Source organism: Chelmon rostratus, chromosome 1, assembly GCF_017976325.1.
Source record: "Chelmon rostratus isolate fCheRos1 chromosome 1, fCheRos1.pri, whole genome shotgun sequence".
Lineage (NCBI taxonomy): Eukaryota > Metazoa > Chordata > Actinopteri > Chaetodontiformes > Chaetodontidae > Chelmon > Chelmon rostratus.
Window position 1 is genome coordinate 9,338,148 of NC_055658.1, and position 59,339 is coordinate 9,397,486.

At 41.6% G+C, this 59,339-nt stretch overlaps 4 protein-coding genes across 5 annotated transcripts in view; 3 read left to right on the top strand and 1 right to left on the bottom strand.

Moving 5' to 3' along the window:
* nudt19 (nudix (nucleoside diphosphate linked moiety X)-type motif 19) overlaps positions 1–3,449 on the bottom strand; it is a 4,743-nt gene extending 1,294 nt beyond the window's left edge. The window contains exons 1-3 of the mRNA XM_041939179.1: positions 2,554–3,449; positions 1,521–1,722; positions 1–628 (exon numbers count right to left, since the gene is read on the bottom strand). The exon at positions 1–628 is cut by the window's left edge and continues 1,294 nt beyond it. Of these exons, the coding sequence (XP_041795113.1) occupies positions 417–628; positions 1,521–1,722; positions 2,554–3,351 (1,212 nt within the window). The 5' untranslated portion in view covers positions 3,352–3,449 and the 3' untranslated portion in view covers positions 1–416. The remainder of the gene's footprint in view (positions 629–1,520; positions 1,723–2,553) is intronic.
* A 5,510-nt stretch (positions 3,450–8,959) lies between these two features.
* Positions 8,960–17,047, top strand: LOC121608319 (b(0,+)-type amino acid transporter 1-like). The gene is made up of 12 exons (XM_041939563.1): positions 8,960–9,088; positions 10,538–10,685; positions 11,937–12,179; positions 13,417–13,542; positions 13,666–13,765; positions 14,198–14,242; positions 15,056–15,179; positions 15,406–15,509; positions 15,768–15,864; positions 16,061–16,210; positions 16,608–16,782; positions 16,986–17,047. The coding sequence occupies exons 1-12, from the start codon at positions 8,972–8,974 to the stop codon at positions 17,045–17,047; spliced, it is 1,491 nt and encodes a 496-aa protein (XP_041795497.1). The 5' UTR covers positions 8,960–8,971.
* A 6,890-nt stretch (positions 17,048–23,937) lies between these two features.
* On the top strand, positions 23,938–46,300 carry LOC121609610 (b(0,+)-type amino acid transporter 1-like). Its single transcript, XM_041941292.1, has 12 exons — positions 23,938–24,066; positions 26,396–26,543; positions 32,707–32,949; positions 36,050–36,175; positions 36,305–36,404; positions 38,721–38,765; positions 39,007–39,130; positions 39,357–39,460; positions 39,722–39,818; positions 40,018–40,167; positions 45,861–46,035; positions 46,239–46,300. Exons 1-12 carry the CDS (start codon positions 23,950–23,952, stop codon positions 46,298–46,300), a joined length of 1,491 nt encoding a protein of 496 aa, XP_041797226.1. The 5' UTR covers positions 23,938–23,949.
* A 13,036-nt stretch (positions 46,301–59,336) lies between these two features.
* The window catches only part of LOC121606538 (AN1-type zinc finger protein 3-like), a 20,100-nt gene continuing 20,097 nt past the window's right edge, over positions 59,337–59,339 (top strand). For both annotated transcript variants that reach the window (XM_041936913.1, XM_041936922.1), the window contains exon 1: positions 59,337–59,339. This exon is cut by the window's right edge and continues 332 nt beyond it. The gene's annotated coding sequence lies outside the window, so the exon portion shown is untranslated.

Here is a 59,339-nt window from a genome sequence, read left to right on the forward strand (position 1 = left end):
TAGAAACTGTCCCAACATAATAACCATGGTTGGCAGACAGTTATGAGACAAGAGTAAGTCATACAATCATGCTGTCTGTCCTGTTAGTGACCAAGCTAAGCTAATGATCTAACACATTTGCTAAATGACCGTGAGCAAGCTGGTGAGCCGGTGGCTGTAAGCTTACTTCTCCCCCTTCAAAAACATTTTATTAAACAAAATGCCAGAAAATAGAGGTGCTGCTGGTCTGGATGAGCCAATGCGACTTTGTGGTGTGACTGGCGCTTCACATGAATAGAACAGAGTCATAGGTGAAGCTATCAGTAACATCTGTGCTTTTCCCACTATGACAAGTCAAAATGTGTGCTGTGAAAAAGGCCTATCTGCTATCATCATTGGCACAGGAGTTGTGGGGCTCCTACAGGAGGTACGGTAAGTCAAAGCTGACTGTTTGAGTCATGTGAGAGGACTTGACCGACAACGGGGACCAGATGATTGTACTTCGGCGTGATGCTGATCTGCAGAATCATAGTGTGCGGATCGAAGATCAAAATGCGGTGCAGTCCAGAATCCTGAGGATCCTTCTGGGGGTTTGTGCTTGCATCCTGCTCAGCCCGTCCTGAAGTGTCCAACAGGTAACGTTTGTCACCTGGAGAGAGAGCAAGACAAAATAGCAGACAGAAGAGGTTAATCCATCATACGCATTTAAATGACTGTTTCATCAATAACATTATCCTCACGAGCAAGAAAATTAGTAGCATGGGTACCAGTATCTGATTAAGGGCTGGTGGGCAGATGTCCTGTCAGTGGTGAAGCAGTGTTGTAACAACCAGCAACAACAACAGCTTCATACCACAAAGACAGAAAGAACTGGCAACTGACACAACTGCTAAATTACAGCAGCAGCAGTTACAATCCAGTGACTACCAAACTACCACTCCCTCTGTAGGTACAGTATGATTCAGGTGATTATACACTCATGAAAACATACGTATAAATATTATATTCCATTTCTGCCAATCGACTCCCCAAAATCTTACCCTCCGGTCCTTTAGAAGAGGAGGTTGATGATACTCTATATTTTGAGCGTTTCAACAAATCCATCTCTCAGCCCTAAGCATTCCTTCTATCCAACTGATCTGCATTCGCGGGAGACGACTGTCAGCAGCTGGTTTGGTGTATCTGTCAGTGTTTACGCCATCAGGATGGAGTATGTGGGATATGAACTGCACTGGCCATGTTTATCATAATGAAGGAGCATGCCACCCAGTGTTTTTGACCAACCATTGAGCTCTATGGCATAGAGGAGTAATGATGAATTGGGCTTTGACTACACAAACAATGCATGCTAGTCAGAAGAAGTCGTTGCAGGTTTTGGTTTTTTCGTGGCTCTTGTTGACAATAAGAAAAACACAGAATGTCACTTCACATTCATTCATCATGTTACAAAGTTTCACTACACATATAATTTAGTCAGTGAAACATGTGCTTGGCCTGCGTCACTGCTGCTTTGGATGTGGATCAGATGAGACAGTCAGCACCTGGCAGCAGTGACGTGCATTCTTCTTTTATGACAATGGGCAGCCACTGCTCGCAGCCCTCTATGGCACGCTGGCAGGAGAAGTTGTGGAGGTCATTCAGCAAAGGGAAGCGGCACATGCGGCTGAGCTCATAGAACTGCGGAGGGGCGATCCAAAACTCCTTAGCCTGGTACCTCTGCAGGACCTCTGAGGGTGTGGACCACTGAAACGCACAGAGAGGTCGTGTTTAACAACTTTACATGTGTGTTTTTACATCTGAACACTGTAGTATCCATATACACAACCAGCTGTTGTTATGGAGAAGACATCAGCCAGATTTCTGTTGTAACCAGAAACAAACACTGCACATCATTTGTGTAATTCACCCAATGTGAAAGCCGCTGAGATCTTTGAGGATTTGCTGGTGATTCTGAGTCTTGTACTTCTGCTTTCGCAGTCAAACCATTTTCCTTCAAAGTAGTTGTTTACTGTCTATGTGGATGATTGAAACAGGGCAGCTTCAAAAACTAAAACATTTAGACACGTAACTTCTTCTGTGGGCCAAAGTATAATGTTGCAAACTATAGTTTGTAATTAGAATGAAATCAAAATCTAGCGGCTCACGAGAAACACATAATTTCATGTGCTTAAGTGATGGCTACACCTGTCATATCATTACATTACAATGCATCCCAATTTAACAATCATGGAGCAAATAATTTGGGAAACTAATACTGTCAGCTTCCATTTTAACAACGCAATAATAATCCTGTTATTCTGTTGGATTAATTATAAAACCAGTCGTTTTAGTCGTCTTTGCAATGAACGACTAGTAACTTTCAACAGGAACACATTTGGTTCAATTCATCCAACTCAGGCCACTTTTAAACTCCTTCTTGGGAAAACGAAGAAGTAAAATAAAGTAAAATAAAAAAAAAACTTCTTGTCACAAGTTAACGTTGGCAGTTAAATCTGTCTTTTTTTAAGTTCCAATGGGCAACATTAAATGTGCAACATTTGGTGTCTTTAATCGCGTCCGTCGCGTGCGTATCACCTGAAAGCGCACTATTTCCCTCTCATCCTGAATCGTGTATGGGATCTCCTGCAGGCAGCAGATGAAGAAAGCTGTGTCAAACCTCGCCGCACCGCGTCGGCCTGCGGGAGTCAGCCAGTTGCCCCACTCATGCAGAGCCCAGATGTTTGGCAACACCTCCAGCTGCCTGCACATCCTGATGAAGTTGGACGGGTTCTGGTTTACCAGAGTCCTCCATTTGGTGAGCTCACTGCTGCACAGCTCGTTTACTTTGCTAGGCACTTGATCAGCAGCACGCCTGTCCTCGGTGCTTTTTAACAAACTCCTCTCCTCCGCTTTAGACACCACCAGGAGCACGCCGGACTCCTCGAACGTCTCCCTCAATGCGCAGATCCGGAAGGCGACCTCCCCCGGGATAGGAGAGCCCAGCTTCACTCGGTCTGTGGCGAATATCGGAGGTCTGGTCTCCGCAGGCTGTTTGACGCTTCTTAAACCAAAAGTGGGAGAACTGCTGAAAGCTTTGAAAATGTCCAGCCATTCGCTCGAAAAGTCCGAGGAGTCCACCATGCCGCCGGGGAACACATAAGCATTGGGCATGAACCCGCTTTTACTGCTTCGTTTCAGCAATAAAACGTCGTAATCAAAGCTGGACTTCGGTGGCAGGTGTGATCGTCCACAGCTGCTGCCCAGCGGTGAACCCGGGGCAGCAGCAGCTTCTGTCAGCCGTGTCCTTGACGATAAACCGTCCGCGCCGAGCCTGTGGCCCGCGGCTAAAATAAGAGTGGCCGCCTCCTTCCAGTGCTTCAGATTGGTGTTCATCCTAAAACTGCCAGCGGGTTTCCTTAATTTCCACTCAGTGCCACTGAAAGTCGCATACCTTCATCGCTCAACCGGGTTCTTGTCCCTTCTCTACTACTTCTTCTTCGTCTCCGTCTTCTTCTTCTTCTTCGAGTTTGAATGGTGATTGGCAAACCATCTTACAAGAGCAATATCGCCACCTACTGGAGTTAGGGCAGAAAGGAAAAGAAAAACAAAAAACTAGATCCTCTCCATTATTCCTGCTGCTCTGAGGCATTTCATGAGAAGAATGAGTACTTTCCACGAAGTCTGTCCTAGCAGATTTCCAAGTAATAATAATACTCCAGTGTTTTCCATAATTTAGTGCTGATTTTACTTCCCTTCTTTCTTCATCATACCTGTTGCAATCTGTCAGTGCATGTTTGACAGCTTCCACTTTGCTACAGTGTGTGCATTGTCCAGCAGGGTGCTTACCGATTCTGTGGAGTGTTTGATTCAGACCTGTGTGTCCTGTTGTCAGACGGTTAATGACCATCTCTTCCTTTGGGCTCTGTATTCCACCAACACCTACATGTCTTTGAATACTGTAAAGATGTCATGAAAGATTTCATACACAGTATCCTGCCTGCATGACGACACTCCAGACCTGATGCTTGAAAACGCCAACAGGCTGTCAGAGGTGATTAAAACGCTGGGCATTTTATTTTCTTCCACCCACAGTAGTGCTGTTAAAATATTCCCAGTGCTCAGCCTGCTGCCTCCAGACACTTGTTTTGCTGGAAGTGACATGATTGGGAAGGACACGAGCTGCTGTCGCCACCTGCAGGCTACACGACTTATAGCGCTGCAGAGATACAGGTGCACCCCCTCCTCATTTTCACTGTGTAGCTGTATGCATTTCATTATTTTTTCTCAAAATCCTCAAAATCAAATCATTATTGTATTTTGCAACATGTGGGATCAATCAGGAAACCTGGAGATCCCAATGGGGTTAATTGAGAAGGGACTGACACTGATCAATAAAATGTAAATGAAACCTGAGACCTAAGAACTGTGTTCTACTTTCTATCATGGTTCATTAACAAATACAACCAAATTAACAATTACAATTGAAAGACATTACATTGACATAATAGACGTTACATTCTATTATGGTTCATTAACAAATACAATTAAAAGACATTACATTGAACTGAATATTTGTGATGTTTTGTATTAGGCCTGAGTGTAAAACGACATATTGTTTCCCAGAGGTCACTTTCAAACCTTCAAACAGCAGGTTCCCGGCATGTACCTTTCAGGGCCATACTTCTTTGTCTTCTAAGGATGACTGGGCAACTGTCCTGATAAGGCCGGGATGTCTCCATCTCAAAGGGGAACCAAGGTCAGAGAAGATAGGCTGCACTCTGCCCCAGACTAAACAGACTGGCTGACTGCCTCCTCTTAGAATGCATCATGTAACCCGAGTACACTACAGCAGTGTTTCTCACTCCTGGTCCTGGAGTACCACTGCCCTTGCATGTTTTAGATGTTTCCGTGCTCCAACACACCTGATTCAAATGCTCAGCTCGTTACTGGGCTCTGCTGAGGCCTGATAACGAGCCATTCATTTGAATCAGTGGCATACAGCATGACTTAGGTTAGTTGGGGACTGACTATTGCTTTCTCACTATTCTGCCTGAGTAAGTTGATATTCAGTGGTGAAAGCACACAGACTCACCAAGACTGATTTTTTTTTTTTTTTTTTTGCTGGAAATGCACTTAGCCAGATCCTAAGCCCCAGTGAATGTGTCTGAAACTTGCACTCTGTTATTGGTCAGAAGGTCTTGTTCTCAGGGTTACTGAGTTCATATGCCAACGTGTTCTAGTGTTAGCAGATTACCACGAGCAAGCAAGGCTGTCTGTCTGCGGCAGCTATTCAAATTCTCTTACATTAAAACACGTCCTTTGTGTTTCACTGAGTGCCTCAAGAGCTGCAGTCACAGGAGGACGTCAGAGTTACAGATCAACAGAGGATTAGACAGTAACACCTCCAGATTGTTGCCTGTGAGGGACCAAGCAGGCGGGCATAATGAGACATAGGTGGATTTCCTATGTCCTAAAAAAAAAAAAAAAAGATTTATTTACAAGAAAAAAGTCAATACATAAAGTTCTGGGCCCAAAAAGAGGTCAACTGAACAGACCTAACTAACATAATAAAGACAAAAACAGACCTAACAAACACAACAGACCTAACTAGCTGCACGCAGGGGAACATATATAGTGGCTGATCAGACCATTGTGAGATGAAGGGGATAACAAAAAACAAACATTACCAACTAGACAACAAATAAAACACAACAGGACAACTGGTTCGTCAGTAGGAATATTCTGATAATTAATCTAAACCAAAAACACCAAAACCTCCACTATAATTTGAACTACACTAAACTAAAACATTCTAAGTCACACCTGGATGCTGCAGGCACTTGGTAAAGTCCAATTGTCCACTTCCTGCATTGAACAGGTCTGCTCCAGCAGTAGGTTTGGCCTGATGTCCCTCCAGAAGCAGCAAGACCCTCAACACCGGTAACTCAAAAAACAAACCATGAGAACTTAAGACAAACTAAATAGACAAAGTGCAATGTGACTGTACAGAAGCTAAATGTGCGTGCTACAAATAGAAACTAATGTACTGTCAACTTATGCTAAATAAATAATTATGTGTTGTATGAAAACAAAAGGTATGTGTCATCCTTAATATATTTGCTGTCTGTATGTGCAGTGTGGATGTCATGAGGTCAAAAAGGTCAACTAAATGAATAATGAAATGCAAAGAAAACTAAGATGAATGTAGGAGGGTCACCGGCTTTTATACCAGCTGTGTGGCAGCAGTTGCGGCCATTGCCACTATCATTTTGTTGAGGACGTTGTCCTTGAGATTAAGTGCATAAACACAGAAATCAAATCCTAATATAACTGTCTGAATGAAGAAAGACTTTTAGGCTATTATTAGTAGTGTAAATAAATTGTGTCCTAGGCAACCCAGCAATATATCCTACTACACTCTGCTTTTCATCAAATGCTGAATTATTTGAATTATTCCTAACTTTGGTTATCAATGGAGAGAAATTCAGTATTAAGCATGCCTTAATTATCCAGTTTGTACTCAAAAGTCATGTGCTATGGAGGACAATCGACAGATCTGCACATTTTAGTGTATATCTTTTTCTTTTCGTCCATCCATAGCTCTGCTGAGGCTTATATACACGCATACGCAGGGGGATGATTGGGACAGAAGCTTGACTTTTAAATACAAATGGTGAAGTGGAGATATGTGTATGATTAAATGTGCTGCTGACTGAAAAGGTTGGCTCGGGAAATAAACAGAAAGCAGAACATAGTGGTGTAAAATGAAACTTCTCTGGCAGAGAGAGACTTCTGAAGAGAAGAAAGGGTGGCCAGAGGGGGAATGTGACAAACGCGTGCGTGTGTGCACACGCACACACACACACACACACACTCACACGCGCAGGGGTGTCATGTATCCTTATCAAAGAGGCATTGTGAGGGAAGTCAGGCGAGGTAAACTCAGAGAGGAGGAAGTTTTTCAGAGTTTTCTGTTGAAAACTGAAACTGTCCTAAAAGTGTCGACAGTGTAAAAAAATGAAAACTAGTGAAAATAATTGATAAAATGTCTCATTTCAGATCAGTCACCTCTAACTTTGTGAGCCTTTGCAGCATCTTCATGGGGTTACTGCACTTTTACCTGAGCAACGGATGAAGTGATTCATCTCAAAACCAACTTAATAACAAAATAATAATAAAAAGTTTAAAGGCATTATCACATGCTTTTCTTACTGTAATGTAACGACACACCTGTTACAATGTAACAGCCATATTCTGACTTTAGTCTTACTCCTGATTAGAGCTTTAGTCACGCAACGTATTTTAGATTTTGAACGATACTCATGTTCTGTAAATATAAAGGAAATGTGAATGAACTGTTGATGAAAATTCCAGCTGGTAAACCAGCCACCTCCCCTCCCCACCTCGCTCTGATCAGTGGATTTCATTAACTCAGAAACTAAACTATCTCGGGTGCCCTCTCCCTACCCCCACAATGTCCAATCAGACGTGGGACCCTCCCACTGGAGGAGTGTGCTCAGTGGCAGGGAGGTTTGTTCGTTTGTGTCGGACATTCCTGCTCTGTTTCATTAAACTTGGCTCGGTGTCACTTGGGTGGGTCCGTATCACTGTACCTGGGATTGAAAAGATACATTCAAGGTTCATGGAGCATCACTGAGGTGGTTTTCGTGCGATTCAAATGTAAGTGACAATTCTGTTGAAATATAAATATATTTTTTTCATTCATTTATTTATTAACATGCATCAATTAGTACATTGACAACATCATTGTCAGATTCAGTGAAGTCATTCTGTCTTTACTGGTATCTCGTGAACAAGATAGAAAGGTGTCTTGTGTTTGTCACACACTTCAAAGTTAAACTGTGGACTGGGTGTGTGTTAAAATAAGACAGATAAGACTTTATGATTCTCACAATGGAGAAATTCACTTTTATAGAAGCTCTTAAAACACTAAAATGTTGACAATACAGATGTCTTTACAGTTTGTTCCCAGAACAAGAACAAGGTGAACCAGAACAAGAACAGGGCGTGAGGATTCTGATAACTGAAAACGATAATGATCACTGATGTGATAGAAAAGTAATCTGCTGTTCTTGCAAACCCCTCAACTCTTGTCCTTAAAACACACACTAGTCTGCATCTTCTTGTACCAAGATAGCACAGGAATTTCACTCACCGCCGCATGATACGTCTACTGAAATTTGCAGTGACTTAACTTTAAACGTAAAATCTTCACACAAAAAACAGTGTGTGACTTCTTGGAAATGAAGGTGGTCCTTTTACAGCAAAGTGAAAATCCCCCTAAACCAGAATAAAGACGTTTAGCAGCTTTTCAGTAGATGAAGTCTCTCTCTAAGACTTGAACTGATCTGACAGCGAAGTGCTGTGAGACATCACTTGATTCTGCCTCAGAAGCACTGATCCACAGTGATATTGAGAATCCTAAATGAACACTGTGCAAAATCAAACCCAAAGTCAGAATCCGTGCAGGAGATCTGAATCATGGCCTTTTGCAGTAACACAATCAGTAAGATCACAGGATTAACAATGTAAATACATTTGGCTTTGGGTGGATTTTCGCTGAGTTGTTTTTGCTTGTTTGAGCCTCATTGTGTAGCTAATTGAGAGGAAAATGCAGTGCAGGCAGCAGGATGCTACGTGTCTCTCTGTAAACATTAACAGACCTTGTGCATTGTGTGACTGTCACTGTCACATTGCATATAGTGTTTATTGGCTCATCATTCTTTGGTAAAATATTGTTTATTAACGTATTGTTCAGTCTTTTGTTTTTGTCCACGTTGAGCTGCATGTCTTTCTTCTTCTGCAAGTATGTTAAGTGCCATGTTTAAACCAAAGTTAAATTCCTTGCATGTGCACACGCACAATAAGCCTAAACTGATTCTTGTTCTGATTTTGATTGTCTTTTAAAAGACAAGAAAGGTTAGGTTAGATAACTCTTGTAAAAGCTCATGGTATAAAATTTGCATTTGTGTTGGTGCACCAGCAGATTGAAATGGATGAAGACCGCATTGGGGAGAGGAAGGAGTCTCAGAACGGCTCCACTGGCCACAAAGTGGACTGTCAGGCTAAAGACAAGAAGCCTGTGAAGGCTACTGTGCTTCAAAAAGATGTGAGTGCCTATGTGTGTGTGTGTGTGTGTGTGTGTGTGTGCTCCTGAGAACAAGTCAGATTAGATGTTCACACCGTAGGATCCCACCATGTGTACCTTTTTAAAGCAATGGGGGCGGGAACTGAGTACCAGGCAGTACCACAACAACCGTCTCTACATATTAACTCCATAATGTTTCACTCAGTATTGCTGTCCAGGCCCCCTAAGCTCCCTAAGCCCTAAATTGTATTTAGGGGGACTGAAAGGGTTTCATGATATATATAAATTAGGGTTATTATGACAATTAATAATTAGCAATACCTAATTTCCCCTCATGAAGTATATAGGGTGACATGGTATCTGGTTAGTTGAGATGGAATAAAATGAGTCCATGGTGTTAAAAGTCATGTCATGTCTGCGCTGCTTGTGGGGGATGAATTTGGATCTGTTCCAGTTCAAAATGGGCAAAATCACATGCTACTGGTCATTCAGTTTTTGCGTGAGAAAAGAAGACTATGAGTCTAGAGCCAGGCAACTTTAACGTGCTGGAAGTGCTGCGTGAATAGTCACTGGGTCATAAAGTCATTAGGATACATCCTAAGAGCACAATGAATAAGTGCACCAAATGTCATGGGAATCCTGTCTGTAGTTCTTGAGACTTTTTACGAAAAAAGTGTCAACGTGGTGGTGACATGTTTTAGTCCCACACTGGGGCAGCATTATGCCGGCATTGTTCAGTTCAATGTAAAAAAGCAAAGCTAGAGTAATGACGGCTGTTTTTACAGCAGTACTGCAGGATCTCTGTTTGACAAGGGCTCATGAATGTGTGTTAAAATATCATCTCAACATCTTGTTAAAATATTTCAATCAGACCAAAGTTGTGGACCAACCAAATGATCGGCATTGGCATCCATCCATTCATCCATCTATCCATCAATCCATCTATCCATCCATCCATCCATCCATCCATCCATCCACTCCGCTAGCGTGGCTAAGATTGTAATTACAAAATGAAATAGAAAGAAGCTGAGAATCATTTCTACAAAACATGTATAAATTGCTTAGAGTGAGAAGAAACAAACCTATGACATTAACATATAGTTTTTTTCTTAAAGTTGCATTAAAAGCTCTTATGTCTCATCGAGCCACATTGTCACATCCAGCAGGCACAGAGCAACATGAGAATCATGTGTCGTGTAAGTCCAGTAAGACCAGACTGGTGTAAATGTAAGTCCAGTATTCATTGGCTTTGGGTTTGCCCCCACCTAATTAAGCAGAATACTAGAATACTTTATCACAACATAAAACCCAGGATGTTTTAATCACTGTAGATGTAGCAGCACAGAACATTCAAAGAAAGTTTCTTTCAGCCATTTCTGGCTGAAGTTCACTGAAAGTAAGATTCAAGAAAGTTCAAATGTGAGCACTGAAGTAACATCTCCACCACTGTTTCGTCATGCGTGTGCTTAGGTTGGCCTGTTGAGTGGCGTGTGCCTGATTGTGGGGACAATGATTGGCTCGGGCATCTTCATTTCTCCTAAGGCTGTTCTGCTGTACTCGGGAGCTGTGGGACCCTGCCTCCTCATCTGGGCTGCATGTGGCGTGTTATCCACTCTGGGTGAGAACGGCGTTCAAGCCAATAGATGACTTCAATCAGCATCAGAGATGTCTGTCTCTCTATTTTGATTTCTGTCCCAGTGAGTTACAGGCAATTTACATAATACAATACACAGAGAACAAGGACAAAAACATAACAACAGGACCTATATATTGTTGCAGTCCATGAGGTCAGCGTACACTATCAAACACTGGGTTGAAGTTTGATCCTGTTTGTTCAGAATAACTAACCTCAGGGACTTTTAAACTCAATGTTTTTTAGTGTGCTATGTTGTTGTATTGAGGGCAAAATATTCTATGAATAGAAGACACTATTCCCTTATGTATGTATGTGATGATGGACAGAACATGAGAAAGACCTGGAAGAAACCCTGCAGGACTTTTAGTGCTTGATGTTTTTCAAGTAGCACAGAGCAGCAAGAATACATGATAGTAAAAGACGCCATTACTGCCTGGTCTCGTTTAGGCCCAGTTAGCTATTAAAGCTGATTCAGCAAAAACTCAGCAAAATACGCTGGGAGCCGGAAGCACGATCTTCCAACGTGAAAGATAAATACTACAGCAACATCAGTGAAAAACTACATGAAAAATAAACCTACAATAGCCCCCAGTCCTCTGAAAGATCTGTAACTTTCAACAGCAGAGACCCTCTTGGTCAAGGCTGATCGAAACAGAAGTGCTTATTATGGCGTTGTTCAGTGTTAATAAATAAAGTCTTATTAAAAATCTCTGAATAGTACTATATTATTTTGCAGGTCATCTTCATTCCAGATATTTTCTTCTGCAGTACTTACTTGAGCACTCCTACACAATAAAAGCGCAGGGAAAACCTTGGATCTTACATCATCTTAAAAAAAAAAAAAAAAAAGCCTCTCCTACATTATTATTACTTATTATTACCTACACTATTATTATATTTCCTTCATCTCCTTTTTCATGAAAAACAACAAATGGTGAAATATGTTGTATAACATTTCACATGAACTCTCGATTTTAGTAAACTTTAGTCTAGTCTACTCTCTGTCATTGGAGTTGCGTTATTATTCTTAGAGATAAAGTTATTACCACAGATTTAAGATTGAAAACATGACGGGCTTTGACTTTAAGTGTGTTTAGCAGAGAGCAAAACAAATGCTTCTCAATGGGAGAAAGTACAGAATTTTAGTAGAAGCAATTATAGAATTAGTTTGTTTTTCATCTCTCCCTGTGTGTGTGTGTGTTTGTGTGTGTGCTCTTATGTGTGGCTACACAGGAGCGCTGTGCTATGCCGAGCTTGGCACCATGATCACCAAATCAGGAGGAGAGTACCCGTATTTAATGGAGGCTTTTGGCTCCATTGTAGCATACCTTTACTCCTGGACCACCGTCATGGTACTGAAGCCCTCCTCCTTTGCCATCATCACACTGAGCTTTGCAGAATATGCCTCCACTCCCTTCTACCCCGGCTGTACACCTCCCCTTCTCGTGACCAAGTGTCTGTCAGCAGCTGCTATATGTAAGTTTCCCTTTAATCGACGTGAGTTATTGGTTAAGTAAATTACACATCAGGCCTATAATAGTAGCTACTGTCACGTCTCCTACATTAAATTCATGCAACATATGGAACAAAGCACCTGCTTGCTAACAAGTTAATGTGATAGCATGTAAGTGTTGTGTTTGCAGCTTGTTTCCACTGCCCCTACATTGTGAAAAACGTTCATACAGGTTTGAATGAGTTCACCCACCAAATCCATTGGCTTCCCAAGATGTGCATGAGAAGAAAAATTTTCAACATTCTTCAGTTACTATGTAACCCCCCTGTTGTCATGCTAGGTCAAGTTGACCCATTTTAAAGTAAAAAAAAATGTTCAAAGTATTTTTTTGTTATGAAACTTCTTCTGTGTGGCTTAATGAGCGCAATCAACATACACACTTCTGTGTAGATACACACATGTTTATATTACATAGATCATAGGTCAGTTTGACCCGGCAGTCGAAGTGGAGGCTAAAAGTAATCAGCTGGCAGCTATTAGGAGAGTGTGGGAGAAGTGGGTAGAGCAACTTCCACTTCTCTATAACCCAGGCCCTAATGGCACAGTGGATGAAAGCTAATGGCATTCAGAGGTCACTGCGCATTGAGGTTATAGATATGCCTTCCAAACCAGCTCAATACGGCAGAACAATCTGGGCAGCAAGTGATGCAAACACCAGCTATGCACTGACCATGCAGGTTTACACTGGCTACACTATTCTGTTCATTTGTGGTTCAAAAACATCACTCCATAAAAAGAAAAAAAAAGAAAATATATCTAAAAAAAAGACTAAAACTATTGTATTTAAAATGTAGGTCTTTCCAATGCACATTAAAAAAAAAAGTTTTAACATGCTGTTCCCGAGAAACAAACATAGCAGGAGGGTTAAAGACAGGGAGCTATCCTGGTGAACGATGTGTTCACTACAGTTTGTAATCATCTTGTCTGTGGAGTCTGGGGAAATACAGGGCAACTCAGTTCACTGATGGCTTCGACAAGTTATTCTGTGATGATTAATTATGTACATTATTAGATAAGTTCAACAGGGCAAAGGGAAAATAATTGTGAATTACATAACCTTGCTTCCATTTACATCAAAGGGGAAGGAAAATCTTTGAGGTAAGAGAAGAGATGAATAATCACACTTCTTTGAGGGATGTACTTGGTTTCAGATGTCAGAATGATGGACTGTGTTTTTGTATCTTTCTTGTGTCTTTTCAGTGTTGATCGTCATCGTCAACTGTTTGAGTGTCAAGCTGGCAAGCTACGTACAAAACTTCTTCACTGCAGCCAAACTTGTCATCATTCTTGTTATTGTGGGAGCAGGCATTGTTATGCTGGCACAAGGTGGGCCTGCTGACATGATCATTGTCTTTGATTTTCAATCCCGCATTAACATTTGTCCTTGAATGAAACATTCAATAATAATCGTTTATATTAATGAATGCATCATTGTTTGTTTGTGTCCAGGAAAAACAGAGACTTTCTCGAATGCGTTCGATGGCTCATCGTCGTCTGTTGGAGCAATTGGACTTGCATTTTATAATGGGCTTTGGGCTTATGATGGATGGTAACAGTTGTGCTTCACTTTACTCTGTTTTGTAACAGGATGTACAGGATTGATTACACTCCAGACGACGATCTGACGATGACCATTTTCTTGCTTTACTGATACCATGTTGCAGTGAGTGGCAGTGACTGCCCCAGTCGTTCCCTCACTTTTCATGAAAAGTTTTCTGTCTATGTTTAATCCGACAAATAACTAGTAACTACAACTGTCAGATAAATGCAGGAGAGTGAAAGAGAGTGAAAAGAGAGTAAAACATCACATGAATGACCAAGGGTGACCAAGCAAGTCCATGCAGATTTAAGTGTGCAGAGCGTGATCAAGCTTTTAGATTATTTACAGGACAAATACCTGTGATTTAAGAATGTTTGTACCTCTTATTTTATGGCAGAGAGGACACACGTTCCTTGTTTTCTCATTCCCTTGTTTTCTTAGGAATCAACTGAATTTCATCACAGAAGAGCTGAAAGACCCATACAGGTAAGACAAATGAAAAGTTTAACTAAAAGTCCGAACAGCGTAGTTGGACAAGGCACAAGGAAGTGCTCTCATATTCACAGTGGTACAGTGAACACACAAAAGTGCTATGCTTTTGAAGTCTTCGAGCTCATGAGTTGTATCTGTAACGGGTGTGGAGTGAACCCAATTGCAGCGCAAATAAACAAGTATTACCAGTAACCAGTATAGCCAGTAGTATTAATAGTATCCAGCAGGTAAAAGCAGGAACACAGGTAAACACAACATGCATCAGAGTAGTGCAGGCGAGAATGGCAGGATTTTTACCGGGGTCTCCCTTGTGGCAAGTAGGCAAATTACCACAAGACCAACGGGGCAGGCAGGGAATGCAGAGGGACTCGTGAGCTGGTAATTGTCCACAGTTCTCAAAAGGCTCAACGAGTGTGTTGGAGGGGAAATAGAACAAACTCACCGCAGTTGGAAGTTTTCCTGGAAGGTGGTTCAGATGAGGGCCGGGAGTGGATCCGGACCTTGAGATGGAGCCGATGAGGCTGGCGACACCAGAGGAGAGGAGCTGGTGAGGTGAAGCCGACACAGTGGGTTCACAGGCTGAGCAGGAACAGGCTGAGTGACAACCAGCCACTGGCAGACGAGGAACAGAAAGCATCCCCCGACATCTGACATGATGAGGGGTGTGGCTGAGCAGCAGAGCAGGAGAGGGGGGAGCAGACTGTGACAGTATCAGATATGTGAAGCAGAGCGTTATATCTTTATGTTTTTTTTATATTTTGTTGTACGATATTGTATATGATGTGTTCTCCTATCAATCAACCTCAGGAACTTGCCACTGGCCATCCTCATTGGGATCCCCCTGGTCTCTGTGTGCTATGTGATGGTCAACATTGCTTACTTCACTGTTATGACCACCACTGAACTGCTGCTGTCTCCAGCTGTTGCCGTGGTAAGAGTTTTGACAGTAGTTGGTGATGACAATGTGGTTTTAAATGAAAGATTAATAAAAAGTGCTAGAGGAGCAAGTCCTTTTTTCCATGTGTTCACAGTATGTGTACATTGTGCGTACATTTTTTGGTTTATTCAAGAGAATTTTAGATGAAATGTCGGCAACAGCACAGCATTCAAACTGTGCTCCCTCATCTTTTCTGAAGGATTTGCTTGTGCCTCCTTAGACTTTTGCAGACAGAGTCCTTTACCCTCTGTCGTGGATTGTTCCTCTCTTTGTTGTCTTGTCTACATTCGGCTCCGCCAATGGAAGCTGCTTCACCGCTGGCAGGTAAAAGAGACAACTGTCACATTATATATGAAACACAGAAGCTGAAGATCAACTTTTCCTGTCTGTTCTTGTAAAACTGTTTGTGTTTTGGAGAAAGAAGGCTGAAATAAACAAAGTATGAAGGTGAAAATGAGAATACTGAGGTGCAAAGGCTGTGACAGACAAGAGGAAGGAGATAGAAATAGAAATAACTACAAATACAGTAGAGGAAGAAAACTCAACAACACAAAACATATTTCTGTCTTTCTCTACTCGCAGACTGGCCTATGTGTCCGGTCGAGGGGGTCACATGGTGAAAATCTTGTCCTATATTAGTCTGAAGCGCTACACTCCATCCCCTGCTCTCATATTCAATGTGAGTCCAACATATTTAATGAGCCTCTTGTTTGATTTGGACTTTTTTATGTTTAAACCTTTGCATGTTTTTTTAAAGCTGCTAAAAAAGTCTGTGTAATTTCCACAGGACAGGAACCTTATTGATATTACAATACAACAGGTAGGTTCAGATAAGATCGACAAATATTTCACTGTTTGGTTTCTCTCTGTTTTAGGGTATGTTGGCTATTTGCTACATCATCCCAGCAGACATCAACACCCTCATTAACTACTTCAGCTTTGCTCAGTGGGTGTTTTATGGTCTGACAGCGCTGGCTCTCATTGTCATGCGCTTCACCAGGAAGGAGCTCCATAGACCGGTAAAGGTGAGGTTTTCTGTCAGGGGGTTTCTCAGTTGTCTCTTTGGAGCAGCCTCCGCTGCTCACAGCAGTTTTAAGCAGTCTGATGCTTTGTGAACTGCAAGCCATATCTTTACACACCTTCAAGCGACAAAGATGATAGAATCTAGTGTTGTGTTCAGAAGAAAGTGAAAGTGTCTTGGACTGACTGTGACCTGATTGGCATTTTTATGGGACAGTTTACAATACGCTCATGCTTTGTTTGTTTGCAATACACCTGCATATAAAACCAATCCTGCAATTAACTGACCGTAATGTTACACACTTTTTAATGGAATTCAGTTGGGGTTGTGTTCACAGGGCAGAGGTAAAAGTATATACTAAACAGTGTACCTTGTATAATTGTGTGATTTGGTACTGGAAGGTACCGATTGTCATACCAGGTCTAATGGTCCTGGTGTCCTGTTACCTAGTCCTGGCTCCCATCATTGATAAGCCAGACCTGGAGTATCTCTACTGCACCATCTTCATCTTCAGTGGACTTCTCCTCTACTACCCTTTTGTCTACAGGAAGGTCAAGTGGGCACGCAAACTCATGAGTAAGTTTACTCTTTATTTTTACTGAAATACAGAAGCTGAGTTCAAGTTATTGAAAAATTGGTTCTTGATATTCAGTGTAGGATAAAATGGGGAAATTATGTGGCCAAAAGGTAGAAAATGAATGGAATACAGTGCCATGTGGTGCTGACCTCACAGTGAACTGGCTTAAATAGCACTGATGCCACCTTTGATCTCTATGTAGGACCCATCACCATGCATCTCCAGCTGCTGATGGAAGTAGTTCCTCCTGAGAAAACTGAATGAGGGCACAGGACTGACAACCAGGTTAACTTCTGCTGTTTGTTGTGAAACACGTGGAGCCTGGTTTGGGAAATTTGGTGCCCAGAGAGGGTCTGAGCCAGACATCTGAGCTCACCTCTGTTGAAGAGCTGCATGAGAAAAATAAAAGAGGGATGCACTGTGTTCATGAACCTCTGTGCAAGGGTAAAATGAAATTGTCTGAAATATTTTTTTTGTTTTTGTTTCTATTAGTGGTTGCTGTTGTTGGTTGTTTCCTGTGTCACGTTTTTTCTTATGTTTTCTCATCTTTATGCTTGGCTTACACTGCAGGTTTTGGTTTTTTGATACAGTGCATTTTTAATTTAGATTTTTTTGTTGTTGTGCCTATAAGGACCCCGGGAAGACTAGTGAAAATATTGTGGAAGCCAATGGGGAACCAATAAAGAATCTTAAAAAATTAATTTGTGTTCAGGGATGAAACAAAAGGATTCATGTTTCTAGATTGTGTCCTATATTGACAGTAAGTCATAGATGAGCTGGATTGACCATATTCTCATGTCTTTCCCCACATGAAGAAAAAAAAATCAATCAAGATGCTCAATCCACTGAGAAATGTACCCTGCATTTAGAAACTGTCCCTTAAAACAAGCTGCCAGGACTTCTACAAGGTTGTGATGTCTAAACTATACAGCCGCTGCCCTCAGCTATGCCCTCAGCACGGTCACAGTTGCAAAGTCCAAATGGAGGTGATGCCAGCTCAGGCCTGTGAGAGATGACCAATCAGAGCTGACTGGGCTTTCAGAGGGGCCTTAAAGAGACAGGCACTAAAACTGAGCATTTCCGACAGAGGGTGAATAGAGGTGCTGCAGCAATGGACAATATGAGAAAAATAATGTGTTACGAAAGGATGGAAAAAAATCTTGTAGACAGCCAAAATAAAAGTACGAACCTGAAACTGAGCGTAATATGGGACCTTTAAGATACACAACTTTTTTTGTTTGAATGTAATCAGCAGTTATAGGAAGCATTAAACAACCAAGTTAAACATTTCTTTCACATAGTTAATGTGCAATAATGTTTTCACTGGGCCAAAGATCATGTGATGCAGAGCTGCTCGAGGATTAAGATTTGCGTGAATCTGCACTTGAGCAAAGGGAAATGGATTGTGGAAATAACATGAAGGCTCAGCAGTTCATGCAATGTGGATGTGGAAACATGTTTATTTATGTTACGCTGAGGTTGTAAACTGAAACATCAGTTTCTTTAATGGTGTTTGCATGATGTCCTGTGTTTCACACTGGGATACACAGTGCTGCATTGTTTTAGCTGGTGGTTATTAAATGTGCAGTCTTGTTGAGCAAAAAGTGGACATGAAAAATAAAGAATTTCTGACTCCCGACTGTGTATTCCTGAAAAAAAAAAAAAAAAAAACTGACTTCCTTTCACATCACGCACTTGCTTCTGATGACACCACCAATTCAGGCAACTGAAGATCACAAGACATACACCATATGTCAGATTTAATAGAGGTCTGACAATCAGTGAGTTTTCAGGTCAAGATCATGATAACGTCATGTAATGCAGCAAGCTGAGGAGACTCGAATGGCACATGTCTTCAGCGTTTGCCAAAGACTGGAAAAAAATCCTGTATCTGTATGTATCTGAGTATCTGTAGTTTCTAAGAATGAGTTCACTTTTTTTAAAAACAAAAAACAAAAAAATGTTCCACTGCTGATGTAAACAGGGTTTTTACAGCATCAAAAATATGACAGACATAGGCTTAGCTGTCAGTGTCAGAGTAATAACAGGCTGCATTTTTTTTTTTTTTTTTGCATTTGAACAGACTGTGCCTCAATGACACCACAAACTGTGACCTTAAAAAGAAAGGGTTGATTAAAATTCATATCCATCACAAGAGTAGTGTGAGATTTTTGCATATGAACTTGCTGGACTATTCGTGTGAATTCATGTATTTGTGGGTTGTATGTGATGCTTGAAGAAAACAATGTTTAGCCCTTTTCTTATGGAAAAGGCTGTGTGATCGTGTTTGTCAGTTATGTGTGAGAGCAATAAAATGAGAGATCTGGCAGCCTCAAGGTCTCAATTGTCCACCAGATGTCAGTACGGCACTAATAACTGGAGGTGCAAAGGCACACGGAGGGTCTGTGCTGCTCATAATAGTAGTTCAACTCTACTTATAAAGCAGCTATGTCAAACCGATTCCATAAAGGGCTGTGTGGCTGCAGGTTTTTGTTCAAAACAAGGATGAGCACACCAGACCAACCAATCAACATCAAGGGATCACTTAGTTATCAGCTGAAGACTGAGATCAGCTGATTAATTGACTCCAGCCTGGTGTGCTCCTCCTTGGTTGGAACATAAACCTGCAGCCACACGGCCCTTTATGCAATCAGTTTGACATGCCTGGTGTAAAGAATAAGGCGATGCAGAAACTTGGTTTTGTTGCCCTCCACTGGCACACCGTCTCTCCACACAGAGTCAAACACCTTCCATGTCAGTCCCCTGGTGTCAAAGTGAAGGTTTCCTCCAGGAGGTACTTGTGACTTTGCACTGGCTGTGCTGAATGAGAGGACATTTGCAGAGAAGCTGCTTAGTAACTTCTGTCATGTTAGGTTGGAGCTGTTCAAAGAAGCAACATGTTTGCTATGTAGCCTGTTGCGTTTGGCCCCGCTGAAATGTGCATGGCACTTTGGTCAAAGGATCCTGCTGTCCTGCAGAATCATCTCAGCAGGTCCCGTATGAAGGCTGAAGACATGTTGACACAATGCAGGACTCTCCAGTCAAAGGCCAGCCCAAAGATGGAGTTGTGATTCAAAACACAGAGCCGTGACATAACATAAAAGCCCTGGCTCACATCATCTCCTCCTCCTATATTTTAGGGATTTTTTGAAAATTTAGAATGAAAACGAGCAGTTACATTCTGTTTCATCACTCTTTAATGGGCATTGGGTCACAGGATGAAAGAACAACATCTTTCATTTGGGTCCTGAGAAGAAAAAGTAAATCCATTATGAAAAAAAAAAAGTTTTGTCTTCATGTGGTTTGGGTGCTTTTGAGGTGATGCAAGACAACTATCCATTCAGTATCAGTGGAGTTCAGGGATTTGATGGCATTGCAGAAAGAGACCAGTAACTTATTTGTAGTAATGTGTATTTGTAGATGTAAGGCTGCTCCCTTCGATCACATGGAAATGTGAATTGTGATTCTGTTGTGTGTGTGTTTTCATGAATGACTAAGTGTGCTTGACAAAATGAGGCATCATCTATCCTGCTGCTGATAGTGTGGGAGGGGCAGATTGCTTCTCAGTTCCATGTCATGAATATAAGCCTGCTACACTGATCAGCTGCATACAAATAGTGTCCTACTGCTTTGACTATGTCACCTGTGTGTCCTGTTGTCAGACGGTTAATGACTCTGTATTCCACCAACACCTACATGTCTTTGAATACTGTATAGATGTCATGAAAAATTTCATACACAGTATCCTGCCTGCATGACGACACTCCAGACCTGATGCTTGAAAAAGCCAACAGGCGATTACAACGCTGGGTATCTTATTTTCTTCCACTCATTGTAGTGCTGCAAAAATTGAAGAATAAAGCATGCAGCTTTGTATTTTTTTCATTTAAACACAGGAATGTATGAAACTAAGATGCTGAAATGTTAGTTATTAAATTAGATATGAGAAATGGTAAATTAATGCTAATGTGATTTGATTCGTGTGTGTGTGCGTGTGCATGCGTGTGTGTGTGTGTGTGTGTGTGTGTGTTCAAAATAAGCCCTGGCAGGAAGTGTCCTTCAGCACTGGGTGGTATTACACAGTGATTTACTTGAACTGCTTGATGGAGCTTCAAACATCTCTTCCTCCTGAACCTTCTTCAGTCACAAGTTAACCAGCTCTCAGCTCTCTTATGTATGTATGTATATACATATGTGTGTATATACGTATATATACATGTGTGTGTATTTATATATTTTATATGTGGATATATATGTGTGTGTATTGATATATTTTTAATATACTTTTGTTTATATACATATATATATTTACTTCTGTGAAGTATGTCGCTGCTGTTCTTTCTTGTTTGGTTCTCTCTTTTCTGTTTACACCTGTAAACTGCAGCTGGATGAAGTCCAGGAAAAATTTCCCCACCGGGACAATAAAAGTATATCTTATCTTATTGTAAGACTTCCTTTGCACGCAGTTTGCACTCTCAGCTGTAACTGGAGGAACGCAATGCAAGGTAATGAATACAGTCAGTGACTGACTATTGCTTTCTCACAGGTAGTTTCTGCCTGAGTAAGTTGATATTCAGTGGTGAAAGCACACAGACTCACCAAGACTGATTTTTTTTTTTTTTTTTGCTGGAAATGCACTTAGCCAGATCCTAAGCCCCAGTGAATGTGTCTGAAACTTGCACTCTGTTATTGGTCAGAAGGTCTCAGGGTTACTGAGTTCATATGCCAAAGTGTTCTAGTGTTAGCAGATTACCACGAGCAAGCAAGGCTGTCTCTCTGCGGCAGATATTCAAATTCTCTTACATTAAAACACGTCTTTTGTATTTCACTGAGTGCCTCAAGAGCTGCAGTCACAGGAGGACGTCAGAGTTACAGATCAACAGAGGATTAGACAGTAACACCTCCAGATTGTTGCCTCTGTCATTTTGTCGAGGTTGTTATCCTTTAGATTAAGTGCTAAAACACAGAAATCAAATCCTAATATAACTGTCTGAATGAAGAAAGACTTTTAGGCTATTATTAGTAGTGTAAATAAATTGTGTTCTATGTAACCCAGCAATATATCCTACTACACTCTGCTTTTCATCAAATGCTGAATTATTTGAATTATTCCTAACTTTGGTTTTAAACAGAGATAAATTCAGTATTAAGCATGCCTTATTCATCCAGTTTGTACTCAAAAGTCATGTGCTATGGAGGACAATCGACAGATCTGCACATTTTAGTTCACAGTTTAGTTAGTTTAGTTAACACTAATGAAAATAATAAAATAAAATGTCTCATTTCAGATCAGTCACCTCTAACTTTGTGAGCCTTTGCAGCATCTTCATGGGGTTACTGCACTGTTACCTGAGCAACAGATGAAGTGATTCATCTCAAAACCAACTTAATAACAAAATAATAATAAAAAGTTTAAAGGCATTATCACATGCTTTTCTTACTGTAATGTAACGACACACCTGTTACAATGTAACAGCCATATTCTGACTTTAGTCTTACTCCTGATTAGAGCTTTAGTCACGCAACGTATTTTAGATTTTGTAGAAATGATACTCATGTTATGTAAATATAAAGAAAATGTGAACGAACTGTTGATGAAAATTCCTTTTTCTTTTACTAGCTGGTAAACCAGCCACCTCCCCTCCCCACCTCGCTCTGATCAGTGGATTTCATTAACTCAGAAACTAACTATCTTGGGTGCCCTCTCCCTACCTGCCTCCCTTTCGTCTATCCAGCTATCCATGATGTCCAATCAGACGTGGGACCCTCCCACTGGAGGAGTGTGCTCAGTGGCAGGGAGGTTTTCATTTGTGTCAGACATTCCTGCTCTGTTTCATTAAACTTCATGGAGCATCACTGAGGTGGTTTTCGTGCGATTCAAATGTAAGTGACAATTCTGTTGAAATATAAATATATTTTTTTCATTCATTTATTTATTAACATGCATCAATTAGTACATTGACAACATCATTGTCAGATTCAGTGAAGTCATTCTGTCTTTACTGGTATCTCGTGAACAAGATAGAAAGGTGTCTTGTATTTGTCACACACTTCAAAGTTAAACTGTGGACTGGGTGTGTGTTAAAATAAGATAGATAAGACTTTATGATTCTCACAATGGAGAAATTCACTTTTATAGGACATCTTAAAATCATATAGATTCAAATAAAAATGTTGACAATACAGATAATTCTATTTTGAGTGGATCACTAATGTGATAGAAAAGTAATCTGCTGTTCTTGCAAACCCATTTTCAGCAACTCTTGTCCTTAAAACACACACTAGTCTGCATCTTTTTGTACCAAGATAGCACAGGAATTTCACTCACCGCCGCATGATACGTCTACTGAAATTTGCAGTGACTTAACTTTAAACGTAAAATCTTCACACAAAAAACAGTGTGTGACTTCTTGGAAATGAAGGTGGTCCTTTTACAGCAAAGTGAAAATCCCCCTAAACCAGAATAAAGACGTTTAGCTGCTTTTCAGTAGATGAAGTCTCTCTCTAAGACTTGAACTGATCTGACAGCGAAGTGCTGTGAGACATCACTTGATTCTGCCTCAGAAGCACTGATCCACAGTGATATTGAGAATCCTAAATGAACACTGTGCAAAATCAAACCCAAAGTCAGAATCCGTGCAGGAGATCTGAATCATGGCCTTTTGCAGTAACACAATCAGTAAGATCACAGGATTAACAATGTAAATACATTTGGCTTTGGGTGGATTTTCGCTGAGTTGTTTTTGCTTGTTTGAGCCTCATTGTGTAGCTGGATGAGAGGGAAATGCAGTGCAGGCAGCAGGATGCTACGTGTCTCTCTGTAAACATTAACATACCTTGTGCATTGTGTGACTGTCACTGTCACATTGCATATAGTGTTTATTGGCTCATCATTCTTTGGTAAAATATTGTTTATTAACGTATTGTTCAGTCTTTTGTTTTTGTCCACGTTGAGCTGCATGTCTTTCTTCTTCTGCAAGTATGTTAAGTGCCATGTTTGAACCAGAGTCAAATTCCTTGCATGTGCACACGCACAATAAAGCCGAAACTGATTCTTGTTCTGATTTTGATTGTCTTTTAAAAGACAAGAAAGGTTAGGTTAGATAACTCTTGTAAAAGCTCATGGTATAAAATTTGCATTTGTGTTGGTGCACCAGCAGATTGAAATGGATGAAGAGCGCATTGGGGAGAGGAAGGAGTCTCAGAACGGCTCCACTGGCCACAAAGTGGACTGTCAGGCTAAAGACAAGAAGCCTGTGAAGGCTACAGTGCTTCAAAAAGATGTGAGTGCCTGTGTGTGTGTGTTCCTGAGAACAAGTCATATTAGATGTTTACACCGTAGGATCCCACCATCCATATCTTTTTACAGCAATGGGGGCAAGAACTGAGTACCAGGCAGTACAAATGAACCAGGTCACAGTATTACAGTCTTTACAGTCATACAGTCTTTATTCAGCAGATAAATGTAGAAACACAGTTAACCACAAGATGCATCAGGCAGGGTTCAAACTCGGGTCCCCCATGGGGCAGGCGGATGAGCTACCACTAGAACAATGGGGCAGGCAGGGAATGCAGTGGGGCTCGTGAGCAAGTAATTGTCCACATTTTTCAATAGGCTCAATGAGTGTGTTGGAGGGGAAATAGCACAAGCTCACTGCAGTAGGAAGATTTCCTGGGAGGTTGTTCAGATGAGGGCTGGCAGTGGATCCGGACCTTGAGATGGAGTCTCAAGGTCCGGATCCACAGGAGAGGAGCTGGTGAGGTCTCCCGACATCAGACATCTGCCCCATAGAACAGTCCACAACATCCTGGACAGGTGGGGACAAGATGCGGGTCCCTCAATGAGCAGACTCATTGGCTGGCTGGTCGGGGTGTTGCTGATGAAAGTTGGCCACGAGACTGGGGTCCACAATATGGCGAGCAGGAACCCAGGACCTCTCTTTGGGACCGTAACCATCCCAATCCACAAGGTATTGGAGACCTGTACCCCGCTTCAACCGGACTGCCACTGGATTGATGACTTTCGGGATCGTGAAAGGCCCAACGAACTTAGGTGACATCTTTTTCAATTCCACTCTGAGAGGTATGTCCTGGGTGGAGAGCCACACTTGCTGACCTGCTTGGTAGGGAGGTGCAGTAGTACGGCGGCAGTTGGCGAAGAAGGGTGGAACGACCTTGGAGCCATGTTCTGTGGCAGTGATGGATGAAGACTTGGACAGAGGGACAAGAATTCTCCTTCTCTTGGTCTGGGAACAGTGGTGGTTGATAGACGTATGCACACTGAAATGGAGAGAGGCCGGTGGCAGAGCAGACAAGGGAGTTGTGGGCGTATTCAACCCACAATCATTTTGAAGACCGGGAGGAGGAGTTTTGAGAGGCCATACACCGCAGGGCTGTTTTCAGTTCTTGGTTCATGCGCTCAGTTTGTCCATTAGTCTGGGGGTGGAATTCAGGGGACAGACTGGTGGTAGCACCCAGCAGACTGCAGAACTACCTCCAGAACACAAAAGAAAACTGGGGACCACAGTCTGACACCACATCAACAGGGAGACTGTGTCTGCGGAATACATGGAGCAGCACCAACTGAGCAGTCTCCTTAGCAGTGGGGAGCTTGGGCAGAGGCACAGTTCACTGTTACCAATGTCATAACTCCTCTCAGCAGAGGACAGGAAGAAGAAGGCACAGGGATGGAGCTTTTGTTCCGTGCCAGAGTGCTGAGACAAGACGGCCCCCAACCCAACACTGGAGGCATCCACCTCAACCACAAACTGTTGTTCTGAATCAGGCACCCTGAGGATGGGTGATGAGGTAAAACGATCTTTGAGGGTCTGAAAAACTGCTGCAGAGCCAGAGGAGAGGAGCTGGTGAGGTGAAGCTGACGCAGTGTCTCTACAGGCTGAGCAGGAACAGCCATAACCCTGCCAACATTGTTCAGTTCAATGTAAAAAAGCAAATCTGGAGCAATGGTGGGTGTTTTTAACAGCAGCACTGCAGGATCTCTGTTTGAAAAGGGCTCATGAATGTATGTTAAAATAAACATCATCTCAATCTTTCCAAAAGTTGTGGACCAACTGAATGATCGGCATTGGCATCCATCCATCCATCCATCCATCCATCCACTCCGCTAGCGTGGCTAAGATTGTAATTACAAAATGAAATAGAAAGAAGCTGAGAATCATTTCTACAAAACATGTATAAATTGCTTAGAGTAAGAAGAAACAAACCTATGACATTAACATATAGTTTTTTTCTTAAAGTTGCATTAAAAGCTCTTATGTCTCATCGAGCCACATTGTCACATCCAGCAGGCACAGAGCAACATGAGAATCAGGTGTCCTGTAAGTCCAGTAAGACCAGACTGGTGTAAATGTAAGTCCAGTATTCATTGGCTTTGGGTTTGCCCCCACCTAATTAAGCAGAATACTAGAATACTTTATCACAACATAAAACCCAGGATGTTTTAATCACTGTAGATGTAGCAGCACAGAACATTCAAAGAAAGTTTCTTTCAGCCATTTCTGGCTGAAGTTCACTGAAAGTAAGATTCAAGAAAGTTCAAATGTGAGCACTGAAGTAACATCTCCACCACTGTTTCGTCATGCGTGTGCTCAGGTTGGCCTGTTGAGTGGCGTTTGCCTGATTGTGGGGACAATGATTGGCTCGGGCATCTTCATTTCTCCTGATGCTGTTCTGCTGTACTCGGGAGCTGTGGGACCCTGCCTCCTCATCTGGGCTGCATGTGGCGTGTTATCCACTCTGGGTGAGAACAGCATGCAAACCAATAGATGACTTCAATCATCATCAGAGATGTCTGTCTCTCTATTTTGATTTCTGTCTCAGAGCTCCAGCTGTAATTGTAGGTGCCATCCCTGTTTAATTCCCCATTTAATTGTCAGGCATTCATACAGTCATGTTATTCATAAAACAGAAAAAAAGGTGTCCACATTTCATAAAAATCGTCAACTTTACCTCTAACTATTAAGTTAATTTCTCTAATGCCAGACTGCTAGACATCTCTCTAGTCCACTGTCTTGAGTTGGGTCTTTGAGTTTCTTTCCAATTTAAAGCGATCACATGTTTGGCTTGCAACAGGCAGAAATGTATTAGTTTGTGCTTCCTCACAGATGCTGAAAAATTTTCAGGGTATATGTGTAATAAACATATTACAGCTTCCATGGGGACAACACTTCCAGTTAGTTTAGAAATAAGTTCTAGGACCTCCTTCCAGAATATCTGGAGCTTTTTACATTCCCACATACAATGATAAAGGGGGCCAATTTCTTCAGTACACTTAATGCAAGTATCTGGAATATCAGGATTAAAATGATGTAGCTTAACTGGAGTGATATGAGTCCTGAGTAGCCACTTATACTGTAACAATTTGCATCTGGTGCTAATAGTTTGAGTTTGGGCTCTCCCAGTCTTCTACAGAGATATCTAGTTGGAGATTTTTCCAAGCAGATAGATATGAACTGGAGTTTTCCTTAGAGACTGATAATAATATATCACAAAACTTGGACAGCTGACCTCTACCACATAAATGATTAAGCACAAATTGTTCAATTGTAGATAGTGTAGGTTCTGTAGTGGTTTTGATTTGGGAGTATATAAAGCTCCTAATTTGTAGGTACTTAAAAAAAGTGCTTCCTGGAAAGGGCATATTTATCAATTAGTTGTTGAAAAGACATTAGATTCCCTTCATTATACAGGTCTTTTATTTTGCTTAGCCCTTTTTCCATCCAGTGCTTAAATCCCATATCATGTCTCCCTGCTTTGAAGTTATCATTTCCCCTAATAGGTGCGAAACATGAAAGTTTAGGAGTTTCATTTAAGAGATAATGGGCTTCATGCCAAACTAATATTGTGTTTCTGAGGAATGGATTATGTGTACATTTTATTAGTGTCTTAACTTGTGCGGAATAATGGTACAGGTGTAATGGAAGTTCTAACGTATTTTTTTCTATTTTAATCTAAGCTGGAATCTCTGTGGGTAGAAAATAATACACAGCAGCATGAAGTTGGGCAGCCCAATAATAAAGTTTCATATCAGGCAATTTAAGTCCTCCACGCTCATATGGTAAGTATAGAAGGGAAAGCGGCAGTCTAGGGCGCTTGTTGTTCCATATAAAACTAGAAAAATTGTTCTTAAGCGTGGAGAAAAAAGAGGCCGGTAGGGGGAGTGGGACTGACTGAAAGAGATATAAAAACTTAAGCAGTATAGACATTTTAATGATATTGATTCGTCCTATCATAGAAATAGGCATCGAGTTCCATTTGTCCAGTGATTCTCCTACTTCTTTCTGCACAGGGTCATAATTAATTGGTATAATATTTTTGATATTTTTGATACCAAGTACCCAAGTACGTAAAACCTGTTGGGGCAGTGGCAAATTGTGTATGGATTGGGAGTGACTCTCTCTCCTCTTTATTCAATAATAATAAGGCACTTTTACTGTTGTTAACTTTGTAGCCAGAAAACTGGCCAAACCTCTTCAAAAGATCACAAAGCGCGTTAATTGAGGTTCCCAAATTGGTTAAAAACACAACAATATCATCTGCAAAAAAGGACAAATGGTGCTCTGTCTCACTGGTGCTTTCCCACTACTCATGCTCTTTAATGCATCAAGTAGTTCCTCAATACTTAAATTCTTTTCAAGATTAGTTTTAGCCTCTGTAGTTAAGGTTGGAAATTGAAGCTGGTCTAGAAATTTATTTTGTTCTTCTGAGCTGTCTGGGTATTCAGATTTATACAGATCTTGATAATATTCTTTAAATGCAGTATTAATATCAATTGGATTAAGTAGGGTTTTCCCATCTTCTGTTATGATAGAAGTAATAGCTCTGTTTGTTTGTATCTTCTTAATTCGCCATGCTAATAGCTTTCCAGCTTTTTCTCCTTGGCTGTAATATGATTGTTTCAACCATAATAGATTAGAAGCTATTTTATTTGTAGTTAATTCATTGTATTGAGATTTCAACAGAAGAAGTTCCTGCTGTTTTTCTGGAATATTATTGTGATATACTTCCTGTTCTAACTCCTTTATTTATTGTTCAAGGGTGTTCAATTGCACATAGTTTGCCTTGGATTTGTATTTGTTATAGCTAATTATCTCACCCCTCAAGTATGCCTTGAGCGCCTCCCATTTTGTTGAAGCACTAGTTTGATTTGTGTTTAGAGAAAAATATTCATCTATTTTCCCCTCCAAAAATTTCACAAAGTCTGGGTACTGGAGCCAGTTAGACTGAAACCGAAATCTAGGTGGTGAGGAGGTTATACCAGGCACTTGCATTATTAGGAAAACTGGAGCATGGTCAGACAGCAATATACTATCATACCAGCATTTCTCAATTTTTGAGAGCAGGCCATTAGAAATGAAAAAATAATCTATTCTAGAGTAGGTTTTAAATGTACTTGAGAAACATGATTAATCTTTTTTATTGGGTTTAAGGTAGCTCCAAATATCAGTTACATTTAAATCAACCATGAATTTTTTGATAGTCTGTCTTGTTTGTTGGTGAGATGTATCAATACCAGTAGAACGATCAATATATTGACTAGGTGGACCTGGGTGGATATTATGCTGCCATTGAGTATAATATATCTCTCTGATGGGTCTGTATATTTATTTTTTAAGTGAAAGGGGACTGATTTATGAATTAGTATCATGACCCCCCTAGCATGAGAAGTAAAGAAGGCAGAATAAACTTGCCCTGGCCACCTTTTTTCAACTCTGTTAATATCTTTTTGTTCCAGATGAGTTTCCTGTAAAAAGATTATGTTCGATTTCATTTGCTTTAACCTGTTCAGCACCTGCTTGAGTTTTACCAGTTTATTCAAACCTCTTGTATTCCAGCTGGAGACTTTTAATTGTGATCCATTAATCACTGGATTATAAACCATTTGTTTTTCCGTTGTAATTTAAGATAACATGACCAAGAAACGAAAAGAAAAAGAAAAAAGAAAAAAAGGAGGAAAAAAGGAAAAGAAACGTCTGCCCATGAACCCCTCATGTACTTCCCCAAACGAAGCACATGTAAACAACACAGAGTGTAGTTAACACTGGTTATGCAAAACATTTGATCCACACTATGAGGAGCAACGTATTTCAACTTCTCGCACATTGTGTTTAGGCTCGCTAACAATGAAAACAAATAGACTGGGCTCATTCTTTAGTAAAATCAAAAGCAGAATGAAAGAGAAAAAGAAAACAGCCACTGTTCATATTCCCCCAGCTTTCTCTACTAAGGGGAGAATGATAAGTGTCTCTTCAGGCCAACTTCGTGGTATGTTCAAAGCAGAAATTTTTATATTTATTACACTGAGAGTCCATCTCCACACGCTAAAGGTGCCCATGTACTTAATGGCGAAAAAAAAAAAATCATACCTTGTGTCCAGAGTGTTCAGACTGACTCTACCTTACACACATCTGCGGCGATATGGGAAGAAACAAAAAGTACTCAGCAGAAATCTTTTGAGCTCTCAGGTTGTGGGTGAAGCTGGTGACGTGCTTTCTATCTCACGAAGATAATCTTCAGCCTCTGTTACTGACTTGAAAACCAGGCGCTGACGGGTGTGGGTGACCACCAGGTGAGCCGGGTAAAGCAGTCTGGAGCGGATATTCATAGGGCTTTAACTTGCTGACGCTGGCGAGTTTCGGCTGAGAGGTCTGGGAAGAAGCTGACTTCCATATCGGACTTCCTTCAGTCTTCTGGCCGCTCTCAGTGTCTTTTCACGGTCCTTGTAGTTCAAAAATTTAATGATGATCGGTCTGGGTGCTGAAGACCTGTTTGAGTTATCTTGGCCAATCCGATGTGCACGTTCAATGGCTGGGGTGAAGGTGAAGTTTTCGCCCAAAACTTTAGGAAGCCAGCTTTCCAGAAAGCTACACATATCTGTGCCTTCAGTTTTTTCAGGGAGACCAATTAGTCTCAGGTTTGAGTGTCTCGCTCGATCTTCTTGGTTCTGTATTTTATTGTTTAATATTCCGACTGTTCCCTCTAGCTGTGCAAATTTCTGTTGGAGAGTAGTTATGTCTTCCTCAGCCTGTAAAATTCTCTTCTCCGTCTCCCCAGTCCTCCTCGAATCGCATCCAGTATAATGCTGTTTGACGGTCCGCTAGCGTTAGCTTCACCCTCACTCTCGCTAGCATCAGTGCTAGGATTGCCTGCTGCGATGCTAGTCTTGTCGTTTTGTTGCACTTTGGATGGTTGTTGTTGTCCAGGTTTGAGATTTTTCGGTGGCATAGTTTCTGACGAAGGATTACGAAATGTAATAAGAGAGTTTGATGGGCCGCCAGTCGTTTTTCAGGTGCTATTTCAGGAAGCTAGCCTGGAGCCAAGTTTATTGCGACTTGTCAGCAGCGCTCCATAACCGGAAGTCGACTCCTGTTTCAGAGAGTTACAGGCAATTTACATAATACAATACACCGAGAACAAGGACACAAACAAACATACAACATACAAACATATCAGGACTTATGATATAATACACAGTCATTGTTGCAGTCCATGTCGTTAGTGCACACTAAAAAACACTGGGTTGAACTTTTATCCTGTTTGTTCAATAACCTGATGTGGCAGATAGTTCACCACACAGAACCATTTGGCAAGCTGTCCATGGAAAAAGTACTTTTTGCAGGTGATTGGATGACCTGCTACCACTGACCGCAGCTTCCTCATACGATGCTCACTGGTCCAAACAACTGTGCTTCTGCCACAGTCTACATATAAGTTGAAGTCTGGTGAGATGGATTCTAGCATTTTTTGATCTCCTGTGATCTTGTGAATCCAGTTGCCTCACAAGGTAACAGTACAACAACAGCACCAATGTATTACTGGGTTTATTTTATCCAGTACCAATGGTCATAAAACCACCCAACCGAGTGGTTGTTTTGATCCAGTGACCCAGTATACTATTTATGCAGTGAAGGGTCTATACAGCACTGACGCAGTTAAGGCTGTTCAACATTCAAGCGTTTTAAAAGCTAACCCAGTACTGTGCCAGTGTTATGTTTACCCTACAATGGGTGACTTTTTAACCCAATGTTTTTTAGTGTGTGTATTAGTTATATATTATTTGTTGTATTAAGGGTAAAATATGCTATGAGTAGAATATACTATTCCCTCATGTATGTATGTGATGATGGACAGAACATGAGAAACACCTGAAAGAAATCCTGCAGGACATTCAGTGCTTGATGTTTTTCAAGTAGCACAGAGCAGCAAGAATACATGATAGTAAAAGACGCCATTACTGCCTGGTCTCTTTTAGGCCCAGTTAGCTATTAAATCTTCCAATGCCAAAGACAAATACTACAGTAACATCAGTGAAAAACTACATGAAAAATAAACCTACAATAGCCCCCAGTCCTCTGAAAGATCTGTAACTTTTAACAGCAGAGACCCTCTTGATCAGGGCTGATTGAAACAAAAGGGCTGATTATGGTGTTGTTTAGCGTTAATAAATACAGTCTTATTAAAAATCTCTGAATAGATAATAGATCTTAATAAATTAAATATACAACCATGATATTGTGAAATACTCTGTTTAAACTCACCTCATTATTTTGAGTACCATATTATTTTGCAGAGCATCTTCATTCGTCAAATTGTGAAATATGTTGTATAACATTTCACATGAACTCTCGATTTTAGTAAACTTTAGTCTTATAGGCTACTCTCTGTCATTGGAGTTGCATTATTATTCTTAGAGATAAAGTTATTACCACAGATTTAAGATTGAAAACATGACAGGCTTTGACTTTAAGTGTGTTTAGCAGAGAGCAAAAAAAAATGCTTCTCAATGGGAGAAAGTACAGAATTTTAGTAGAAACAATTATAAAACAAGTTTGTTTTTCATCTCTCCCTGTGTGTGTGTGTGTGTGTGTGTGTGTGTGTGTGTGCTCTTATGTGTGGCTACACAGGAGCGCTGTGCTATGCCGAGCTTGGCACCATGATCACCAAATCAGGAGGAGAGTACCCGTATTTAATGGAAGCTTTTGGCTCCATTGTTGCATACCTTTACTCCTGGACCACCGTCATGGTACTGAAGCCCTCCTCCTTTGCCATCATCACACTGAGCCTTGCAAAATATGCCTCCACTCCCTTCTACCCCGGCTGTACACCTCCCCTTCTTGTGACCAAGTGTCTGTCAGCAGCTGCTATATGTAAGTTTCCCTTTAATCGACGTGAGTTAAATTACACATCAGGCCTATAATAGTAGCTACTGTCAAAGTTTTTGATCACGTCTCCTACATTAAATTCATGCAACATATGGAACAAAGCAACTGTTTGCTAACAAGTTAATGTGATAGCATGTAAGTGTTGTGTTTGCAGCTTGTTTCCACTGCCCCTACATTGTGAAAAACGTTCATACAGGTCACCCACCAAATCCATTGGCTCTCTGTTTTCAAATTAACTTGGGATGTGCATGAGAAGAAAAATTATCAACATTCGTCAGTTACTATTTAACCCCCCTGTTGTCATGCCAGGTCAAGTTGACCCATTTTAAAGTAAAAAAAATGTTAAAAGTATTTTTTGTCATGGAACTTCTTCTACTTGGCTTAATAAGTGCAATCAACATATAAAATGAGAATGATTCACATATTTGCAACCCTGAAATACAGTCCCAAATATATGTCAGACAGAAAACATAATAAAGACAGTGCCAGGGCCCACTAGGATGGCACTGACTCGTGTGACAGACATCAAGTCAGCTTTTGAGCTGGTCATGCAAAATCAGTACAGAAAATCATTCCTTAATTAATTAATCTGCAATTTCCCAGCTTGAGATAAATAAAGTATATCTATCTATCTATCTATCTATCTATCTATCTATCTATCTATCTATCTATCTATCTAAATGACTAATCTAGAAGGAAGTCGTGTTTTGGAGGAGAAGTGGAAGTAGATGGATAAAAAACATAAGAAACAGGATTGGCTGGGTGTATAAGTCAAAGGATCAATCAACAGCCAGTCTGTGGGTTGCAGAGAGAGGCAGGGCTATATTTTGTGCCACATGTTTCTCGAGACTTTCATATTTTCTCCAGAGAAATCTGATTCTATAATCAAGAGACAAGGGCTCTCAGACGAGAGAGAGAGACAAGCTGGAAGTTATTAGGACAGTGTGGGACAAGCGGGTAGAGCAACATCCACTACTCTATAACCCAGGCCCTAATGTCACAGTGGATGAAAGCTAATGGCATTTAGAGGTTGTTGCACATTTGGCTCCACTATTTTGTTCATTCACTCGATAAAAAGAAAACATTTCAAGATTTAAAATAAAATGTAAAAAAATCAGTGTCGTGTAAAACAATTGTTTTTTTATATGTAGGTCTTTCCAATGTGCATTAAAAAAAATTAACATGCACTTTTTATGAAAAACAAGTGATTTATCCTCATTGAACCATGAGAGGTAAAGAACACCACTGCACTAAATATTGATTCAAAGGGTTAGTTATGGAGTCAATAATGAGAAATAAACAATGTTTATTGAATTGTTTTGTATTTTATATGTAGGTCTTTCCAATGTACATTAAAAAAAGTTTTAACATGCTTTTCCTATGAAACGAACATAACAGGAGGGTTAAAGACAGGGAGCTATCCTGGTGAACGATGTGTTCATAAAGTTTGTAATGATAAGCTCTGAAGCTCAAGTCTTTTGGACTGAAAGGCAGACACAAAACACAAGAACAAAGGAGGTTGAGCACAGAGGCTAGTTTGAGTAATCAAAAATAATCAGGTTCACAAGTGTAACAAAAGGCGCAAGGATCTTTACAAAGCAAACTAAAGACGCAAGGATCTTAACAAGGCAAACAAAAGACAAAAGTGTCATGACCCGTGCTGAGCACACCATTTTTTTGTTGAAGTTTCCCCTTGTGTGTTGTCTTTGTCTGTTTTTTGTCACATCCAGTTTTATTTTGAAGGTTCATGTTATGTTTCTTTGTTTGCTTTACTTCCTGTGTTTTCCCACCCTTGTGATTGATGTGTTTCACCTGTGTGTCATTAGTGTTCCTGCCTTGTGTATATAAGTCCGTGTCTTCCCCCCCCAGTCTTTGTCGGGTCGTTGTCTGCTCACCTTGCTGTCTGTGTTTCCCTTGCTGTTTCAAAATCTTGCCCCATGCCACATTGTTTGTAAGTGTGTTCCTTGTGTTATCTTTGTTTATGTCCGTGTCACGTTTCTTGTGAGTGTCTTTCTTTGTGTCGTCTTTGTTCTTGTCTTTGTTGCGTTCTTGTAAATGTTTGTCCAGCTTCTTTAGTATTGTCTATGTTCCCAAGCCTTGTCACAGTCCGTGTTAAGTGTGTCCTTGTATTTAGCCATGCCACAGCCCATATAACTGTGTTCTAGGATTGTCTTTGTCTTCAGCCATGCCACAGTTCATGTAAGTGTATATCTAGCATTGTCTTTGTCAAGCCACGTTTCTTGTTAGTGTTTTTCTAGTTTCGTGTTCATCCATTAAGTGCTACGTTCGATGTGTTTGTCCTGTGTATCCTGGTGTTGTCTACTTTTCCTGTCTTTAGCCCATTTATCCTAGTGAGTGTTTTTCTTAAATAGTTCCCTGAGTTTCGGTTTCTAGTTTCCTTTCGTTAAATAAATTGTTAAATTGAACCACTGCCCCCATGTGTGTCTGCATCTGGGTTCAACCCATAGCTCCCTTAATCCCCACATCCTTGACAACAAGGATCTTAACAAGGTAAACAAATCACTAGATGTCTTCTAACAAGGCAAAACACGGGCTAGTTCACAGGACAAGGTATACAAGACAATCCGGCACAGGACAAAGGGAGACGCAGACTATATATACACAAGGAACAGGTGGAAACAATTAGGGCGGGGCAGACAACCAGACAGGTGGGAAGGACACCAGGAAATCAATAGTCTGAAACGAAAGGAGAGTTAGGTTTCACAATAAAACAGGAAGTGCATCCAAGACATGATGCTGTGAACAAAACACATGAACAGACACGACGAGACATAACATGTAATCTTGTCTGTGGAGTCTGGGGAAATACAGGGCAACTCAGTTCTCTGATGGCCTTGACAAGTTCTGCTGTGATGACTAATTGTGTACATTATTAGATAAGTTCAACAGGGCAAAGGGAAAATAATTGTGAATTACATAACCTTGCTTCCATTTACATCAAAGGGGAAGGAAAAACTTTGAGGTAAGAGAAGAGATGAATAATCACACTTCTTTGAGGGATGTGTTTGGTTTCAGATGTCAGAATGATGGACTGTGTTTTTGTATCTTTCTTGTGTCTTTTCAGTGTTGATCGTCATTGTCAACTGTTTGAGTGTCAAGCTGGCAAGCTACGTACAAAACTTCTTCACTGCAGCCAAACTTGTCATCATTCTTGTTATAGGGGGAGCAGGCATCGTTATGCTGGCACAAGGTGGGCCTGCTGGCACGATCATTGTCTTTGATTTTCAATCCTGCATTAACATTTTTTTTTGTCCTTGAATGAAACATTCAATAACAATCGTTTATATTAATGAATGCATCATTGTTTGTTTGTGTCCAGGAAAAACAGAGACTTTCTCGAATGCGTTCGATGGCTCATCGTCGTCTGTTGGAGCAATTGGACTTGCATTGTATAATGGGCTTTGGGCCTATAGTGGATGGTAACAGTTACACTTCACTCTGTTTTGTAACAGTATGTCTAGGATTGACCACGCTCCTCTGTAAACTAACAGACTGATGATCTGACGATGACCCTTTTCTCGCTGTACTGATACCATGTTGCAGTGGGGCCCAGTGAGGGGCAGTCTGCATTTAATCCAACAAGAAACTAGTAACTACAGCTGTGGAAGGATAAAGAAGCTTACAATGTAAAGTACAAGAAAATTGTACTCAAGTTTCATAAACCCAGACCCTGTCAGTGTGCAGCTAGGAGTTTCTTGACCGTGTAGACTGGACCTCCTTCCACCAGGTGTGGGGGTGGGCTTGGTTGCGGGGACCAGCTGGCTTTCTTGGACTGGTTTCAGTTTAGACATGTGGAATGTGGGATGGACCTTCATGGACCTTGGGAGTTTTAGGCGTATAGACACGGGATTAATACCTTTGGATATGGGGAATGTCCCACAAACCTGGGTGACAATTTCGGTGAGTGAACATGGAGATCCAGGGTTGCCACCCTGCGGTGATGGTCAGCCACTGCCTTCACCCGTGCCTGGTTCCTAAGCAACATGTTCCCTGTTGCTGCCCAAGTGCATCAACACCGTCTTGCCAGGGCATGGGTTTAAAGAACACCTACTTCCTGCGGAGGTTGGTAACCATAAACACACTGAAACGGTGACATACCGGTGGATATAGTAGGGAGGGTGTTGTGGGCTTATTCCACCCATGTCAAGCGATCACTCTAGGAGGTTTGATTTTGTGACACTAAGCAGCGAAGGCAGGTCTCAAGTTCTTGATACAACTGCTCAGTTTGGCAGTAAAGGGATGTCAGGCTCACCGTGGCCCCTAAAATGTGACAAAACAGAAAAGTGAAAACAAACTGTGGACCTCGGTTGGAAACAATGCCTCTGGGTCCATCTGTATTCAGTTTTCAGTTATGATATATCCCAGGAATGAAACTGTCTGTGAATGACACTCGCACTTCTCCGCTTTGACATATAGATGGTGTTTCAACAGGCAAGTCAAGACTTGGCGGACATGGTTTTGGTGGGAGTTCAAGTCTGGAGAAAAAATCAAAATGTCGTCAAGATATACAAAAACAAAGTCCCCTCTTTAACCTGACAGTCCGCTAGTTGGTGTCCCTGCTCCCCGCAGTAGAAGCAAGCCTTGTCCCTTTTGCGACGGCGCCTCTCCTCAGTGTTCAGCTTGGCTCTTCCTGTCCGCATGGGTTCCTCCGCACTGGAAGGTGGCGATGTAGGAGTGTGGGAATGGTGGGGTTGTGGCAAATGGTTCTGGCCGAAGCTGGTCCTCATGTTGGTGGAGGATGATCCCCTGAGTGGTCAAGGGGTTCTTTAGGTGATTGGAGTCGGCTGAGTACATGTTTGGCCAGATGGTACTATCACAAGCGCTCAGGCACAAGGTTCTGGACTCAAGTGCACAACTCTGGACACCAAGGTAGAAAAAGAGCTCAAGGCTGGTTTTAATAAAAATACACTCAGGTAATATAACGATGAACAAAAGGCGCTTGGTGATCAAAAAGACAAACAAAAGACGCTAAGGTCATTGACAATCTCAAAAACTAGAAAAATCAAAGGACTGACAAGGTACTCTAAGTTTAGCAAGGTAACAAAGCTAGACTGACAAGGATCACAGGGTTCACAAGACAATCTGGCGCAGGACAAGGGGAATGCAGACAATATATACACAAGGTAGTAGACAATCAGACAGGCGGGAAGGACACCAGGAAGTCAAGGGTCACAATAAAACAGGAAGTGCTAGACAAAACTTAAAGCCAGTGAAACAAACACCTCAACAGACATGACGAGACATAACATTAAGTACAGTGCTTGAGTAAATGTAGTTACTTTCCACCACTGCTTTTGGTTGTATTTACTTTTGGTTGCATTGGTTGCATTGGTTGGAACTGTGTTGGATATCAGTCTGTATTTGCACAGGAAAAGAGGCCTGTGTTGGTTTAGAAGTGTTTAGAGAACACCAGCAGACCATTTTGGGTTCAACTCACTTCTGAATGGTCATGAGTGGGTTTTTTGGCCTCACGTGACCATTCTGCTTTCATTTTCATGTCATATAGGCCCCACAACAGAGGCTGCACATGTCAAGCTATAGCTATGCCTATGTAGCATTAAGCCCTATTAGAGGTAAAAGAGAGTAAAATATCACATAAATGACCAAGGGGCGAAGAAGTCAATGCATATTTCAGTGTGGTTAGGATTATTTACAGGACAAAATGCCTGTGATTTAAGAATGTTTGTACCTCTTATTTTATGGCAACCTGTTTTCTCATTCCCTTGTTTTCTTAGGAGTCAACTGAATTTCATCACAGAAGAGCTGAAAGACCCATCCAGGTAAGACGAATGAAAAGTTTGAATGAAAGTCCGAACAGCGTAGTCTGACGAGGCTGCACACACTTTAAGTACTATAATATTCACAGTGCTACAGTGAAAACACAAGAGGGCTATGATTTTTAAATCTTCAAGCTCATGAGTTGTATCAGATATGTGAAGCAGAGCGTTATATATCTATTTTTTTTTTACATTTTGTTGTACGATATTGCACACAGTGTGTTTTCCTGTCAATCAACCTCAGGAACTTGCCACTGGCCATCCTCATTGCGATCCCCCTGGTCTCTGTGTGCTATGTAATGGTCAATATTGCTTACTTCACTGTTATGACCACCACTGAAATGCTGCTGTCTCCAGCTGTTGCCGTGGTAAGAGTTTTGATAGTAGTTGGTGTTGACTTGACGCTGTGGTTTTAAAGATTAATAAAAAGTGCTAGAGGAGCAAGTCCTTTTTTCCATGTGTTCACAGTATGTGTACATTGTGCGTACATTTTTTGGTTTATTCAAGAGAATTTTAGATTAAATGTCAGCAACAGCACAGCATTCAAACTGTGCTCCCTCGTCTTTTCTGAAAGATTTGCTTGTGCCTCCTTAGACTTTTGCAGACAGAGTCCTTTACCCTCTGTCGTGGATTGTTCCTCTCTTTGTTGTCTTCTCGACATTCGGCGCCGCCAATGGAAGCTGCTTCACCGCTGGCAGGTAAAAGAGACAACTGTCACATTATATATGAAACACAGAAGCTGAAGATCAACTTTTCCTGTCTGTTCTTGTTCTTGTTTGTGTTTTGGAGAAAGAAGGCCTAAATAAACAAAGTTTAAAAGTGAATGTGAGAATACTGAGGTGCAAAGGCCGTGACAGACAAGAGGAAGGGGATAGAAATAGAAATAACTACAAGTACAGTAGTAGTAGTACAGAAAACTCAACAACACAAAACATATTTCTGTCTTTCTCTACTCGCAGACTGGCCTATGTGTCCGGTCGAGGGGGTCACATGGTGAAAATCTTGTCCTATATTAGTCTGAAGCGCTGCACTCCATCCCCTGCTCTCATATTCAATGTGAGTCCAACATATTTAATGAGCCTCCTTTTCGATTTGGACTGTTTTTACGTTTAAACCTTTGCATGTTTTTTTTTTTTTTTTTTTAAAGCTGCTAAGAAATCTTTGCGTAATTTCAACAGTACAGGAACCTTAGGTAGGTTCAGATAAATAATCTATGCACTGTGATATTTCACTGTTTGGTTTCTCTCTATTTTAGGGTATGTTGGCTATTTGCTACATCATCCCAGCAGACATCAAAACCCTCATTAACTACTTGAGCTTTGCTCAGTGGATGTTTTTCGGTCTGACAGCGCTGGCTCTCATTGTCATGCGCTTTACCAGGAAGGAGCTCCATAGACCGGTAAAGGTGAGGTTTGGCATAGGGAGGCATATTTTGTAGGGGGGACCCACAAACTCAAAATCTCAGACGTTTCACATTGACTCTGGAGGCCTAAATTGCCAGGTCAGGTTAAAACTAATTACAAGGAATTTGTGTAATTATAACACTATCTGGTGTATGACTTTGTTACACTGCTGTACAATTAACCCTGCTAAACTCCCCCCCTAGAATTACACAAAATTCTGGATTGTAAAACAATCCACATTTAAAAACACTGACCATAAAGAAAACAGAAACACAAAAAAGTGGAACAACAATATCAGGATATATCTCCAGGAAAAGAGAATTAGAGACCTGCTTGGCGCCTAGCAAGAACTCGCAATACTCCACAGACAAAGTGAGGTGCCTTATACACCACACATACTCAGGCCAAACAATGTAGGTTAGTAAATAACATATTTCACCCAGCATATCACCATAAAAAACATAAAGAGTGGTCTAAGAACAGGCAACAAACACATGGCAGTAGCACACCACTCTGATCATCTCATCTTACACATGCATAACAGCACGGGGCCTTGGCTCAACCTCTAGAATGGACTCAAATTGTGCCATGGACTCAATCCAACACACTGCCAAACTGTGAGGTGGATTGGCTATCTGCATTATGCCTGAGATGGATTGGGAAGGGCTGGTGATGGTTCTGGTCAAGGAGCAGGGAAAGCATTGGCAGGACCATCAGAAGCATGGTGGGCTGACCCAGAGGGAGGAGGAGGACAGTCTCAACCAGAGGGCTTATCAATGAACGACTGCTCATGGACCCATGAAGCGGTGCGGCCATCACCCCAGGCATCCACACACAAGAGGAACCATCAACGGCTCAACTGCTTCAGCTGTAATTTCCAATCCAGACATTTCAGTCTCGCGCCAGCTAGATGTAGGAGGGGCATTGATCACGCTGGAGGCAGGCATGCACACAGGAGCACCATCACCATCCAAGGTTTCACCCAGGGGCAGGAAGTTGACCTGGATCAGCAGGTGTCAGTAAACAACACGTTAATTTCCCTCCCGATCCCTGATCCGGTAGATATGCAGGGCTGGTTTGAGGCCATCACAGTGTGAACAACAGGCAACCACTTGTCAGAAAGCTTACATTTACCCTTGATGCCCTTATTTGCCAGCAGCACCTGGTCACAGAGAGACAGAGGCTGACCTTTGACCTGTTTGCTGTTCTGGCCACACTGATGTCTCTCCTCAGCTGTGCAGTTCTTTTGAACCAGTGCCATGGCACAGTGCAGGTCTTTCAAAAGGGACTTCACATATGCATCATATGTCACATCATGCAGTACATTCATGAAGAGAAGGTCAACTGGCGGCCTAGGGACTCTCCTAAACATCACGTAGAAAGGTGCATACCTGGATCATCTGCCCCCCCATTCCTATTTGGAACGGAGGAGTAGGGATCTCAACATGTTGCCCAGAGGCTAAACTTCTCTGTACCACCGTTCCCCACAGGGCGATAAGGCGTGGTACAGGATTTGTCGACCCCTGGCAATTTCAAGAGCTCAGCAACTAGGTTGCTTTCGAAGTTTGCTCCCTGCTCAGAATGGAGGCGCTAAGGGAAGCCATAAACACAGAAAAAGTTGTCCCATAGCTTCTTGGCTACCTTCTTGGCAGTCTGGTCCTGACAGGAAAAAACATGTGACAACTTAATAAAAGTGATCAGTGATCACTAGGACATCCACAGACTTGTTACTGTCCTCAGCAGACCTACTCCGTGTCATGCCAGAAGAAACCCTGATGGGCTAGAGAAAGTGTGCTGACCTTAGTGACCAGCGAGGTCATGAACACCAGACAACGTGTCTGCCTTCAGGGGCACAGGCACAACAAACTGAAACCTCTTTTGTTTGGTCAAGGGGTCCTTCGTGACCCTATAGAGGATGACATTCAGGAGTGTCAGCTTATCCCACTGCTTGAGGATTCTCAGAGTTGGCTGACTCTCATTGCAGCGTTCACGTCTAGACGGCCTGCGTTTCCTGTCAACGTAGTGAGCAACCCTTGGGATGACTGGGTGGAAAGTGACTGCGAGATTTGCTTGCAAAAGCGATTGGTCTTGCTCTCGCCTCACCAGCAGGGACCTGGGACAGGACAGCACCCAGACCATCAAGGGATGCATCGGTGGAGAGGAAGAACAGCCAATCAAAGTCTGGATGTGCCAGCACCGCACTATTAAGGAGTGCGCTCTTCAGCTCTTCAAATGCTTTGTCACAAGCAGGAGTCCAATCCTCAGGAGTAAGTTCACGGAAGGTACCAACTCTCTGCAGACCAACAAAGCTTTCCCCACGCCTCTTCTGCCCTGCAGTCAAAGTGTAAAGTGGCCTTGTGATGGAAGAGCATCTAGGAATGAAATGCTGGTAATACAGCACCATTCCAAGGAAAGATTTGACCTTGCTGAGATGGAGTGCAGCCATTATCATTCCTCCTTCCTGAAAGCTGAGATGACCTTCACCTTCTCCTGAACTGAAACACCACTGCTGTCCACCAGGTGGCCAAGAAACCTCACAGACCTGCAAAGAAAGTGGCACTTCTTCTGCGCCAGTTTCAGGTTGTTGGCTCTGATACCTGAGAAGACAGTCTCTAGTCTTTTCAGGGCTTTCTCCTCAGATGGAGCAAAGACGAGTAAGTCATCCAGACAATCGAATAGACTGGAGAAGTTCAAGTCACTGATCATCATCTGCATTAAGGATGTGGGACTGTTGCACAGGCCCTGGGGAAGCCTGTTGTACTCGTCCAAGCCTAAAGGTGTAGTAAAGGCTGTGTACCGCCTGTCAGACTCATGGAGGGGGATGTTGTAGAACCCTGATGTGAGATTCATGGTGCTGAAAAATGTGTTTCCACCAAGGGTAGCAAGAGAGTCACCTTGGTGGGGCAGCGGGTGGGCATCGTTTATGGTCTTGGCGTCAAGCCAGCGAAAGTCACTGCAAATCCTCCAGTCTCCTGATTTCTTCCAGACCAGGACCAGTGGCAGGCATATTCACTGACTGATTCACTGATGATGCCTTTCAAGTCCATCTCAGACAGCACCTCTCTGGCACATCCTGGTTAGTGAGCACAAGTTCAGCCAGCCGCTGTTTCCATTTTTCTGACACTTCGCAGCCTCCAAGGTTGATGTCTGCCAATCCACAATCCTTAAGTTGCTGAAAGGGGGTAGAAGAGGTACCTGGGTTGGAGACAGGGTTAGCCGCCTGACCAGCCTGTAGCCTACTCACATTCTGCGAGGTGGGGAGGTCCACAGCGATACAAGGAAATACATCTGCCACTCTTGCATTGCGGTGCCGCATAACTTGTCTCTTTGTCAGGTTGAGGCTCTTCATCAGGACCCAAGGATCTCCCCACATGGGTGCCACAACCTGTCCAACCATGATGTCCTTAGGAGCCGAACGGGAAGAGATGTGCTCCACGATAACAGTGCTCCTAGGTGACACAGAAGCATAACTGGGCAACTTCCCCACACCAGTTATTTCACAGCATGACTAGGTGACTGACTTGTAGGAGACTGCGGCTGGACAGTACTAGGCTGGTGCATGGTTCAAAGGTTGGCTGAGATATTATCTCCAATCTTCTTAGCCAAATCTGTAATGTCTCCAAGAGCTTCAACCTAGATGACTTGTGTAGGCTTAGGGTCCAATCGGGTGATTGACGTGGAACTAGCAGTGGGGGTTAATGAATTTAAAGAATCATTTGGAAAAATAAATAAATGACAAGAACTAGCAATTCCATATTTCTCTCTCGATTATCTCTACATTTTTATTTATTTTTTGTTATAAAACACTTCATGAATGTTATTTTTCATGAATAGTTTTGGCAGCAATGGTCGTATGGTGGTGAGCATAGCTGCCTTCCAAGCAGTTGACCCAGGTTTGATTCCCGGCCATTGCAGACCGATTTGCTTTTCCTGCATCATTCCAGTTCCTGCATCATTCCAGTCCCTAAGAAGCCACATCCCGGTGAGCTGAATGACTTCAGGCTGGTCGCCCTTACATCACACGTGATGATGTCACAGCTGCTGCTACATCACCTGAGGCCACAGATCCACCACGCTCTCGACCCTCTGCAGTTTGCCTACCGGGAGTAGAAGGGGGTGGAGGAGGCCATCATCTTCCTACCCCACTGATCTCTCTCTCACCTGGACAGAAGCAGTGGTGCTGTGAGGATTACATTTTCGGTCTTCTCCAGCACCTTTAACACCATCCAGCCACTGCTCCTCAGGGACAAACTGACAGAGACAGAGGTTGAAACACACCTGGTGGCATAGATTACTGACTACCTGACTGACAGACCTCAGTATGTGAAGCTGGGGGACTGCAGATCCAACACTGTGGCCAGCAGCACAGGAGCACCGCAGGGAACTGTGCTCTCTCCAATCCTGTTCACCCTGTACATGTCCGACTTTCAGTACAACTCGGGGCTCTGTCATGTACAGAAGTTCGCGGATCACACAGCCATAGTGGGCTGTATCAAGAGTGGACAAGAGGATGAGTGCAGGAAACTGATCCAGGACTTCATCACATGGTGTGACTCCAACCACCTGCTCCTTCACACCACCAAGACCAGGCAGATGGTAGTGGACTTTAGGAGACCCAGGCTGTGTCCAGAACCGGTCATAATTAAAGGGGACTGCATGGAGGTGGTTCACACCTATAAATACCTTTTAGCCTTAGCAATACGGTAAGCCACTAAGTATGATGCTCTCAGTGCATTTGCATTTGTTGTTGTGGTGGCCCTCAGTAATTTTTTTCTGTCCTTTGTGTTCCTGTCTTTTTCTTTTAAAATACTCTGGAGGCTTGTCTTTTAATCCAGGGTGCTTGATCTCCAAGTGGCGAAGCAGTTTTGAAGGCTTCATTGCCTCATTAGAGAGCCGGTTGCTGCATTTTATGCAGAGTGGGCTCGGTGTGTGGCAATCACCTGTCGCGACAAATCCATATTTCAAGTAGGTATTGGTATTGTCTGTTTTTTCTTTCTCCGCGGCCCGGGGGTTGGGGACAACTGCTCTATTGGCCACACCCCGTGCGCACGCGGGAGTGAGCGCAATCACCCAAAGCAACAGTGGAGGGGATGAGAAGAGCTGAGCCGTGCGTCAACAGCTGCACCCCGGGGACCAGCTGAGCATTTGGAGGGGCTCTCCATTCTGACAATGAGTGTCAAATAAGAAAAGATCCTCTGGTCAATTATCAATATATGTGAGCCCCTACACAAATCAAAGAACAGAGGAATGTGTTAGCATACCACAGCAAAAACTTTAAGCTAGCAAGTTTGTGAAAAAGTGACCCTACCTCCCCCACGAAGCACAGCAACAAAAGCGGAGAGGTGAAGACAGGAGGCACATTTTTATCGGGGGGACCCACAAAAATGAACGTAGGGGTACACAAACTCTGACCTTCCACATTGACTCTGGAGGCCTAGCATATCAGGTAAGGTTAAAACTAAAAAATTTGTGTAATTATAACACTATCTGGTGTACGATTGCTGTGGTGTACTCTGTTACACGACTGAACAATTGACCCTGTTACAGAAATACACCTACATAAAAAAACAAATCCTGCAACTATCTTACAGTAATATTACACACTTTTTAAGGGAATTCAGTCTATTCACAGGACAGAGGAAAAGTAAATATTTAACAGTGTACCATGTATAATTGTGTGATTTGGTACTGGAAGGTACCGATTGTCATACCAGGTCTAATGGTCCTGGTGTCCTGTTACCTAGTCCTGGCTCCCATCATTGATAAGCCAGAGCTGGAGTATCTCTACTGTACCATCTTCATCTTCAGTGGACTTCTCCTCTACTACCCTTTTGTCTACAGGAAGGTCAAGTGGGCACGCAAACTCATGAGTAAGTTTACGCTTTATTTTTACTGAAATACAGAAGCTGAGTTCAAGTTATTGAAAAATTGGTTCTTGACATTCAGTGTAGGATAAAATGGGGAAATTATGTGGCCAAAAGGTAGAAAATGAATGGAATACAGTGCCATGTGGTGCTGACCTCACAGCGAACTGGCTTAAATATCACTGATGCCACCTTTGATCTCTATGTAGGACCCATCACCATGCATCTCCAGCTGCTGATGGAAGTAGTTCCTCCTGAGAAAACTGAATGAGGGCACAGGACTGACAACCAGGTTAACTTCTGCTGTTTGTTGTGAAATATGTGGAGCCTGGTTTGGGAAATTTGGTGCCCAGAGAGGGTCTGAGCCAAACATCAGAGCTCACCTCTGTTGAAGAGGTGCATGAGAAAAATAAAAGAGGGTTGCACTGCGTTCATGAACCTCTGTGCAAGGGTAAAATGAAATTGTCTGAAATTTTTTTTTTGTTTTTCGTGTTATTAGTGTTTGCTGTTGTTGGTTGTTTCCTGTGTCACATTTCTTATGTTTTCTTATCTTTCTGCTTGGCTTACACTGCAGGTTTTGGATTTTGATACAGTGCATTTTTAATTGATTTTTTTGTTGTGCCTATGAGGACCCCGGGAAGACTTAGGGGAACTATGGGTTGAACCCAGATGCAGACTCAAGGGAACACTTGATTCAAATTAACAAATTTATTATACACAAAGAAAACCAAAACTCAGGGAACTATGACGAAAGACACACTAGGGTAAAAGGGTTCACACAACAACGAAGCAACACAGGGAATGACAACACATGAACACAAGACACAACAGAGCTGGGGACAAGACTAAGAACTACTATCAATATCAAATAAAGAGCAGAAAACACTGCCGAAGGAGGAAGAAACAAACGGCTAAGAAAGGCTTAAAGAACCTAACAAAACAACAGAAACAAAAATCACTCCTGAAGAATTGGAGGAAAATATCAATACTACGAAATAAAAACAAAACCAAAGAACAATCTAACCAAGAACTGAAAATCGGCTATCAAGCGGTAACAAAACAAAGAAACTAGACTATAGAAAATACAATAAAAGGAAAAGGGAACACGGCACGGACATGAACACAGACAAACCAAGGGATAACGCAGACATGAACGGAGACATGGACTTGAACAAAGACAATGCAACAAACACTCACTGAGGGACTATGGCTAGACTTTCTATGAGAACGCAGCCAGCAGGGTGACGCAGACAAACATTTGCATGAAGGCAGTCAAAGCAAGAACAAAGACAAACCAAGGAACACTCACATGAAACATGGCACAGACAAGAACAAAGAAACGCAACAAAGAACACTCACTATGGGGCTATGGTGATGGCTATGACAAGAGAACGCAGACAGCAAGGAAGCACAGACAACAACCCGACAAAGACTGGGGGGAAGACACAGACTTATATACACAGGGCAGGAACACTAATGACACACAGGTGAAACACATCAGACAATCACAAGGGCGGGAAAACACAGGAAGTAAAGTAAACAAAGAAACATAACATAAACCTTCAAAATAAAACAGGATGTGACAAAAACCAGCGAAAGACAACACACAAAGGGAAACTTAACAAAAAACTGGCATGCACAGCATGGGTCATGACACAGGGATGAAACAAAAGGATTCTATTTCTAGATTGTGTCCAATATTTACAGTAAGGCATAGATGAGCTGGATTGACCATATTCTCATGTCTTTCCCCGCATGAAGAAAATAAAAATCACTTATAAAAACCTCCCTCACGATAGCTAAGCTATAACTGAAGAATGGTAGTATTTTAGATCCCACATTACATATTAATTGATTGTAGAGCAGGTCAAGGTGCTATATTATTTCTGTGAAAGTATGAAGATTCTCAATCCACTGAGAAATGTACCCTGCATTTAGAAACTGTCCCTTAAAACAAGCTGCCAGGACTTCTACAAGGTTGTGATGTCTAAACTATACAGCCGCTGCCCTCAGCTATGCCCTCAGCACGGTCACAGTTGCAAAGTCCAAATGAAGGTGATGCCAGCTCAGGCCTGTGAGAGATGACCAATCAGAGCTGACTGGGCTTTTCAGAGGGGACCTTAAAGAGACAGGCACTAAAACTGAGCATTTCCAACAGAGAGTGAATAGAGGTGCTGCAGCAATGGACAATATGGGAAAAATAATCAATCAATCAATCAAAATTTATTTATACAGCACTTAACAACACTCAAGGTGACCAAAGTGCTTTCCAGTTAAAAGCAAACAGTGAAATTAGAAATGAAAAACAGATTAAAAGATAGCAACAATAGAACACATATCACGGAAATAAAAAAAGAGATTAAATGCAAATAAAATAAGATAGAATAAAATAAGATATGATAAAATAAAATAAAATAAAATGTCACCACATTACTGTGTATTAAAAGCCAGTCTAAAAAGTGTTACGAAAGGATGGAAAAAAATCTTGTAGACAGCCAAAATAAAAGTACCAACCTGAAACTGAGCGTAATATGGGACCTTTAAGATACACAACTTTTTTGTTTGAATGTAACCAGCAGTTATAGGAAGCATTAAACAACCAAGTTAAACATTTCTTTCACATAGTTAATGTGCAATAATGTTTTCACTGGGCCAAAGATCATGTGATGCAGAGCTGCTCGAGGATTAAGATTTGCGTGAATCTGCACTTGAGCAAAGGGAAATGGATTGTGGAAATAACATGAAGGCTCAGCAGATCATGCAACGTGGATGCGGAAACATGTTTATTTATGTTATGCTGCTGAGGTTGTAAACTGAAACATCAGAGTTTCTTTAATGGTGTTTGCATGATGTCCTGTCTTTCTGGGATAGACTGGCACAGTGCTGCATTGTTTAAGCTGGTCTTGTTGACTTGTTGAGCAAGAAGTAGACATGAAAATTAAAGAATTTCTGACTCCAAAAAGTATCACTACTGTGTATTCCTGATCTGAAAACAATTAGAAAAAATAGGCAGCACATGTGAAACAACTGACTTCAGTTCACATCACGCACTTGCATCTGATGACACCACCAATTCAGGCAACCATAGATCACAAGGCATACACCATATGTCAGATTTAATAGAGGTCTGACAATCAGTGAGTGGTCCAGATAAGGACAACGTTATATAATGCAGCAAGCTGAGGAGACTCCAATGGCACATGTCTTCAACGTTTGCCAAAGACTGGAAAAAAAAATCCAGTCTGTAGTTTCTAAGAATGAGTTAACTTTAAAAAAAAAAAGAAAAAAAAAAGTTTTATTCCATTGCTGATGTAAACAGGGTTTTTACAGTATCAAAAAATATGACAGACATAGGCTTAGCCATCAGTGTCAGAGTAATAACAGGCTGCATTTTTTTTTTTTTTTTTTTTTTTTTGCATTTGAACAGACTGTGCCTTTAATGACACCGCAAACTGTGACCTTAAAAGGAAAGAGTTGATTAAAATTCATATCCACCACAAGAGTAGTGTGAGATTTTTGCATGTCAACTTGCTGGTCTATTTGTGTGTGTATTTGTGGGCTGTATGTGATGCTTGAAGAAAACAATGTTTAGCCCTTTTCTTATGGAAAAGGCTGTTTGATCGTGTTTGTCAGTTATGTGTGAGAGCAATAAAATGAGAGATTTGGCAGTCTCAAGGTCTCAATTGTCCACCAGATGTCAGTACGGCACTAATAATTGGAGGTGTAAAGGCACACGGAGGGTCTGTGCTGCTCATATGCCTATATTAGCAACATTACTATATTATAAATCAATGGTATGTACATTTGATATTTTCATATGTCATATTAATGTTATTGTGATTAATGGCATTAGAGGTAGCTGTAACAATAGTGAAAGGGTGCATATGGTAAGCAGTAGTCTTTATCGATGTTATTATTGTCTTTGCTGCACTTGTATGGAGTGAACACCTCACCTTGGATGGTAGAGTGAGGAAATCTAAATAAAGGGAAAATGCCTCGCGCCAAGTATGTGCCTTGGTTGAACTCTACGTGTAAAGAACAAGGCTGATGCAAAAACTTGGTTTTGTTGCCCTCCACTGGCACACCGTCTCTCCACACAGAGTCAAACACCTTCCATGTCAGTCCCCTGGTGTCAAAGTGAAGGTTTCCTCCAGGAGGTGCCAGTGACTTTGCACTGGCTGTGCTGAATGAGAGGACATTTGCAGAGAAGCTGCTTAGTAACTTCTGCCAAGTGGGAGCTGTTCAAAGAGGCAACATGTTTGCTACGTAGCCTGTTGCGTTTGGCCCCGCTGAAATGTGCATGGCACTTTGGTCAAAGAATCCTGCTGTCCTGCAGAATCATCTCAGCAGGTCCTGCATGAAGGCTGAAGACATGTTGACACAATGCAGGACTCTCCAGTCAAAGGCCAGCCCAAAGATGGAGTTGTGATTCAAAACACGGAGCTGTAACATAACATAAAAGCCCTGGCTCACATCATCTCCTCCTCCTATATTTTTGGGGTTTTTTGAAATTTTAGAATAAAAACGAGCAGTTACATTCTGTTTCATCACTCTTTAATGGGCATTAGGTCACAGGATGAAAGAACAACATTTTTCATTTGGGTCCTGAGAAGAAAAAGTAAATCCATTATGAAAAAAAAAAGTTTTGTCTTCATGTGGTTTTGGTGCTTTTGAGGTGATGCAAGACAACTATCCATTCAGTATCAGTGGAGTTCAGGGATTTGATGGCATTGCAGAAAGAGACCAGTAACTTATTTGTAGTAATTTGTATTTGTAGATGTAAAGCTGCTCCCTCAGATCACATGGAAATGTGAATTGTGAGTCTGTTGTATCCGCGTGTGTGTGTTTTCATGAATGACTAAGTGTGCTTGACAAAATGAGGCATCATCTATCCTGCTGCTGATAGTGTGGGAGGGGCAGATTACTTCTCAGTTCCATGTCATGAATATAAGCCTGCTACACTGATCAGCTGCATACAAATAGTGTCCTACTGCTTTGACTTTGTCACCTGTCCAAAACACTCAAATCTTTCCTGACATTCTGTTAGTTTGTATCAGCAGTAGAAGTACCAATACAACATGGAAAAATACCACTCCATTCCAAGTAATGCATTCTAGTGTCTTATCAGAGTACTTAAAGTTTCAAATGTAAAAGTACACATTCTACAGTAAAATTGTCCCTGTGACTGACCTATATGACACTTTTGGATTTCCTACTGATGCATCACTGGGTAAGCAGCATCTGAATGTTGTGGCTGGTTGAGGTTGTTTTATCTCTTTAGATACAGCATCGTTCTTTGGTTTTCAACCTAGGGCAGGGGTGGGAAACGTTTCTCATGTAAAGGGCCATTTCAATTTTTACAACATCCTTTGTGGGCCATACTTAATTATGAAACACATACATCACACTAACCTCTGTCATAGCTGAACTGCTTCTCTTTGGAGAGGCAGTTGCTTTTTTAGGTTTTGGTCAGTCAGTCTTGAGCAGAACTGAGTCTTTACAAGAGTCAGTTTTTAAAACAGTTGCTCTCAGCAGTAGGTTGTTGCTTTGCAGCCCAATGATCTCATGTTGTAGGTTTTCAGGCACTTCAGCTGGTTCCAGATTAAACAGCAAATATGTCAATTTCCCATAATTTACCTTTCATGTCCTGAAACCTCTCAACAAGTGCCTGAAGGAGTTTTCAGACTCAGCAGCATATTCCGATGTCATAGCAGGCTTTTGTTCTTGCAGAGCAGGAAAATGCACAGTGTTACTTCTTAGCTGCACTTGCCACAGCTTTGAGTACTGAGAAGCTGCTGGACGTTGAGGTTCCACCCTAAAGATCAAATCACACAGACAGTCACTATCACTGAGTCTCTATGTCAGGTTTTCCTTCATCTCTGTTATTCCAGACAAACTGACACTTTGGAGCAGTTTTACTTTGCCTGGTGCTCGCAGCTCCACAGCAGCAACAAGGCTCTCCTTCACTAATTCTCCTCCTGAATGAGGTTTCAGCTTCTGAGTTATTAGCTCACCACAGAACCTGCCTGCAAAACACTGTCTCTGTCTGAATGTGGTCTTGTGAAAGCTGCTTGTTGGGCATCCAAACTCCACTGAAGAGCTTTATGCAAGTGCATTTATCTTTGCAGCTCATCCAGTTTATCATGTTTCAAGCTGTAATGATGCTTGAGATTGGCCTTTTACATCAGTTCTTGACTCAATCTACTTACCAAATTAGTTTTCAGCACTGTTTTGGATGCACATTTAGAACTTTAGTTCTTTTTTTTCTATTTAGCAAAGTATTAGTACATGCACCAACCAAATAAATTAAAACTTGGACAAATAAGATTTTGTTGTTGAGCTGTTTGGATCCCTATTGCCTGACATCCCTGCAAGCACAACTCTCCAATTAATCAGCATATTTTGGGAGAGAGACTGGACACCTCAGCACTCGTAGAAAGCCTATACTACAGTAATGACCAGAACTAAGAATTGAACACAAAACTTTCAGGCAGGAAAGGACAGAATAAAAAGTGCTATACAGTACATACAGAACCTAATGCTGACCTGCAATCCAGTCCTAACATACAATTTTTCACATGCTTGTATATACACTTTTTAGGATGTATATATCTTCATTTAAAAGCTTTCCTAAAAGGAGATAAGCTCGTCATACTAAGTGGCTGTGATATCATCAAGTGCAGCTTCTCCATTCTATTTATGACCAGCTATGACATGTCTTAATCAAACGTTGCACTAGTGCAGTGGCAGGTTGATTAAACATTAATATGCTAAATATTCTGATGAAAGTGAATGTGTAACATACACACATGTTCTGCATGCAGCCTTGCCTACATGGACATACACACTCACACACATACACATACAGTACACTCAAATATCATCTCATTAATGGATAGACGGCTTTGATGAGAACCCATCTGCATATCATTATCATCACATTACTGCACTTTTCCAATCAGTTACTGAATTAGCATTTGGATTAGGACCTCGCAATCATTCGACGACCTTTCCAAAAACTGTGTTCTAATGTCATTAATGAACGTATGCTACAAATGATGTCTGTGCTTGTTCTGATGGTTTTTGGATTATCTGAAATGATGCTTCAAGACCTCAGAGAGGGAAAACTATTTGGTGCTAATTTCAATTTGGGAAAGTTTGGGTTTATAATTTCCTGGGCTAGCACGCACATCCTGATATTTGACATGACTTATTCACCTTTTGTTCCCCTGAGTATTTTGAGATATTGAATTAAACTGAATGGTTATAAGTGCCTGTAATTTCAGTGTAAATGCACTCAGCTTTCTGATTTTGGCACATGTTGGCAGGGAAAATTCGTGAAAAATAACATGCTTGAAGAGCCAAAACACAGGAGGGAAGAAGAGCCAACTATCACTTAAACATCCAGCAGAGAAGTCTATTTTGTCAACATGACCTGTTTTCCTCCATTGGAGGGCACACTTGAATAAGCAGTGGCAGTGAAGTGAGCCAGAGCCATTTCATGTACACCGTGATCCTTTTACAAGGATCCACCTCCAGTTTTCCCTGACACATCCACCAGATTTGTGGGTCACCCCCACCTGGCACTGGTCCCAGAAATGTCCTGGCATTGCCTTTAGTGTTAAGAACATTATGATAAGTATGCTCTTAATTTGAATTATTATGTTTCAAATGACTGTTCTCCCACAAATGTCTCATTAATAACTTTGTTTGACAGCTTTTCTCTTCCCATTATGAATGCCTGTTTGTCTTTCTATTTTAAATCCAGAAGGTCGGCCTATACAGCTGATTTACTAAAAGTGACACGATGTAACTTTTGCTGAATAATGAGGTATTTATAGGATAATGCTGTATGCAGGATAACAGTAACACAGGTAGAAATGAGTCTTAAAGCCAGTCAATATCGATCTAAAGTTTGCCAATGTTAACTTACATAAGCCACCATACACTACAGGTCTTACCAGATCAAATCAGGCCGTACCAGTGTGTTGAATTGAGCATGTTTATTTTCTTATGAATTCAACATTTCATTTTTGGGAGGGTGATTGTGTTTCTATCCTGATGCAAAACTTACACAGTCTCAAGCATTGAGTGGGAGAAGCTTAGACAAGACAAAACCGTAATTATGACAAGGATGAAACCTTGATGAGGTAGGCCTGCTGGTGTTTTTTAATCTGTTTTAATGCCTTTTGGAATTTCTGTTATGATAATGTCTAACACTCTAAAAGTAAGAAATTACTCGCAAAGTAAAGCAAGCACTACATTTAATTTAAAATAGCTTTTATGTGATTGTCTAAACTGTCTGGCACTCAAAGACCAGCACTCTTTCATTAATCCAAACCATTTGGCACCTTGACTTGCCTTTTCGCTCCCTGTCACTCTCTCTCTGCGACATACACACACACCAACACGCACATACAAAACACAGTCGCTCGCTAATCTTTAAAGTGTGGATTTGTTTGTTTCCTTCATGTTTCAACCATTTCCAGGTGTGGACGAGCTGAGCCCAAGGCGGCGGATACTGCTGCTAATAAATTGTTCATGACATGAGTTGACCTCTGTTTTCTCACAAACTCTGCCAGCTTACGGGGGTTTTTACGATAAAAATAACTTCTGCAATGACTCCTACATCACTTAGTGGGGAGACGATTAATTAAAACAGAAACCTAAACATCAGGGTGTCTTTTAGTCCCTTCTCTTTCTTTGTTAGTGCGCATTCTGTTGCTCTTCCATCTCTTTGACTACCTTCCTTGTGTTAACCTCTTCCCTGCCTTCCTCTCACCCACATCCTCTCTCTCTCTCTCTGTGCACTCTCTCGCACATGCTCTTCCTCTCTCTCTCTTTCTCCTGCCAGGATTTTCTCTGTATTCCCTTTGATCTTCCTCGTCCTCCTCCCCTCTCCTTGCCCTGTCGAGGCTCCTCACCAACTTTAATTGAGCAACTTAGAGATCAGTGGCTGATGCCATCGTGAACAGTCACTCACAGGTGAAACCACAGTTCATCTAAGTTAGCATATGTGTGTGTGTGTATAAAATATATTTAACACAAGTAGAGGTATTTGTATATTTGTATTTATACTTGGCAAATTTGTATGCACATATATGCACGACTGTTTGTGTGTGAAAATGTCAGTGATCGGGAGTAGAATTTAAAAAATATTAAAAAAGTGGTGCTTGCTAATTGTGTTGCTGTGCATGCTCCACTCTTGCACTCACTGTAGTTTCTGGCTGTTTAGCGGCTCTTTGATCAGCAGATAGGGAGATGGTAGGGAGGCTGGTTATGCTGGCTTCCCTGCTTGAAGCACGGGTGGCTCCACTGCACATTCTGCACACAGTGGGAGACTGGACTGTTGGTGTGTGTGTGTGTGTGTGTGTGTGTGTGTGTGTGTGTGTGTGTGCGTGCGTGTGTGTGTGCCTGTGTGTGTATATGTTTTATGAGCAAACAGAAAACTAGAGAGGAAGAGGCACATGGGCAGAGACAGGTAAAGAAAGAACGTGGTGAAAGATAGGAAAGAAGAGACAATGAGAAAGAGAATGGGAGGGAACAGTTAGGTGAGCATGGACATTTTGCCTTGAACGAAGATGCGCAAGTGGCTTTCACTGGCTGCCTGGCAGGGTCCTCTTTGTTGTTTACCCTGACTGTGTGTGCTTCTAAACATTACCACCAGCAACTGCTGCTTCACAGTCAAGTTATGATCTCTCAGCCTCCCTGTCAAAAGTGATTTTCCTCATCTGTCAATGGGCATTTGTGAAGCAGAACACACCATATTGATAAAAAAAGCATTTGCAGTTGGCACCATTTCAAGTGAATTACATTACTCAATACATTACAAACGCTTTGCAAAAATGCAGCGAGAAGAATGACTGAACAGCTGTCTTCCACTCCACATTTTTTTTGTATCTAATTTTGTACATATAAGTAAATATCCATAAAACCAAACTCCAATGTCCAATAGCATGCTTATTCAAATCAAGAGTACTGTTTACACAGTTATTGGACTAAACCAGGTAGTCCTGTTTTCTGATGCATCCCCAGAGCAAATCTACAAGCTGTGACACATTGCTTGTCATCCAGTCAACAACAGAGGGCCTGCCTATCTGGGGATGGTGTTAAAAGATAAGAAAGACTCATTTATTAACAAATGTGTTCATATAGATTTCCCATGAAATCCATCCACAGCATGTTGTAGAAAGCCAGCCTCTCATATTAGCAGACACGAATCAACTCTCTTTATCGACACGTGAAGTAATGCAAGCATAGCTGAGTAATGGGCATGTGCAGTACAGGCTCACATTTGCTACTGTACATATAAACAAGGATATTACATTGGTTCCACAGGGGCTGCAGGAGATGGCAGGATGGCGAAGAAAGACCGTAGATATAGATTAGATCATACTGGGTTACCACAAACATAAATAAAACCTACTTCAAAACCACTCTACCTTTTCACCTGTAACAAAAACAGAACGGCATGATGTTGCACAGATTATCAGAACTCCTGCTCCTTTGATGTGAGCCATGGGAAAATGAAATGGGTAGCTGCCCTTGTGGCAAAAACTCTCTTTAAAGAACAGGTCTTCAAGGAGCAGTCACTGTATCAAGAAATTTTTCTTTGCATTTTTACACAGCAGTGGCGGTGTCCCTCAGTGTGAGGAGCAAAGCCTGTGAAATATCCTTAACCATATCCCTCTGTGAATAAGAGAGGGGTCAAGAGACTGCCAGTGTAAGGTGTCATGCTGGATCTGAAATAAAATACAGGCTTCTACATACATCATAGATACCTCATATGACAAAGGATACAAAACTCAACATGTGATTACACTATTTCTGGTATCTTCAGTGAGCTGAATTTACTAGCCTGTGTTTGATCCAGTGTCTAATTAATTCCTTAAGTTCTTGTGTTTATAGCAGAGGAGGGAGGGTGTACGGTATGTAAGGAGAGGGGATCTGTCTTTGAAGTGGTGTTCTGCAAATCTCTAGAGGACAACCAAGCCCGAGGCTGGACTCAGGCTGTAGGGAGAGAAGCAACAACTACTTTTCCACTGCGGGGCCAAAATTGCGAGACCTAATTTGCCAATGACCCATGGCCATGTTTGCTACACTGAATTATCATTGTTATCTGTTTATTTGAAACAATATATCCCATCAGAAATCCAAAGTCCTAAGGTGGCAGAAGGTCAGCAGATAAAAGACCAGAAGTTTGCTTTGATTGAGACTGGGAGGCAAATAACAACTGAGCCTTTGGTGGCATCGCTTGGCCTTATACTGGAATATGGGCTCTTGGCAACACGGAAAAACGAGATTCTGCAATCCTCTGTGGTATATGCCTCCCTGTGCTTAACAAGCTAATGAACTATCAGCTATCTATCTTCATCCCACCCAGGGCCCACTTGTCCTTCCCTGCAGACAGAAGCTGCTTCTTGGCAGGTCTTGCTGAGGGGAATCCAAACCTCCTGGCTCTAAAGTGTTGTATTCTTCTGAAAGTCATTTTGAGGTGAAAAACAGAATTCAGTGATGCTATTTCTGTTGTCATAGACAGCACCATCAATATTTGTGAATATGAAACAACCCCAGTCCCAAGCTAGAGACCAGACAGCTGTAGCAGCTGTCAGCAAAACACTAAATGCTAGGTTTCAGTCACGAGTTCACACTTTTGTTGTGGAGTAAATGATTGCTTTAGATAATCTCACAAGTGGAAGTGTTTGAATTAACTTGAATCAGCAGCACAAACCTGTTACTTTTTATGTCCCAAATACAAGACCAACAGGATACACTGTTAATGATAAAACGTATGTAATGGATCTTTGCAAACTAATAATTACAATGTATGAAAGAAAACACATGCCGTGCTACTACATTAATTTGGAAGCCATCCATACTGTCTGCATACACAGGACAAAGGTGTGCAAGTTTGTATCTTATAGATGGGTTAAATGCCACGCGAACACCTTGTTTGATATAGACCCATTTCACATTTTCACATTCAAGTGGAGAAAATAGGTGGGCTCTGGGAATTAGGATTCACCCTCCTGGAACCATAAGATTAGATGAATGGATGAATAGCCAGCTTTCAAGGCCATTCAAGCCATAGTTGTCAAGCCATTTTACTCTGCAGTCTAATTAAGTGTTGAACAAACAGACTGAAGATCATCCTGAGCAACAGGCTGACACTGCCATCCTAAAGCTGAGGATGAATAGGTGGATTCAGCTAGTGGCAATTTAATGTGAACACAGCATTCATTAAATCATCTTGCAAAAAGAAGTCCTTCTGTACTTTTGTATCTTTTGGCTCTTTCTCACAGCAGACATATTCACTTATCAGTTACAGGTGTGATGGCTACATTCCACATGTTTTTCTTATAGCATAATAAGGCACAATAGGCCATTTTCACAGAGGACATTTTGATTGTCATAGTAGGAAAAGGATAGGCGTTACTAAAAACATTACCTTTGGCTTTGTTCTAAGTGTAAGTAAGCCATAATGCCTTAACAAAAAGTTGGCATGAACAAGACCTTGACACTGACACTGAAGCAGCTAAATGGAATTCAGCCATCATTTATTTTATTATTTATACCAGTGCTTTCCTAGTGACGTGTCAAAATGTCTCCCAAGTAGATTACAACGTTGTAAAATTGTGGATAACTTTCAGCATACCCGTTGCTAAGTAAAATCAGTCAATCAGCCAAAATAGTAAGAAAGACTTTATTGCAAGTAGAATTGAAACCAACATTCACCACAATTCTGCCTGTAGGAAGCAAAGAAAAAAAGACACACATACACTCACGCACACGCACGCACACACACACACACGCACACACACACACACACACACACACACACACACACACAACGGTTCAGAAATTCATGTTTCTCAAAGCACTAGACATCCACAATGATAAAGATGACATGTCATTATAACTGTGTACCCGGTTAAAAAAAAAAACAGATATCACCGGGGAAAGTGGAGGAAATATAGATTAAATTCAACATCTCCCTCCTCAGAATATGCCTGCTGGCAGCACTAAGATTACTGTACCACGGTGGACTCTCTTGTTGTAGGAAGAGTTTGTATGGATCATACCATGTTAAATCATGCACTCCTCAAAATCAAACATTTAAAATGAGCCTTTTTCTGAGTTCAAATGGAATTTTAGCTGGTATAATGTCAAAAATGACGACAACTCTAGTTTTTGTCACTTTTTATCAGGCACAAACACATTAGTTTGACTTTCTGGCCGTCCGTTTACCCGCACAGCTCCCCTCTCTGGCAGTGGTTTGCTCCCCGCTCCAGCTGATCGGCCCAGGATTC

What these genes read in the sequence shown, in the direction of transcription:
- LOC121609610 (XM_041941292.1), top strand. Translation starts at nt 23,950, where the DNA reads ATGGATGAAGAGCGCATTGGGGAGAGGAAGGAGTCTCAGAACGGCTCC. An exon ending in CATCGTTATGCTGGCACAAG is followed by an intron (nt 36,176 to 36,304) that starts GTGGGCCTGCTG and finishes GTTTGTGTCCAG; the next exon opens with GAAAAACAGAGACTTTCTCG. An exon ending in TGTCTCCAGCTGTTGCCGTG is followed by an intron (nt 39,131 to 39,356) that starts GTAAGAGTTTTG and finishes GTGCCTCCTTAG; the next exon opens with ACTTTTGCAGACAGAGTCCT.
- LOC121608319 (XM_041939563.1), top strand. Translation starts at nt 8,972, where the DNA reads ATGGATGAAGACCGCATTGGGGAGAGGAAGGAGTCTCAGAACGGCTCC. An exon ending in CTACTGTGCTTCAAAAAGAT is followed by an intron (nt 9,089 to 10,537) that starts GTGAGTGCCTAT and finishes GCGTGTGCTTAG; the next exon opens with GTTGGCCTGTTGAGTGGCGT. An exon ending in AGCTCCATAGACCGGTAAAG is followed by an intron (nt 16,211 to 16,607) that starts GTGAGGTTTTCT and finishes TGGTACTGGAAG; the next exon opens with GTACCGATTGTCATACCAGG.